The sequence below is a fragment of the Seriola dumerili genome, unplaced genomic scaffold, assembly GCF_002260705.1.
Source record: "Seriola dumerili isolate Sdu_G_001 unplaced genomic scaffold, Sdu_1.0 BDQW01000216.1, whole genome shotgun sequence".
Classification (NCBI taxonomy): Eukaryota; Metazoa; Chordata; class Actinopteri; order Carangiformes; family Carangidae; genus Seriola; species Seriola dumerili.
In genome coordinates this window covers 2614682-2686770 of record NW_019174471.1, presented here as the reverse complement: position 1 = coordinate 2686770, position 72089 = coordinate 2614682, and the positions used below count along the sequence as shown (strand labels likewise).

The window sequence follows — 72089 nt, the reverse complement described above, 5'->3', positions numbered from 1 at the left end:
AAGAAGAAGAAGAAGAAGAAGAAAAAGAAGAAGAAGAAGAAGAAGAAGAAGAAGAAGAAGAAGATACATTTCTGCTGTATCTTTTTTTAGAATCATTTTACCTCTACTGTTTGTTCAAATAGGAAAAGAGAATAACTTTTGCGTTGAATATGAAATATGACAAGAGTTGACAGGTAGTAATTACTTTTTTAAGGGGTCATAACTCAAAGAGTCGCAGTCACAGACAGACAGGACTGCAAATTTTATTTATGACTACAAGTTTCACGTTGCTGTGAAATAAAAGAAAACAAAAAAAAAAACAGGAAAAACATAACTGCCAAATGTAGCATTTGGAAGAAAAGTAGAATTAACAATTCAACACTGCATGAGTGTTGTAAAATAAACAGTTCAAGATGTAAAAACACTTTCTCCTAATTGCAAATGCAAGTTAAAATCCAGCTTTTCAGACCTGATTAGAGAGACACTAAACCACAGAAACCAAATCTCACTTTTCCCCTCAGCGATCACACTCATGAATACTCTATAAATCCCCTCACTCCTTTTTTTTTTTTACTTATTCAGCATCACTTTTTTTCAAATTTTTTTTATAGTAAGCAGCTTGACCGAGTCTACAGCAGTGGACTCACCTGGACCAGGGTCATTTGTGAGCCGAGGGCCAGCAGGATTTTCTCTGTCTTGGTGGGGTAGGGGTTGTCTCGGTGCTTGTAGAGCCACTGCTTGAGTGGCCGCGCCATGTCCTGCAGGGCCTGGCGCTTGTGTCGCACTTTGCCGCCGCTGGGACGACCCCTGCGGAGAAACAGGTAGAATAATGTTCAGTCGGATACCAGACGATAGTTAGAGTACACTACAGGAAGCTTTTAGCGCAGGATATGCACGCAGAGACATTAATGCCCATTTTGTAAGTGACTTATATGACTATGGAGTTTTTAGCATTTCATTTTTTGATTCAGATATAAATATGAAATGTAAAATAAATACACATGCAGGATATAGTTGTTCAATCTTCAACATCAAGCTCAGCATAAAACATTAATTTAAACCAATTTCTCCTTTTTCCAAATTAAAGTAAAATCTGGTTTTAAACTAAAAAAAAAAAAAAGAGCCAGGATTATGTTGTTTATTGAAGTGAACCAAACAGTGTTACGCAGCTGCAAGTGGCGTCCTAAGTGGACCAGCATGTTGTCTGAATTAGTAAGTCATGACACATAGAGTGAACACTCAATACAGTATGCAATTTTCACACCCAAAGCACTGCAATTAGGCTAAGACACGTTGGATTAAAGCAAGAGAGACATGGAGAGTAAGAGAGAGAGAGAGAGAGAGAGAGAGAGAGAGACTGAAGAAGACAGACAGAGAGAGAGAAATAGCCACTCGCAGTTTATTTTTCATTGTGTTTCCCACAAACCACCAACACGTCGCAATGAAACAAACAAAAACATTTTGCTCAGGCACACATTTTAGCGTTTTACACCCAGGAGAAGTGGATCGAGAACAATGTAGCCGGGTCACGAGCACAGCCAAGCCATCACACCATGGACTGACAAAGAAAGTGAAATTATACTTCTGGTTTTCCCTTACAGAAAAGAGCTGTGACACATGTCCAGAGGATGCTATAAAAACATCACATTAGGAATAAACCCTGGGTGGAGATTGAAAATATCTATCTGAAAGACCCAGCTCAGCAACTCAGTGGTGACTACAGCTACTATCAGCTCTTATAATAATACTGCAGTGTTTTTTTACGAAATAAAACCACAAAATTCATCAATGAGAAACATGGACACCCTGTGAGTCCCTAAAAGAATATTTAAACATCTCTCATTGAAGTGCGTCTGAGTCTGTTGGTTTCCCTGAGCTGTGGAGGACTCGGTCTCACCTGTAGCTCCAGGTTTTATGAACCTGTAGATGTCAGTATGGTGCTGTGCTGCGCTGTGCTTCTCCCTTTATCTCACCAAAAAGCTCCATTGACTGCAGATGTAACATATTTTAGTCTAACCTCAAGTCTGCCTGAGGTCCATGTTCTACAAATATTTTCCTTGTAATCTAGATCGGTATGAACATCCTAAAGGACATTTTTACTCCGTGTTCTGAACTTCTCATTTAAGCACTCACACACACAAACACACACACACACACACACACACCTTTTTAATAATTTAATGTTCTTCATTAGTCCTGATGTTTCCCTTGAGGTGGCACTTTACATTGACATAAGTTCAATAATTCTTAATTCTTAATGTTCTTTATGACTAAAGCTTCCTCTCTGAGAAGGCTTCCCCTCACATGTGCCCGCTAAACATTCAAATAATACATAAACACATAACATCAGGACGTGACCTTTTCTGACACCTGCTCCCTGTCACAGAAAAACGAAAGCAAATATATATTTCTGAAAAAAGCTCTAGATCCTTATGTGATCGTCTAGACCACACAGAGAGTTGAAGGACGAATTTATTTATTGGAAACAGATGGAGACCTCTAACAGACACGCTACTGAACACGGTTGACCTACTTATTAATTTTGAGATTAGGTGTTAACATCAACACCTAAATGAAGACCAGACTGGGAAAAGGGTAAATATTAATTCCCTGATCCATCAGATCTTATTGCATTGAAGCCACATGAAAAACTGGAACAGCAAATTGGTGTTTCAGCCTTGAGGTGTAAAGTGCAAGTAGTTTTCCACATGTAAACGTCATTCCATCTGGATCTTTTATCCGTGCGTAAATTTATGATTTTTGTGTGTAAATGTCTACTTCAACACAGCTGCAGAAACTAATCAATTTGACATTTAATGAACAGTTATGTATTATAACCCAACGATGCTCATCCGCATATATAGATCACCAACATATCTTTATAGGAATGCGGCCCTATTTGATCTTGATATTTCATAATCTGACTTAATTACGCGCACAAGTAGGAGAGATAACCACAGAGCTCTCATTGTTGTCCACTTTCTCACTTGTGCTGAGTAAAACAACCGTGAAATAGAGGTATTCCTCATCAGTAAACCCCCGTGGGGCTTCCCGGACTCCAGTTAATCCACATGTTAATACAAGCCACACATGCTGCGTTAAACTCAGCAGAATGCTCCACATACCCGCTCCGCCTGTGTCTGATGGCCTGGTTGTCTCTGATGGTCTGGTTGCTGGAGAGGAGGTCTGGATGTTGCCCGTCGATGACTTCTAGATAGTTTCTGCTGCTCATTTCCACCTCCTTCGCCTTCTCCTCGAACAGGACCTGGCTGCTCAGCTTGTTAAACACAATGGTGTTCATCTTTGGCCAGAGAGTCCTCCGATTTCTCTGATGCGTAAAAATTTTTTAAAAAGGAAGAAAAAAAAAAGAAAATCTCCTCGGATTTGTCTCAGTGTCCCCGCGTCGCTCCTGTGGAACAAGTGGATATTTTTTTTTTCCTTTTTTTTTTTTTTACAAAAGATGGATTCGCATTTAATTCACAAACTGCGGTGTGGTCGTGAACTAAAATATGACCTTTGGTAGGAGAGGAGAAAAAACATGTCCTGACAAGACTTTAATATTAGATAATACACACTTCTGGCATAAATTATAATTTGATAGCTTCACTCTGATGTGTGTGATTAGGTCACCCCCCCCCACACACACACACAATGTGCCTGCTCATACAAAATAGACCACATTAAACAGCCTGCAGATCATCTTCACTTAAAGCGGACCATGCGTAACTGCGCTGTTGTGATGTGTCATTATAAGCTCGCTCTTTGTAAACATTTGCATCTGCGATTCCAATTCAGAAAATATTTGCGTGAACTCATGAAAGCCTTAAAATCCAAATAGTTGCTGGATGTTTTAAGTGTTGGTTTCATGGTGCAGGTATTTTTTGGAGACAAGTTAAAGAATAAAATCCTGAAGAATCAGCGCAGGTCCATCAGGAGTCATTTGGGTAAATACATTTGCGCAGTAATTCCGCGCTGCAACAAAACCCTATTCACGAGTCAAACCATTTATTTCTCTTATTCAACCTCAAAGCTGATTTTATCTCAGCAAAAGTGACAGAATTCCGCTGGATTCTATTTAATATGGTTTCACTTTATTTGCTCTAAACAACTGGGGAGAACAGAGGATTTACTACAGCACAATCTGCAGCACTGGCTCGGCGGTTTGGACTGTAAACACTTGATTTGGCTGAAAAAAGAAAAATATGTAAAATTCAAGCGAGAATATTTCTGCCCTTCCTCCGCTGCGCTGCGGTCGCTTGTCGCTATAAATCCTGAATGGTTTATTTTGGTTGGTGCTCTCCCATTTTAATGCAAAAACAAACAACCCTGCAGGCTCAGAAATGTCACATTTTGATTTTTCCTCTTCACTTTTCATTTGAAGATCTCTCTGTAGAGGCTCATCATGATGTGGTGCTATCAGCAGCAGCCCGGTGCCAAATATGTAAAGTACCATGTAACAGTGATGTCCACTTAAATAAACAAAAACTTCATCCTGGCAGTTTATTTTGAATCTATGTCTATATCATATATCATATTTAGAAATATAGTCATGGAGACTAATGTCAGAATAAAAAAAACTAAGTCCTGTCCATTCAAAGTTGGGTAAACAGGCTTTAGAGGGGTTTATCCTCCACTACATCCCTGCTCCAAACTTTAATAACCTGGATATATCGGTTCAGTCCTACAACAATAACCAGTGTGAGTCAGTGTATGTCGGTTAGTTACCTGTCCCGGGCCCCTCCTGCGTCTCTCTGTTGTGTGTAACAATAATCCTGTTTCCAGTCGCCCATTCCCTGCTCACATGTTCATGTCCTGAGATCCTGAGCTCAAACCACACGGACCGCCGTCTCCTCCTCCGCTTTATCCAGCGGCCTGCGCTGCGCCGCCCGGGACTCTGAATATCTCACCCTGCTCATGTTTCCTAGCACACAGCCCGAGCCTGCGAACATACTGTCGATGGTTTACGCCGGTTCTGGGGCCGGGGCCAGCGCAGGGAGGGAGAGGGGAGGGAGGCTTCACGCTGCAAAAAGTAGGCTGTCTAAATCATTGAGTCCAAGGTAGTTTGAAAATGTTGTTTTTCTTGAAACAACTGTAACCAACTGACATGGGGCAACTTCCCGTTCCTCTCAGTGCTGCAGGAATCCTCTTCAGAGGAGTAGTTAATGGTTAATAAAACATCAACTAATGTTATATAGATCAATCACAAGCCATTTAAGTAACTGCTTTATGGTGGACGGTTAAATGAGCAGATCACTACCAGTCTTATTTAAATGCAGAATATGGTGCTACTGCCAGCAGCCAATTAGCTTAGCTTAGCTTAGCGCAAAGACAAAAGGGGGGCCCTCTGACAAAATCCACTTCCCAGCACCACTAAAGCTCACTAATTACCCAATTTTATTTTTGCTTGTTTGATCTGAATAAAATATAATGTGTAATGCTTCAATAGGCATCAATAGAAATTTCACAACCTGGCAACCCAAAAGTATTTTGATAGCAATAGCTTCTAAATGACTTTAAAGCTTGGTTTTTTAAGAGGTAATAAAGCCATTTCTAATAACTTATAAACCCTTAATAATTACATTATATCAGAATTAGTTCCCAATATGGCAGGATTGAACTGTATGAGGGCAAAATCTACTGTGACCCCACCCAACCACCTACTGCTCTCTGTGCAAAGTCTATGTACCTGTTTCCCCAATGTTTGCATTAAGTCATCTACTTCTACAGTGCAGCATTACTTAATTATAGTTTGTAATAATGCAGGATCTTCCTTAGCAGATACAGTGCTTTAGTGGTGCAAATGCCCAAGAACACATTTGTCTTACTAACCTTAGTAATGTACAGTGAACTCACTGCCACAAAGGGTCCTGGCCCCCGGTGCAGTTGGTTGGTAATCCAGCCTTGGTACCAAAGTATTTAATCTTGTGCCTGAGAAATTCCTAAAACCAAAGAAAAAACATTGGAACCAAATAGTCTTCTTACCACAACTGCAGAATTTGTGACTTTCCATACAGAGGAAAAGCTCTCAGTGCTGAAACCGAGTCTCTTTGTGCAAGTGACATTTTTTACAGCCACTGCTCTGTGTATGGAGGAGTTATACCTCTGTCTGCACCAGGCAAACCTTACAGTGCAGTAAACCTGTTTTAGATGCTTGTAAGGATTGTATCATGTCTATTTACTGCAAGATCAAACCTCGATCCTAAATGGCCTCAGGTCAGATTTTTTAGTCTTATTCTTTTGTCACATTAGTTTTGAAACACCTTAGGAGTAACTTTCGTTGTATTCAGTACCTGGATAAAGTAATACATCTTCTTTTTTTGGAACATCCTCATCTTCCAGCTGCTTCCAGAAGCTGAAGTCAGTTTCAAACACAGACCCAGTGCTTTCCCTGCAACGACAATTATTCCATCAGAATCAAACCAAACACAATCCAAGCTGGTTTTGGTGACATTCAGATTCTTACTGTATATAGCCATGCCACTGTTGATTACTCCCGATGCACCCTCTCATTGACTTCCATTATAAAAGCTGTCACATTATGGGCTCATGAGTCATTGCTTCTGTGGTCCTCAGCTGTGTGTTCCCTTGGGGTTTATCCAAGGTAGTGATTCGAAGGACGTGACTAAGCAGCAAGAGCCATATGAAGGGTTTGGGATCCGTGTAATTATTGTTTATTTGTACTTATTTTCATTTAACAGGGGAAGTTAACTTTTACTAACAGTTTGTGCAAACATGCTATGAATGGCCCAGTCATGTAATCATGTTAATTAAGGTTGGGGAGAGTTTATTTACTCAGGTTATACACAATATGTAAGTTTTTCTTCTCACCTGAAGTGAACTCGTGCTACCTCCCGTGACCTTGTCGCTGGTAGCCAAACCTACGGGTCAGAGCTCTCTCTCTCAGGGATGGGAAAATGTAGAGGCTTGTCACTAGGCATCTCTTTAATGTTAATTCACCTTCTCCAAGGCCTCTGCTTTGGCTCACTAGATCTGCTTCAGACTCTGTTGTCCAGTGTGGGCGTCCCAAACGATTCAACAGGTAGGAGCACCACATTAATCATGATGTCCTGCTTCGTGGGGGTTGGTGACAGGGACTCTGCAGACAAACCCTGTGCACTGCTCTGTTTCATCTCAGGCTGGAGTTCATGAATTACACTGGCATCTGCTTTTGTTGTCCTCTAATCTTTGCAGCTCTACCAGTCACTTGCCAGACATTGTGCAGATATTGGCAATTTTTGTGGTCAAATGATACAGGAGCTCTGAAATTCAGTCTTGTATGGTTCAAAAATAGACTTTCATGTGACACCTGACTCTCTTAGGGAACTCTTAGTCTGGACCCTCCAGTTTATTTTCAATTTCCAAGGGACGTGATCAACAGTCGTCAATCCAATTGACTCTGGACTCAATTAGATAGACTCACAACCAATCAGAGCATTGACACGTGTGATGTAGCTACCAGCTGGTAAAAATAAACATTTACCAAATCCTATCAGTAGTACGACAAGTACATCATCTTATCGACAAATGCTGTAAGTGCAGTCAAATTCACCCAGTGTTTGAATTCATTTAAATGAAAAGTTAAATCTATAAATTAACACATAAATAAAATTTGACTGACAAGTGTGGGATAACACTAACGCTTCAGTGCAGCAGGAGACCCTGGTGTAGGTAGTAAGTACTACATCTATTTCATAAGTGCAAGGAGATCAAGTAAAGAAGAGAACCAAAAGTGATAGTGAGGCATGAAAGAGTGTTTCCTTAACCTTCCTACCCTCCCTTCCCTAACTTTAAGTGTTTTTATTGTCTAAACCTTAACACAGACAGGACTGTGGATATGAACCTCAGACTCTGAGACGATGAGTTCACACATTTTATTTCACCATACTAGACTTTTTACTTCTCCCTGGCATTTTGTTCCCACGACTGCTCTCCAATGAATTCAATAAAGAGTTACTGAAGGGAGAAAAAAGTTCTCCAAGCTACTGAACTCATTAACTGTTAGCCAGGAAGCTAGTTAGGACATGGGACAATAAGTTTTGTGCCATTGACTCGTATCTGCCAACTCTCTGCCAACCCATTCCTCTTTGGAGGAGCAGTTTATAAACAGAAAAGGGTTAAATATAAATGGCTGGAGAAACGCAGCTAATAAGCTACAATACCTTCACCTTTTTGGTTTAAATCTTTGTGTCGAAGACGCAAAAATGATTCGTGCCTTTCTACTTTTCCTCCGCGAACAAATGCACTGATTGTGCTGATTCAACTGAAAAGAAGTGGGGCCATAAATTATAATATCTTTGCCTCTGCAGTGTCAGTTTTGACTTTTTGTTGTTTAATAATCACTGGAGTGCTCCTTTAATAGAGATCAAAATTCAAATATACTGATTTGAATCAGTGTGTCTGATATGTTATGGTCTGTATCCCAACATCTGGAGCTTCGTTTTCATGAATGCCAGGAAGGAGCCCTCAGTTTAACGTCACCCATACCTCTTCTGTCCAAGACAATGTAATTTAAATGTCAGAGTAATTTTGGGAGCATGCAGCTCTGTTCTTACATCTAATCTCTGTACATGTTTTATACACATATGTCACGCACTCTTGTATTGTTTTATATCACGTCTACTGGAGTTCATTTGTATGTGGGTTTGGTCTGGGCTGCCAGAGGGCGGTTGCAGTGAAAGTTTTATTCCCTTGCACTCATAACATTTGTTTTCTCCGTAAACTTCCAATTTAACTCTGGTCCCTTTAAAGAAAACCCACCACTTACGGAGGCAATCAAATGTTTCTGCTTTTTAAAAAATAAAATGTTGCAGTAATGGATGAAGATCTGCATTATACAGCCTCAAATGTTGGACTTGTGTGTCTTTTTTGAGGCAGTGAGTGTAAAATTGAAAAGCAGACATTCATTACATGTTACAGATCCAGCAGGGAACACCCTGTTTTTGCCTCCGGGTACTTCATCATTCAATATGTATTAAAGGATCTGGCTATGAAAGGTGGCCATTACTTGAAATCAGTGTTAGCTAAATGTCAACACCTCAGGCCATTACAATCCAAATTATTTTTTAAAACCCCCGTCTCTGCACCCATAATCTGCCCCTCATTTAAGATGATGTTTTCACTCCAGACTTGGACTTAATTTCATCATGTAAACCAAGTTGGAACTATGCGCTGTAGCACACAGACTACTTGTAAAGCCACAGACATATTTGTTCAATAGTTTGCCAGCTTTGGTGGAAAATGTGACTGAGGAGAAAATTTGCAGGTTGTTTAAAATGACCCAATTACTGTTTTCAGAGAGGTTTTAAACATTCAGGACACTAATCAGCCAGTTGAAACGTGCGCCGCTCTGTACATGTCTACTGAAAGCAATCAAGAGTCAAAACCAAGTGCCATTAGATGTCACTGGGATTGGTCCTTGAAATTACAGTGGGGAATAATTGCAACTTGGAACACCCAGTGCTCTTTTAGTCCTCCTATCCTCTTGTTGTCTTTCTAAATACGACTTTCCAAGAATACACAAACGGCCAGTAAATAGGCACATACTACTTCACAGGGAGGAGATGCCAGTTCAGCATTCAGTGTACATGGAGGTGATGGATACATCTGTCAAGTAATATGCTTTCATTGTGAACTGGACCCTCAGATTTTCTTGCATTGTCGATCCAAGTTGAATTAAGTCAAACAAAGCGTGCTTTTTGTGCACCTAAGCTTTGCCAAAACTACTCACTCATGTTAGAATAACAAAGAGGCATATTCGACTCGGTCGTTTATAATGCCAGTGTGAAAACTTCAGTGAAATGTTTCAGTTATTCGTGTGTCATCGCCTCTATAATTCTGGTTGTACTATCTTTGGTTGTTGAGTCTCCAGGTATTTTTCTTTGTGAGCAGACAGTTGCAAAGCTCTGAAGTATTTGGGAGTGCTTGGGCAAACTGACAGACAGCAGTGAGCTAGACTGGAACAGGAGGTTATTTATGCATCGCGCAGAGGGAGAGGACATTTGTTAATGTCAGAATTAAAGAAGGTAAAAAAAAAAAAAAAGAAAGAAAGAAAAAAACATTGGAGTTTAGAGGTCGAATAGAAGAAAATGTCACATAAAAGAGATACAACACCACACCAGAGAAGAAAAATGCACTTTTGAACATTTGCCTAATTGACCACTTTTACAAATATTATTCTTAATTCTGTGAAGAAACTCAAGCCGGCAGCATCTACTACAGTTTTGTGCTTTGTGCTCATGTCTCAAAGTGTGCAATCAGTTACAGATTTAAATAGGATGTTCTATAATGCCTTGCTGATGATTTGTTGATTTGGTGCTATTCCCCCCAGTTGCATGTCTTCCCCTCAGGTCCAGAGTTGTGATAGCTTGATGAAAAGATTCTGATGAAAACTCTGGGATAATATAATTTTTGGTGGGGTGCCATACGGAGCTCTCAGGTTGGTTCACGATCCAGCGAGGGGAAACCTGGCCGCGCTTATGGCTCACAGCTGTGCAGCTGTGAGTGCATGCCAATTCATCACTGTCTGCTGTGTGAGGGACTTGGCATTTTTGAGCATCTTTACTAGACAATATCCTTTGTCTGCAAATGAATATAACTGCCTGTTGGCTATCAGTATCCTCTCCTTTCCAGTTTGGTGTAAGTGCAAGGAGAAAACGTCAAGGCTTTAGGTCAAACGAAAACCATTGTGAAGCTGCAAAGTGCACCGAACATCACATGTCAAGAGAGACAAGAAAGTTGTAGAGTGAAAAAAAAACAGTAAATCAGTGTAAAAGAGAATAACTGCAAACATGTTGTTGCTTAAAAAAAGATGCATTTACCTTTTGAGGCCAATCACTGTGATTTTTTTTTAAAGCTAGAGTCATACCTTCCAAGTTTCATCAAATCAGAGCAGTGGTGTCTAAGATTTCACAATTTCCTCAATTTCAAGGTCAGGTACAGAAAAAAATGCTATGATCTGTTAATGCGGTTGACAAGCATGTCCTAAACCCCAGCCCCCCCATCCCTTCTTCTACCTTACACTGACTACAACAGACAGACAGACAACAGATCCGGTGAGTAAAGACTGTTTCATTAGAAATGCCTGGATGTTGAGAGCCGTAACAGTTCAGGATGAGCCAGGATGACTAATCTAACATAAATCCTGCACGGAGCCTTCCTCCAATCTGCTCTGCTGCTCATATTGATGGGAGGAAAAATATCTGTCTCACTATCAAGGCTCACAGTTGTCTGGTCACAGTAGAATTAATCTGCACCTCTGTCAAACAAGTGGTGCTAGAAACTTGGTGACATAGAGGCTCGCAGGGCTGGATGGCAAACTACAGACAATAGCTCTCCTGTCTGTCCCGGGCCTTTTCCTTCTCCCTGTCATCTTGTTCCCTGGTTTTACTCCATTGCATTCAACAAAGAGTTACTGAAGGAAGGAAGGAAGGAAGGAAGGAAGGAAGGAAGGAAGTTCTCTGAGCTAGTGAGCTTGCTAACTATCAACTGAAAGCTTAGTTTATACTTGAACAGGGCAGGCTGAATTAAACTCAATGCTGCAACCCGGCTAGGAAGCTAAAATAGCATCCTCTGTTTCAGTATCTTAAGCTTCCTTTGTTTCCTCAGTGTACAGCACTGTCACAATTGTTTGCGGTGCAGATGTGCAAATTTCACCAAAGTTTAACTAAATGCAAACATTGATGAAGTTTCGCTTAGTTCCTGTGAGCACATGAAGTGATCGCTTCCATTGGAATTAACTGAATTTGCAGCACATTTTTTTTGCCATTTTAAATAGTGGCATGACCAGGCCTTTACTCTATTAAAACTATCTTCAAGATGAGATTGTCCAAAAAATGTGCACTGTTAGAATGATTCATCACTTCTTGCTCATGCTGCCATGCCAGGCAGGGGGGCAATGGGGCATTCTGGGCACACAAAAGCCAGCACATGTACTTTATTGAGAATTTATTATGACACAAAGAATAATTTAATTAAAACAAAAATCTCTTCTGTGCTCAATCAATTTATTTACTATTACCCACAAAAGCACAAAATAATAAACTCTTTTGCATTCTTTCAAACTGCCCATTTTGAGGGCTCTCAACGCTTCACTTAATGACAGTGATTGAGAGGGCTTATTACTTATTATTGTGTTCTAACAGCAAACATGCAAACACATTTATTGAGCACGGGGGGGGGGGGGGGGTTGTTTGCCTGTGAATTTTAAATTAGGCTTTGCATGCTAATAATGTCTGTGCAAAATCTAATTTATGAGCCTGCAAAAACCTTTTTGTGTTCAAAATGTCCTATTACATAATCAGAACTGAGACACAAATATAATGCCGTTCAGAGCAGATGTAAAAAGTTTTGTATTTATAGGTGGTTGGGAGACACTTCATAAGCATACTGAGACTTTAAGCTTCTTCTCACAAAAAAGCCTAACACTTGTAATTAACATATATGGCCAAAAGCCGCAGCTGTCATGAGCAATGAAGGTATTATTAATATTTTTGAGACCTTTATGGAGACATTACTCTTGCAGCCTTGAAATCCGACCCAGACGCTGTGGTATTTGCCCACTCATTTCTCTGTTTATTTATTGTCATGCCAGCTTGTTATTTACACTTTATGGAAGGGAATGTCAGGATTCATTAGTGCTGTGAAAGCTCTTTTAAAAATGTTCTCAAAAACCACTGAGAAATGCAAGTGGATCACAGGACAGCGCGTTAACCTTCTGAGGAGCGGAGAGTCGTGAGACGTTGCTGAGCGACTGAGGGGAGGAAACGGATGCAGGGAGGCTGAGCAAACAGCGTGTGAGCGGGACACACGAAGGCTCACACCAACAGAACTGGTGGTGTGAGCATGCTGTAATGATATAAAAGCTAATTTACAGATTGAGAACAGAAGCCGTGTTCTCACCCTGGTCCTCAGCGACCGGGGAGCAGTGCTCTCTGTTTGGATGGAGCTCTGAGAAGCCGTTGTACACACGTATGTTTTTAATGGCAGCATCGCAAGCAAACCAAGCTGCTGCCACTGCTGTGCAACAGTTTGTAATTTTATATTAAAAATGGCCTTTAGACACTGAAGGGGACGAAAAAGCCACTTCTAATATTTGGAAAGAACTTTTACTGTTCATTAGTTTCTTTTATGAAATATTGCTGTAGAGCGCCTGGGGAGATGTGGGATCTTTAAAAAACATCAAAAGGTTAGTTCCACTTTAAAACAATTGAGCTTATATCACAATACACAGCTGACTCTCTGAAGGACTGCCTGACCAGAAAAATAAACGATATATATTTATTACTCTGTCCACCCAAAATGTGGACAGACAAATCTCACGACTGCAGAAAGGATATTTCCACACATCACTCATGTGTAATATGTAATAAAGTCCTCGAGCGTGGTTGCATCCATCACCATGACCTATGGGAAACGTCTGCTTCAGTCTGGACGAGGTGAAGGTCAGGCCAATAGTGAGACACACCAGTTGAGATATAGGGGTGTGGCGGATGCCAGGGCCCACATGTTCCCTCAAAACAGGAGCAACAACATCAGGGATATCCCTCCACTATTTGGTTCCCTTCCGTGAAGCGATGAGAAGCACAGATCTTGAATGATGAGCAGGAAGGCCAAAGCCGGACGTAATTGCTGCTTCTGCCGAGGCGTGGAGGCATAACCTCTAATTTCCTGTGAATAATGTCCCTGTGTCGGACAGCAAGCCAGAGAAAGTGGCAGTTTCTTTTCTCAGAGGGTTTGTGGCTCAACTAATACACTCAACTGTGGCTTCAAGACCAGTGGGCCTTATTTCTTCCAATGAGCCTCTGCCCTGTGCTCTGCAAGGTTCAACATCAGGTTCAGAAAGGAGAGTGAAGCACTGTCTCTTAACAACAAGTGTTTAAAGATGATAATCAAGGCTCATCAAAGTCTGAAGACATAATGAGAAGCCAGTGCATGGAGCTAGAATATGTTTCTCTTTTTACTGCTCAGCTTAAGATATCCATTCGAAATCTGACTCCGTGTATTAAAAATCTGGAGAAATCTTCTTGTTGAAGTGTCCTCTACCCAAAATTAAGATTTATATCAACCTGATGTCTGTGTTCATTGAAGGGGCTAGTTCTCTGCTGCCCAACGTGGTTTCTTGCCGGCATTTGGTGGTGGTGATTGTCGCTTGACAAGCGCTTCAGCCATCATTGTCTTACAATACACCCTCTGAGCAGCGCTTCGTCTTCAGGGCAGCCTGGCGGCTACAATGAGTCGCTATCGGAAAGTGACGAGACGAGCTGGGGCTAGCTGGTTAGCATGCTAACTTGAGCAGAAGAAAAGAGGTGACGCTGAGCTCATAACGTTTCTTCTAGTAAACAGCAGTTTATGTTAATGTTGGCTATGTAGCAATAGCAAAACTTACAAATAGCTCCTTTAAAGATGACCTGTGGATTTTTGACCACGAGCAGAGCTATAGCAATGCTATTATAAGACAGTTCCTATTTTGTTTGTGTTGTTCACTTTCACAATTAGTTTCAGCTATTCCACAGATTGACAGTTTGTGGAAGTACGTAGTTGTGCACCACTAAAAGCAAAGAAGAAGAAGACTGTTAGCAGGGAAACACGCATGTAAATAATGCAGACTTAAAGTATATTAAAATACTTCATGAGGAAGCCAGGAAGGGATGGAACCTGACTAGCTCTTTCCCCCTGTTTTCAGTCTTCATCCCCAGCTAGCTTAACCACATCCTGATTCCCGCTCTGTACTTAACACACAAATATGAGATTGATACTGATCTTTGTATCTCAGTGTTGGAAAGAAAGCAAATAAGATATTCCCCAAGATATTGAACTACTCCTTTAAATTCTAAAAGGAGAGCTAAAAGGAAAAGGAGCTAAAATTACCAGAAATTAAAGAGCCAACTTTAAAAGCATGAAAAAAACACTCAGCAAGAGAAAAGGAAGCAGCCTCACAAGAAGAAAACAATATGTTTCCTTCTTTGTTTGTTCAAGTGATTAAATGTTTTTCCTTTTAACATTTCCTCTGAATCAGTTCTGACATTAGGCATGCTGCAGAGGCCATAAAGCTTGCTGCTCAGAATTAAAGAGCCATTAATCATTGTGAATTTATTTGCTCTGAATAGTTTGGAGACAGTGGCTTCCTTCAGCTCCTAGTTTTGTGTTTTTGGAGGAAGTCGCTTCTTCAGAGTAATACGTTCAGTCGTGTACTCTCTCCTCCATCTGTGCGCTTCCAGTGACCCTCACTCACAGCTGGTAGTGTTTAAACTTCAAAGAGTGATGAAGATTTTCAACCACATATTTTCAATGTTTGCTAATTTTCTATCTTAGCACGTGGCCGATATTAATGATGAAAGTCCCATGGGACTTTGTGGCAGCATCTGTGGTTAGTGCTGAGCATCTAAGCTAACTGGTACCAGGACATTGGGATCAGAGAGACGGAGGGGCTGACAGACATGCTAAAGGGCGGTGGTGGAGGCTTACATCGTTTCACTGAAATGTGCTGTGCAAAAGGCTGTCGAGCCTGACATGGCCTGTTTATAATAAACAAGAACAGAAGACAAAAGGATCAGACGATCCCAGATCAGATACAATGAGCTACACCATTACCGCTGCTGTGTGGTCTGAATATGTACAGTGTAGAAAAAGACAGGATAATAATTAGGGAAATATCATTTAAAGAGATATGCAGCAACAAAAAATAATAACTAGCCTATTTTTGGAAATAAAAAACAGAGCAATTTGCTGCATTTTCCCCAAAATCCTTCATTAGATTGTTTTATAGTTGGTGTTGACTAAATGCCATACAAGTGCTTTGGTACAAAGATATTCCCAACTGGGCAAATATCTACACATTTTTGTTTTTACTGACAAAAATAATGAGCTTGTTTGTAAAATATCTTTTTTATTATTCATAGTAAATACCTCTACAAAATCTGAAATTACTGTAAATAAACTGAGTAATGTGGAAAATCATGATTTTAAATCATTCTTGTACATAATATCTGTGGTGGAGACAGAACACACTGTTGTATTCCTAATTGTTATAGACATTTCTTATCCACTTATGATAACAATGCTGTGTTGTATTTACACACAACATTTGCGCAGACTCCCTGTATTCAGTAAGTTTTTCTATCTAGATGTCTTATTGCAGATTGTGTGTTTTCTGACTTTGAATGTTTTGCAAATATTCCTGAGTGTGGATCATACAAGCTGTAAAAGAGGAGGCTGAGCGACCCAAACAGATGTGGGTCTTGTTTAGATATTGTGGTCTCGTGTGGATTACTGAAGGAATGTCAGTGCAGGGAACGCGGCTTCAGAGTGTTTCACTCCGATCAACGTATGGGGTATTTGGCAAAAGAACAAACATGAGAAGCATTTATTTTTATCATCACAATTTCAAAGTTGAGACAGTCAGAGAGCGAGAAGAGGGGCTTCCTAAAATGTTTGTATGAACTTCTGATGAGGTAATTGATGCAAGGATGAAAGTTCCCTACCGAAACGGAAGCAAGAGGGAAAATAAACACTCATCAATCAACACAAAACATTTTATTCAAAACCTTTCTCAGATAATTTGATACATATAGATAGATAAACATTTACATAAACACTTCCTTCAATAAAATAATCTGGCATTCCTATTAGCCTGAGCCAGAAGTCGGATGTTGCGCACACAACCAGCAGCAGCTTCCTGGAGCATCTCATCATCAGAGCCCATCATCTGGATGAGGGGCTGTGGGCGGACAGGACAAAGGTCACAAGCGGCATCAGGAACAGATTCTTGAAAAATCATTATTTTCCAACAGTGGAGCGATACACCTCATACACCTCGGTAGGCTGCTGTCCATGTTGCCATGTCAGCACCAGTGACTGCACACTACCACTGGTTATGGCTGCAAAGATATACAGTGGCTGTGCGGTGACAAATTCAAGCTGCACTGGCACGTGTCCCTCTGTGTGTTCATGTGTGTATTCATTGTGTGTGTGTGTGTGTCCTACTTGCAAACCATGCCTCAGCAAAGGGGTTACAGCTGCGAGCACACATGCTTCTGTAAGTTTGTTCAGATGAAAGTCGTGCGGGGCAGGCTCGACATTAAAAACCTGAGCATGAACCACACCACTCGACAGCCTTTCCGCCGCTCCAAAGGTCAGATTATATCCGACTATTAGTGGCTTGTGTAATGGATCTCGTTAGATCTTATTGCAGAACAAGGTTTTTTGCCTTCCAGAAATCTCTAGCTTTGGAAGTTTATTTTTTGGTTACATAAAATTTAACATTTTATGATTTTCGTACGTTCAAAGAGTTGTGTATTATGTAAAACTAAGCAAACAGGAACACACTGGATATATGGAATACCACTGAGTAGCATGTGTTTTTAGGGGTGAGCTTTTTTTTCCTGTTTTATCTGCAGCAAAATCACAACGTTATGTTTGTGGGCGGTTTTGGGGCTGAATCAAAATAAAAGTAAATGTAAGCATAAATACTCTGGTGCAAGGGATGAATCTAAATTTGTTCAATGTGTGCTGTGGGGTAAAATCACAATGGTGTGCCACTGAGGTTTCCTAAGCCACACTTTCAATTATTTTGGATAGTCTTGTTTACATCCATAATGAACCAACAGCAACATTACATCCTTCAACTAAGCACATGAGGACTCCCTGCTCCTACACATAATTAAGCCTTGATAAATACAGTAACTGAGCGATTTAAGCCCCATATATCAAGGCCTTGTTCTCAACTAAATGAGAGGAGATTCTGAAAAAGATGTCTCTAACAAAGAGCATGCTGCAGCAGGCTTACACTGGTGTTTGGGCACCATCTGGATAGTTTCCCTGGTGTCAGTGCAATAATGTCACATCCCTGTTGACCCTTCTGAGCAACACAGATGACAATATCTAATATCACTGTCAAAGCAAATGATCCAGTAACTAAGCCTCTTTAAAACTTACATCTATCCACTCATTTAGATTTAGTTTAAGGCAGCAGGGTAACTCTGAAAACTTCTGGCTAATGTCCATTTTCTCAATTTCTGTCCCGTCTTGTCTCCTTATTTAAAACTCTCATCCTGTTCAGTGTTGGTTCCACATGTCAACATAGGAAGTGATGGGATTCCTTTGTCTGTTTCACACAAGTGAAATGTCACTGTAAACTTGAATAATCATTTTCAATAATATTTTGTGCACAGACATTTCCTGATCTCTGTCCAGCTGATCATGTTTTCCTCTCAGGTTATCACTGTGTTCATAATGCATGTCAGAGCAGAGCTGAGGTTGACCCTGACCCTTCTCCATGTTACATGCAATCTTAAAACATTGTGCAGCACATTTGTGTGGTTAGCAAACAGCCAAACAGCCTGGGAGAAGACATTCCCAGGATTTTCAGCACAAAGATAAACAGTGAAAGGAAAACAGATGAAAGACGAGGTGAGCCAGCTTGTGTACGGGCACGAAAGCACTGTGGGCCTACAGTATAAATCCTTCCTGCTGATTATAATCACATCATTTTGTGGGGAAAGGCATACAGCAGTCCAAGATGTCAGCTCATCTCAATGCACCAGTGTTGAGGAGTTTATGTGAAACATTTGCCCTCAGGTTTTATATGGTTTTTAAATAGCATCCAAAACACCTCCAAAAGCAAACTCACATCCACAGGCTCCAGAAAACATGCAGCACACTAGACAAGTCTCTTTTGTGAAAAGAGAGGATGCCTGAGAAGTGCCAGAGGCAGCATTTTTGCCAACCTCATAGCATGTTATTCAGACGTCGCCAAATAAGGTCTCCCGAAGCGCACAGCTAGGCTAAGATAAGCGTGTCTCTCTTTGCTGCCTTTTTTCTAGTTTGCTCTTTCCCTCCCAGCTGGGAGCTCTGAGAATATAATACGCCACTTGTTAGATATTCCCTGACTGTGGTAACATGAACACTTGCCCCACGTTTGAAAACTGGATCGTGAGTTTTTGAGGTTTTTGCACTTCAGAGAGCTCCAGTGAGTCCTGACCTCCAAGAAGGGAGCTGAGGAACAAGCCCCCCCCCCTCCCTTGCTAAGAGAGGAGAGGGGGAAGAGAAGGCGTGCAGTCTGGGAGGGCCGCACATATTGTTGCATGTGTACACACACATCCTATCGCACACAGAGGTGTCATGGTGTTAAGTGCGCTCTGTTGGACCGCTTCTGCCTGCAGGAGTTCGAGTTGAAATTCCCCTGTGCCAGGTCTGACAGCCATTATGGCTCCATCAGCCCGTTGCCCTCTTTCCCAGCATTCCCATGTTTTAGACTCCACTGTGGAGGCAAACAGCACAAACAGACAGCAGTGTTTAGCTGGGCCGAGGGGAAGTTGGTCAGGGAAGTCAAGGTAAACAACATTCCCTGCAGCCTCCAGTGAGCCAGAGACTGTTAAGCTGCTTTTCTATGTCTCTAAAGAGGAAGAGGAAAAGAAGGGAGGGCAGTTTTCAAATTAGTGACTTTAAGGGGAAAGTTTCAATCTGAACCCTAAGCCTGTTCAACCTGAAGAATATGGCTTGGCATTTCTGGTGTGGGCGTGAGGGAGAGAGGCTTAAGTCAAAGGCTCTAAAACATTACACACCATGGATCTCAACAACATGGTAGTCATAACAGAGCAGGAAACACACAGCGCCTGTATCATCTGCTCACCACACCCACAACCTGAAGTCATGTTACGCACAAACCAAGAGGAAACTTCAAAAGTAAACCTGTGATGCTCTGCTTGGTTTTTACTCCCTCCCTTACATTTGTGTAATTGCTGCCCCCCACAGCCCCACTGCACACTTTCACTCCTGCAGTCTGAGCATGTAAGAGGGAAAAAAATTAAAACAAACACTAACCGTGCTGGGGCAGAAGTGTGCTCATGGCAACAAAAGTGCAAACGTTTTTCTCATTTAGATTAGTTAAAGCCCAAAATACATACCAGGACCTGGCAAAAGCCATGCTCTGGAATACCCGCAGTTGAAAATTACCAATAATTACCATCCGCATTTTGTAATTTTCATCAATTTACTTCACAAAGCTTTTCTTATGAAAGAGCCTCTTTAATACAAATAGCTGGCTGAAGCTGTCTACAAGGATTTATGGTTTCAGCAAACAATCCCCAGTCCTTTGGAAGCAATGTAAAGCACACAGGGAAGGAATGTTGATTTTGTACATGACACAAAATGAAGCGCATCCGTATAAAACTGCGAGATACCAAGAGTGGATGTCAAATCAAATGTCCAGAGCAATTCATCTCTAAGACTAAAACTCTCTTTTCCCTGGTATGTGTTTCCTGTGAGAGTGAGCACCTGGGTCCCTTTTCTTGAACAAGGCCTGATACGATCCAATACATTCCACAGGTTTTGTCCAAACATGAATTTAAACAGATTTTTTTAGATGTTAAATACTCATAGCGTTGAAACTAAATAACTGAATGGACAAAATTTGAATGTTTTGGTTGAGGCAGAATAAAAACACTAATATGGGTCACTAATGTGTTTTCCAGTGTGAAATACTTTCATTTCAATTCTTAATTTCCCCTGTGAATCTTAAGGAACTGGCCAATACACCATTATGTATGCTAGAGAGGAAAGTTACTTTCTAAAGCAGCTTTAGAGTAAGAGAGACCTTTGCTCATTCGAAACTGTATACTACACATGGGTGAACATGTTTTGAGAGCTTCTCTACGGCACAGAAAAACTCTTTAAAATACGGTTGTAATAATACAAGAGGCACTCCAAAACTTACATAGGGCCATAAATTAGACACAGGGTCCTGTATCAATATGTGATAAACCCTCTCCAACCCATTCAGAAGTATTGGAGATATTGTTTTAACACATTCTCTTCACCAGCTGCCTGTATATCATGAAGCTGAGCATTACAGTGCAGACTGAAAGGTGGAGATAGACAAGCTCCCACACTGTAAATGTTTCCTCCGGGGTCAGGCAGGTAAGTATCAGCCGCCCCCGTCCAGACTGGCTGAGACTGAGGCCAGACTGAACAATGAGGCTGCCTGTGTTGTGTTTCCATGTCTGAGATTAGGAACAAATGCAATGCTGGTGCAGTTACGTGGCCTTTGGCAATTAAGCTCTTTAAAAGTCCAAAAATACATTATGGAGTAGTGTTGCAACTCTTAACTGGTACATTAATAAGGGCAAACACAGAGACAGATTAAAAAGGGTGGTATGTTTTGCACACACACACACACACACACACACACACACACACACACACACACACACACACACACACACACACACACATAAACACACACCCATAGTCACACACAAACTCACACTAGAATTTCAAATATAGAAACACACACACTCACTCTGAGCAAGAAAGAGGACTTGTCCAGTTTTTGTCGTGGCTCAAACTACAAAAAGCACTCAGCTTAACGACTTTTGCAAATTGGACATAACTCTTTCGGAACACCCAATGTTCAGTCCAGCTACCAATTATGGCTAGTGTTGAACCACATACACTGTAACAGCAGATCAAGCTAAAGTATACCATTTAATGAACATGGGAAAAAAATATCTGGCTGCAATAGCATAACCACTTCATAATTTATATTGCAGTTGTTATTTAGGGGGAAAAAAAAGGATTTAAAGTCACTGTGGCCACAAAAAGATTTCTCATGTGAAAGTCTTTGTATGTGAAACTTGATTGAATTAGAGCATGATAGCAATGTTTTCCCAAAATGCTGAAATATGGGTACATTACCATCTTTGACAAGACATCAGTTACAGGGTAATCTTAACATAAAATCTCCACGTCATTGTCAGAAACAAACATAAACAGTCTCTGGAGCTGAGTATGGAGAGGCAAAACAATGCTTGTTTCTTTTTGGAAGTGCACTACACAACTGCTATGATGGAGGAAGCTGGCGGATGTAGCCTTACAGAAGAAAAAAAAACTTGACTATAAAAAAAAAAAAAACATTGTTCTCTTTTAGTCTTGAACAGCTCTGACTAAACTCCTTGGCCTGAACCATATCGCTGCCGCATTCTACCCTGATGTCCAGGAACAGCCCTTAGCAACAGTTACCCCCAGCTACAGCCCTTTGACTTGTGCTGTAATGGCATCTAGGGTCTACCGGAGAAATGGCACTTTGCACACACTGAGCTGTTTGCTTTTCTGAATTCCCATGACGGCTAGAAAGTGGAGTCATGTTTCCGCCGCTGAATAAAACCCACTTTGTTTCTGCTCCATCGGTCAAAGGCTCTGAAAATAGTCACAGCTTTTCAAAGTTTATTACTCAGTGTTTTTCACACATTGCTAAAACAAGGGTGGTGGGAGGCCAAGACACATTTTCCTCAGTGTAATTATGCCAGATTTAGTCTCCAAAGCACGAAATAAACTAGATAAATAACTACTTTGTTAATTATCTATAAAGAAAAGTAGTGAGGAGTTAGATATCCAGCTACAATGGTTCTAAAACTGACCTTGACCACTCCTTTCGAATGCATGGTGATGCAGTTCTGGGGGTCCTTGGACAGCTGATACAGGGCCATGGCTGTGCTCTGGTGGACTGCACTGTCCTTTGACTTGAGGTAGCGCACCAGAGGGGCCACGGCCCCAGCTTCACCAAACGATGCCCTGTTGCTGCCCCACATGCAGCATTGGCTGATAGCCTCAGCGAGGTGGCGACGGAGCCTGTCATCAGTCTGTGGAGAAGAGAACAGGAGGCCAGTCTTTACAATGTAGAGAACAAGCTCAGCAAGAGACTCCTGGCAATATCTACCAATGTTCTTCTCATTAGTTGGATTTATGCTTCATTGAATAGGACAAGGCCAACTAAAATACATTGTAAAGACAGTTATTTGTATATTGACAATAACTACAGTGTTCTTGAGTAGTAAAACCCCGTTTCCAGCAATGAGGTGTACTTACTGTGTTAGTCAACTTGGCCAGCAGTTGGACAACCCCATAATCAGTGAGGACTGCCAGATTCTCCTTGTCTTTGGCTATTTTGGCGATGGCGGCACAAATGCTTGCCAGGACCTCGTTGTTTGTTGACTTCAGCAAATCAATAATCAGTCGCAATCCACCGACAAGGGAGCGCACCATTTCCCCTGCATCCTTTAGTCAAAGAGTCTGTTATTAGCTGGTGAGGAGGGAGGTAGTGTAATGGATGAGGAAAGAGAGGAGGCAGACAGGGGCATTTAAGCAAGGCAGACACAACAAAGGACACTAAATAAGTACAAACAAAGTATTTCCATCAGCTCAGGCAATAATCACGGTCCCATTAGCGCAAACCAAGCATTAGAACTATCTTTAGCTGTGTAAAACAAATGCTTTCAAAAATAAAAAACACCCTCTTCTATAGTACAACTGTGTTTTGAATTCTTCATGAGCAAGCAATAAATCTGACATCTTTGTCAACCTCTCCTCTCACCCCAGCATGTCACGATGAAGAGGAAACATAGAATTTAGAGCTTAGGAGTGACATTTAAACCTTTTGCCCCAGGCTGACACATAGTGTAGACTCAACGCTTCATGGTTTGAATTCATGGCACCAGCTGGTACCACATAACTCTGGGCCACTTATGGGGCAATGCCTACCAAACCAAGAGGCTGTTAGGGAGTGCTGAGGGAACCACAGCGGAAGAGCTGGCAGATACACTGGCTTTAGTATGGCTTGGCACATCAGGCCACTGTTTAAAATCACAACTCACCGTATCGCCAGCCGCAGAAGAATACATCAAGGTGGCAGAGTCTGTAATGTTCAGTGCTTTGAAAATAGAACAGAAATTCCCCCAAAAACATACAATTATGGATCACTGGATGCAAATCACAAAGCATGCTTAATTTGAGTCCATTTCGACATCAATCTACATGTCAAGAGCTGATGAATGGCGCAGTACTGTGGAGTACAGTAATCACAGAATTTATTATGTGCACTGGATAGTTGTTCTTCGATCTACAAATTATGGGATTTCATCAAATGCAGTGATGAGAAAAAGCAGGCGCTGATTTACAGTTTTAGTGTTCAGCTACTTTGGGGGAGTGTGATGTACTGCTGTGTTCTCCTCTCTAACAGAGAGCTCACAGCTGAGATCAGGTCAGGGTTGTGGTGTATGGGCCCTGTGATGCTGTGCCAGAGGATGAGCCATGGGCAGTGCAGGGTTTGGGGCGGGGTGGGCCGGGGCCAGGAGCTGACCCCCCGACACACAGGAAGCCCTTCCTCAGGAATACTGATGACGGCTGGCCGGGAGTCCCTGCGACAGAGGAAGCTCTCTCAAGCCACCAGCTGCGATAGACTAGCCAGAATCTCTTTCATGGCCTGGACGGGCCCCCAGATCTGAAAACCACAGCATTATGAGGCTGCACACGGAAAGGTCTTTCTCGCTATCCTCTCTCTCCCCTCCTCTTACTCAGGATGAAATGAAATAGAAAACACATTATCTGGTGTGCGTGATCTCAAACTGAGGGGAGCAGGCCAAGCTCAGCATGGCAGAAGCATGCCCTGACCCCTTCTCTGGAGCAATCAGGCTTCTATAACATACATGGCTACTATGTAAAGGAAAAATAAATCAAGCATCTCAATGTGCCTCTGCATTCAGGCAAATTAATGATACACCCCATTACGTGTGACTGGGAGGGTTCTACTTTCTTGATTGGAGAACAAAGATAATTGAATGATTCACTGCTTAGTCTACTGGTATGGTACTAAGTGAGTTGAAGTTGTGGACCTGTGAGCATGGAGCACAGCGTCTGTCTGTGGAGAGGCAGCAGAACTGTATGGAGCATCCACCAGATGCATTTATACCACAGCTCTTTCATAAATCCACTATGGAACTGCTAACTCAAACCACATGGGGTTTTTATCTAAATAACGAGTGCACCAAAGCAGCTGTATCAGGTTCCTCAACTCGATGGGCAAAGAGCACTATTTAGCTCTTGTCGTTGCCCCTGTCTAAGAAAAATCACCCAAAAAGCATGTTCATGAATTTCCCACAAAATTGGCACACTGACGTCCAGACAAACATTGTCAAACTTTGTTAGCGCTCAGTAGTGGGTCTGCAGTCCCCCTTCTCTCTGCATATGGTTGCCATGCATCATTTTTGCTACACTTCTGGGGCCAGAGAAATTCCAGCCAGCAAAAAAAAAGCTCTTCGCCCCCAAGACACCTGCCTGGGCCCAATATATATTTAAACTTAACCAGATTGTCCCACTGACAAGCTGTTTACCTTAATCACAGCGATAATCTAATAGAACAACATTACGTTTGTAGTTGGAAATGATACAAGCGCCCAGCAGATCAAAGACCTGCTGATATGTAACTGAAATTAGAGTTGGTTGACAACATAGCTGTGTAATAGTAGGCTAAAGGCCTGCGATGATGGCATAAAGAAGCTCATAACGTAGGACTCCACTAATTCAGCATTGCACCTATATCAATGTCAGACTCACAATGAACAGTTTTTTTAAGTATCAAAATCAAAGCAGTAGAACCAGAGATATGGTCTTTTTTATTCCACACATTCTTCTTCCTTGTCAAAGTGTGGCGCCTAAATTATCTACAATGTAACCAGATCATCAACAGTTCAGTGGGAGATTTGGGTGTGTTATGCTAGTAGTGGCTTATAGCCTCGAGCCTCTAGCAGAGATGAGGAGTGGGCTACAGAAGTCTGGTCTTTTTGGGGCGTCGTGTGGCGTAGTGGTCTAAGCAGGCGCCCCATGTGTAGAGGCTATAGTCCTCAGCAGTTGTCGAGTCCCACATCGGACGGCCTTTGCTGCATGTCATTCCCCCTCTCTCTGCCTCCCCATTTCCTGTCTCTCTCTACTGCACTATCAATAAAGGCAAAAATGCCCCCAAAAAAAAGAAGTCTGGTCTTTTTTCTGACTCCACAGCCCCATTTTTTTCAGTTTCAAACTTAAAGTCTTCAGCCCCAAACAACACTGACTCAAGTGACATTACTTGAGGACATTTGTCAGACTTCACACAGCTCCCTCTGGAGAAACAGAAAGTTTTATATAACTGTTTGCATATGCAGTAGTAGTGACCATGATGATATGTTGGTATGTGTATGTGTTTATGTTTCTTTAAAGAAAACATGTGTCAAGTTTATGGACCAACAAAATTTCATTCTATGCACATTTATATCTAAAATTATATAAATAGCATTCAAAGGCATGTTGTGGCTTTTTGCAAGCCATTTGTGCAGTGTTTTCTTTAGAGAAGTGGGTTCACAGAAACTGTGGGCTACCCAGTGCTCTATGCATGTATTGTGTGCCTCTTTAACTAGTAGCATGTTGAGGGAAGATTTTCAACTGGGAAATCAAAAGCCATGCCACAGGATATTACTCAGTCTTTCTCCCTGCGTTCTTCCCAATTCACCAATCCCAGTGTGCCAAGGCGGCTTCTCTGCTTCATATTAGCCCGAGGTTCATGTAAGCCTCCTCTAACACAGCTCTGCCCCTGCTAACCTCCCAGCAGCGGCAGGCTGGAGGAAGAGCTTAAGAGACAAGTATGGTGATATAAGCAGGCTTCGGTTTTGTGAGTGGGATAACCCTTTATTCTGAAACAACACAAACTCTGCAGAACTCTTTGATTTTCAGACCATCTATCTGCCTTTGGTGTGCTTCATTTGCACGGACCAGGGCTGCCATCAGGGGGGGTCAAAGGGTACAGATGACCCCAGCCAAAGCCAATACCAAGGTCATGCAAAGGTCTACGGTTTACCCTTCAGTGGGATCAAGTACGAGAATTTACTTACTGATTTATATCCCTGACAACATAATTTATATGTATTTACATATACATATATAAATAACAACATATGAAATGTGAATGTGAATTGTTTTGAAAACACATTGAAGGGGCGTCGAGTGGCGCGGTGGTCTGAGCGGGCGCCCCGTGTGTGGAGGCTGCAGTCCTTGCTGCGGTCGGCCCCGGGTCGGACGGCCCTTTGCTGCATGTCGTTCCCCCTCTCTCTGCCTCCCCATTTCCTGTCTCTCTATACTGTCCTGTCCAATAAAGGCACAAAAGCCCAAAAAAATATACAAAAAAAAAAAAAAGAAAACACATTGAAAACTATTTCAGCTTGTCATCTGATGACCCCCCTGGTTTAACTGTGGAGATGGTACGGTCAAAACACTTTTCCCCACATTCCCCTCAAAGAAGACAGCTGCTGGTCAATATCGACTGGTCGTGCAAGTGGATAACATTAATGTAATTTTTTTTTTTTTTAACTCTGATGCTGAATGTTTGCTCTCTCAATCCACATGAATATTGAAAAATATTTTCTCTCAAAAGAAGACTCAGAAGGGCTCGTCCTGAAGCAGCGCGGTCTAGACCGGAGCGGTCTGGACCAGAGCTATTAGAAAAAAAGAGTACCTTTGAAGCTTAAAAAAATACATGGGAAAGCTGAACTGTCCAACCAGTGTGCTATCTATCCAATTAATTGGTTTTGAATATTTCCAGGCCACAGTTGCTGTGGCTGCTATAGCAGTCAAGAGATGGTCAGGAAGGGATAGCAGCTAAAGAAGAGAGAGATGTTGGAGAGGGGGAGCAGTGCAGCCAACATGCTGCTGCAGGACAGGCAGCTAGGTGAGACTGACAACAGCAAACACAGAGGATGCGGTGTGGATGAGGGGCCGTATTTTGGAAAATTTTGTCCCACTGTCTATAATTCCTAATGGCTGGCCTGGCAGAGACACGGGACAGAAGAAGAAGACAAATCTATGTCATGTCATGGAGGAAGGAAAAGGATCTTTACTTCACTGTACTGTACCTTTGCATTCTCAATGCATGGACAAAGGGCCCACGCAGCACTGGACTGGACATCTGGATTGGGGTTTTTCAATAAGGACCACACCAAGCGGACTCCATCAAGCTGGTCAATGATTCTGTAGAGAGAGAGAGAGAGTCAGAAAAGTAGTGTGAGAAAGGAGGGAAAGGAATAACTAAACAAAGAATAAGCAAAACCAAGAAAGTGTTAAGATTGTGATTTCATTTAGATCCTTCCTTCAGCATTATTTCATACTTGAAAGATTTAAGAGAGCGATATTTTTTTCTTAGAGCTCTTGCTGTATCAGTCTGGCCAGCAGCAGGCTTAACACAACCACAGCCAAGCAGGATCAAAGCATCAATCGATTTCAACAATGGCTTTTCATCACAACTTGCCTTCAGTCCTGCTCATTTCCTCTCCAGGCTTAAAATCCACCCACTGTCTGCTCACTCAAATCACTCTCCACGGGAAAGCTTGGCGATGCTAGGGCCAGAGGTTAACTTGCATACATCTGTGTATAGTGCTTCATACATGGATCTATAAATAGCAAGTGAGACAAACTTACACTTTATGTTGGTGGCTTATTTTTCAACCAGAGCCAAAAAGAGGACCTCTTTCCAAATCAAACAGAGGCAGAGACAGGTCGCTCTGTATTTCATAGGGTCTGAGTGAAGTTTACTTAAGCATGAGCTGTGAGCTGTATTTCATGTTGTATACATGACTGTAGTCAAAACTGCAGTCAGGGTCTGGGAACCCAAAGCATTACGCCACAGTGCACCCGTTGTCTGGTATAAATAACATGTAACGTGTTCCCCATGTGTGCTTCCACCAACAAGGCCGACATTGAATGCTGTCATAATTACTTAAACACTCCCTAATCACAGTATCTCCGTGACTGGCAACGAGCGAACACTCATCAGGGACGTCCCCTGCGCCATCTGTCTTCCGTTTGCACATAAATCAGTCTAGAGGGATCATAACATCAGATTCCAGTGTGCGGGGCCTCTTAAATCCGAACCAAAAACAAAAGTGAAGCGTCATATCATCCGCCAAAACAGCTCCATCTTAGCATGAAGCAGGTATGAAACAGATTAGCAATGAAGTTGCAGCTGACAGTGATGGATTAGAGGAGGAGACCACAAACCCTGGAGGCATTAGACAACGTGTGTTCACTCTTGTAGATACACAGGATTCATTGGGGGAAGTGCTATGTCATCAACCACACACTGCCTACTGGTTGAGAAAGAAAACAAACATATGAGTATTTCATGGAAAACTTGAAAGTGATCAGTGCTTGTTTTGGGCTTTCAGTAGTTATGGATGACCTGAATCAGAATGATGATGAGAGAATGATAGCCCTGATCAACAGAGGGTGGTATTTGAGAAAAAGTTTGTGTTGGTAAAAATGAAGTCATGTTAACTGACAGGAAAGTTGTAGCTGCCGCCATAATATCATGCGTACATCAGCGTAATATATTTGTTAGCTAGCCAAACACCATCAAAACGCTGGGAATCTGAAAAACAACTCCAGCCATGTTGGGTTGGAGCATCAAACAATCGGATGTGAGCTGTGTTCATTGCACAGCAAACTACTATACACGTACATGTCCCAAAATAAGCTATCACCACAAAACATACACAAAGCGGCTGTTGAAATCAGAACTTTCTGTTTACAGAGAAGTGTAAACGCTGAAAGATTACAAGGTCTGGCCCAAATATATGTGCCGTGAGAAAACATGGAGAACATGTTAAAACCGGTGTAAAACACTTCTCTTCTTGTGTGAAGTTTACCAGAGTTAGTGGCTTTATTTTGACATGCTTCACTTTTTATTCAATCCCTTGGTTTTTGCCTCAAAACAAATGTAATAGGCTCATATGATAGCATTAACAGCTAACTAACAATGTGAATTCAGACAATAAGCTGTATTTGTGTCCAGTGCTAATTAAGAATGGTCTTGTATTCCATAACAGCCTTGTAAAACCAATAGGCACAGATGGAAGGCACAATGTTCTGCAGTATTGAGGGTGAGGTTAAATGAACACAGAACAAAGACTGCTCTGGACTGTGGTTCACTGTGTTTTCCCAGCCATGTAGTCTTGGACAGGGCAGGGCTTTAGGTATGTTCATCTGACCAGCTCAAGTCTTGACAGTGACCGCAAAGCTATAGTAAAACACTGGGAATTAAACCACAACCATATTTAACACAGCAGGTACAATAAACAAAGCTTTTAAAATCTGCCATTAAGCTGGGGATGAAAGAGGAACCTACCTGCATAATTACAAATTAAAAGAACATAGATTTCTTTAAGCATCAGTCCATGACAGGTTAATAGTACAGGAGTTGGTGTCATTCCCTTGTCAAAACATATGACATCAATACATGGCCAAGAATATGTGTTTGGAGCTAATTCAGTAATGACAGTGAGTAAGCCACTAATCGCATTTTAAGAGACACCTCACATGGGGCTGTTTGCCTTGTATAAACTGTACTGCAAACGCCAAAGACCATGTTAGCTGGTTGGATGTACTGGAAGAAAGAGAGACTTACGACATGTTATTCTTGTCTGTGGCACAAGCACCCACCGCCTTTGTTACATTCACAAGCAGCGCCTGTGCAAATGACACAAATAAAAATGAATCAATACAGAAACTTGTTTTAAACATGACATGACTGTATGCAGCAAGAGATGATTCAACATGCCTCATTTGTTCCAACAAGCAGTTTAACTAGGGTCTTGATGCCTCCACACTTGTTGATGACGGCCTGGCTAGCAGGTATCTGGGCAAATTCTCCCAGGGCTCCAACTACATTTACCAGCACCTCTTCAGGCTGATTAGTCAGCAGGCCAACCAGGGTCTCCAGGGCTTTGTGCTTCTGAAACCTTGCGAAAGTGGGGAAGAGGAAGAGGGGCAGAGATCATATTAACTAATTGCATCACATTGATTCATTTATTACATCAAATGAAGGAACAAGAAGAAGAGTCTACAGCCATGCTAGAATCTTAGAGTGGCTGTTCTTAGGTATAGTGGTGGAAATTAGTACTGAAGACAAAGTACAGCTGAGGATGATGAGAATGCCATGAGATTTGCGGATAATTGGTTATAAACAAAAGTACAGGATATATTAAAAACTTGACCATAGAGAAAAAGTGAGTTATAAAAATTGTCCTGAGGGGACCATGAATATCTGTAGCAAAATTGATTGCAATAATTAATGTCTTAAATAAATAACTTATGGTGGCACAATGAAGAGTCAAGCAGTCCCCAAAATCTTTAGGATGCATCACCTGGGAGCCATGAATGTTTGTACCAAATTTAGCGTCAAATTTAAGTCACTGGCAGACAGACAGAATGACAGATCAACATTGCCATCGCTGGAGCCATCAGTAGTGTAAGTGACAGGTAGCAGTTACAGATCCTCTAGGCACTGATCTCTTACTGTATTCCAGTGGTACAAGCAGTTTTCCCACGACTGCTCACAGTTGTCCCTTGTACGTACTTTGCATAACCGAAGCTTTGCTGTGGCTTGGAAAGTCTCCCTCCCTCTTTTGCCGTGATTTTGCCTTGTTTGCCAGTGCTATAGAGTGGTAAACTATAGTAAACATTTAAAAGGGATATAATGCGGTTGCAAAAAACCTCAACAAACCTCTGATGTACAGTTAAGTTCTACGACTGTTTTTATTCACAGTTACGGTTGCTGGCATCATGGTCCGTAAGCTATTGTAGATGGCCAAGGTCATTTGGTTTTGGTCAGGGTCCACCGACAGACAGCCTATTCTTGCAAGTGAAAACACTGCTAATGAACAGAGTAGCTGCCAAAGTTAACTTCAGTGAAATTCACCATAAAGAAAAACAATGGTTTTCCTATGCCATCACTGAAGTGTCATCAGTAGTTGACTACAGTAGAATTATCTTGTAATAACAGACATAACTTTTGATAAATGAATGGTAAGTCATGTCTATTTTTGTTAAGCCAGTCCCAACTCAAGTAATTACGTGATGGCAAGAGTAGCATTACACAAAGCTGCCTGAAGCAGCTTCTACTGCAAACACTGGGCTCCACACAACTGGAAGCTTATTAAAGCCTGTCAGAAGACACAGGAACCACAGTGAGGCTTCTGTGCAGCAGATTTTTATGATTGATTGTCTGCCTTTTCCTTTCCTCATCCATCTGCACTAGTCACACATTCAACTAAGTGCAGAAAGCTTAAATGCTGCCTGACTAACTAGGGTTTTTAGGCCGGCCCAAGTTAAAATAAGACATTTCAGGGACCATGAGATGCTTAGCAGTAACCATGAAGAGAGATAGACACTCAATTAACCTGAAATTTAACATACAGCTTGATCTATTTGAAAGAAAACAGCAGAGCAGTGAATAACTTGGGTGAGCACAGAAGTTTTGTGAGGCAAGGAGAAGTATCATTTGGAGGGACAATTATGGTCCGCTCATCACAGGACTGGAACAGAGGTAAGACGGAGGAGTAGTCAGTAATTGGAAGCGAACCCCACAATCTTGACCCTAAACATTACTGCACTGGCAAATAGAGTCCAAGACTTGGCAGTTGTGACTTTCCATTGCAAAGTTATTCCCTTACTCTTTTGTTAAGGCTTTTTACAGCATTTTTGTGTCCATAACACCTCCGTATACAGGCTCTTGCGACCACATATCAATGCATCCATAAATCTGCACAAAATTATGTTTGTGTTTCCAAGCAGGACTTTTACAAAGGCAGTAAATATACTGTAACCTTGGCACAGGTATCTCATCTCTGTAATGAAAATTTATACAAAAAAACACAAGCTTATGTGGTATTTAAACAAACACGCTTAAGTTCTGAATGTTTTATAATTATATTTCAGGGCATCAATCATCTCTCATTTTGATGCATCATTAATCAGGAAAATGGATAACACATGCTGCTACTTGTCTTGAGTGGAGGTCCCCCGAGCCCTATACTGTCCAGACCACGCAAATCATCAGTCACACAAAAGAAAAAAACATGTTGTTTGCAATGGGCAACAAGGTCTGTTTCATTTGACCATGTACTTAATGAAAGAAAAGAGGAAAAAAATCCACTCTCTGCCTCCCATTATTGCTTTAGCAAAATATATTCCAAAATGATTTTCATTTCAGTACACCACTCAGCCTATGATTGATTCTGAAATGAGCGCATGCCCCTAAAACCCTGTCACCATTAGCAGCCTTTCCTTTTTGACAGTAATGGCTCAGTCACTCCATTCCAAGCTTTTGCCTGACCTAGACATTTTAAGTGATTCAAATAAGCCCGAGAGAGTATGAAAAAACAGATCCACTTACAGATTCAAGTGTGCATTAAAAACATTTGCTGTGCATCATGCTGGTTTCCTCCTGACAAGGAGGCCAATTTTCACCTTCATTCACACCCAACTGCCCACATCATCCAAAAAAACAAAATAAAACATAACACACAGGAAAAAACCACAAAATGAGAACTCTATTCATATTATGGCCCTTTGGGAAGCTCACTAACATACCTCTGTGACATGTTAAATTTAGAGTTGTGATATTTTGTGTTTGTTAATGAAGTGTCACTAAATGTGGTTCACATGTGATTATAATTATTTCTATTATTGTTATTATCAGTAGTAGCATAACTGTTTTACATCGCAACAGTATGACAAGTCATTACGTATGGCACAAGGCCTGTACTGGCAGCGAGTGTATTAAGCTGCCACATTACTCATGGCCAGTGCAGTTAACTTGTTTTATCATCAAGCCAAGCTGCAGTCAGAAGGGTTCCTAATCTGCGCCAATTTTGTTGTTTTTATAACAGTTTTTTTTTTGTTGAAAAATTATTAATAAGCCATTTTAAAAGCTCAATTTTCTACCATCAAAATAGAACTGTCTGTCTAAATAATAACCCTGCTATTCTCTTAATAATGATAAATAATCATTTAAATGAATTCCTCCAAATGATCAAATGATCAAATGATTTCTTTCATGACATGGGTTAAACAGACAGTGATCTGTCCATCTTGCTTTAAAAGAATGTTATCGTCATGCTTCTGCCTCTGCAAAGGAATCCTCGCTTAACTCAATGTGGCAGCAGACACTCAGTTCCAGTTGGGAGGACTTAACTTAGACTTTAAATGTAGGATATCATTCTGTCAGTTATGAAATATGACGTGCAGAAAGATCTGTGTGAGTGCTACTGAGCCTTTTTCTTGTTATTTTTAGAATTCCACTGCAATTTGAACTATACAGCATTTCTAAGTCAGAGGAAAAACATTTTCACATAATCTCACCTCAGCAAAAATCCTTAAACCTCAAAAACAGTCTTTATCATAAAAATGATTAAAAGACAATGTCTTATAATGTTCTTTGCTACACTGCAGAGAGAAGGTTTTGAATTGATTAATATGTTACTGAGGTATTAAATCACTGCATGTTTTTATATGTAATATCGCAGGCCTCACACTGAATAAGAAAATAAACACAGCTAAATCATTCTTTCAAGGGAGCACTGAAGGAAATGTATAGGTCTGCCAGGGCACGGTCTCCGGGCATTATTTATTTTAAAGGGAGAAAAATACTGACTTAACAATCATCTAACACTGAAGTGCAAAGTCAAAAACCCTTTCAGAACTGTCACTGCTGAAAGGCCCAAGCTAAATGACACTTAAATAAACCTCTGCTTTACATGACAAATGATAAAAGGCTCTGTCAGCCTGCGTCTTCTGACATTAGAAAATCACCATCTCGAGGCTGATTCTTTCAGTATGCCTGCGACTGGTTCAGTACTAACAGGCCTTGACTAACATATCACTGAAGTCTATAAAATCAGCACATTTACTTCAGCTTTTGTTAACGGTGGAAAAGACTGAATTCTAGCGGTAAACGCTCACATAAAAGATCAGAGTTAATAGAATCCTTACAAAAACTTTACATTTTATGCAAATAATCACTTCAAACAGACACAGCGGTAAAAGAAAGGCAGACATGACAACAGCATGCAAACGGAAAAAGTTACACAACTAGTGATGAATGAATATGAACCCCCATAAAAGTAACATATGTGATGATGGCATGACGACGCTAATGCACGCAAGTTGGCTAACCCCTTGTGTTCTGTATCCTCTGCTGATATAAATATATTCACATATTATAAGGCTGCAGTTAACCACATCAGCGTAGCAATCCTATTTTCCAGTAGTTATGGACACACGTGGGTAAAATGCCTAATTGCTATTAACCCCCTTCTACACTGAGGCTCATTAGTTTGCTGTCCTTACACACAGTAAGTGATTTGTCAAAGTCACACTAATCTGTTACCACTAATTACAGACATGTAGTCATACATCCAAAAAGATATGGCTACAATGTGTTTCTGTATCTCTGGTATGTTAAGTTTGGTTGTGTGTTATTGTGTATGCCTGTGTGAGAGGTAAAACAGTGAGACCCCTGAGCCTAGTCATACTTAGCCACATTCTCCGTGCTGATGGAACACTTCCAGATGGCCCCGGTGGCGGCGGCCAGGAGCTGCTTGTTGTTCACCTTGCCTAGCAGTGAAACCAGTGGCTGCAGACCATTGTACTTGCGCACAAGGTCACGGGTTTGCTTGTCCTCTGCACACTATAAAGCAAACGAGAGAGGATCAAGATCTATATTAATTCCTATATAGTCTGGGTCCAATGAGGAGACAAAGACATGTAAGAAAATTGTTTTGGTCCATATCCTTTTTTCCGGTTCATTCAGGTTTTTCAGAGCATAAGAGGACACAGTGTGGAAAACAGGTACCTTGAAGATTGCACTTGCGCAATGCATTTGTAGCTCATCGTTGTCACTGTTTAGGTTTTTGACCAAATCGTTGATCATGCCCTCTGTCTGAATGGCAATCCTGTAGCTTTCCTGCAGTGACACACCAATTAAAGAACCACAGAAACATGAATAATCTAAATGACATCACGTGTAACAATTTTTTTCTCATATTTTTTTCATGTGTTTATTTTTCAAATTTTCCTATTTTAAAAGACAAGTTGTAGAATGAGACTGGCAGGCTTTGTTTCACAGGCCATTGTCTTGACAACTTGTGCCACAAAAAGTGCAATCATATACCCCCCTCACCTTTGAGGAACACTCCTGCAGGGTCCCCACCACAGGGATAAGCATGTTCTCATCTCGCGACTTAAGCAATCGTCCAAGCAGCGGAATGCCTCCAGCCTTATGGATGGCCTTCTTGTTCTTGGCACTCTTGCTGCAGCTCCACAATGCTAAAACTCCACAGCGGGCCACCTCTACATCCTTCTTCTGGTTTGGAGTCAGCGTGTCTAAATTCCAGCTAAAGTCCAACAGCTTTACCTGAGCAGAGACACAAAGTACACAAACGTACATGTGGATAAACACAAACATAAGAATGTGTGCAGACAGCAGGCAGACCACATATGTTTGAGTGGAAAACCTCTCATACACACATTTACACAATCCTGATGAGCTTGACATAAATTCTAAGACTCTGAAAAGTTTCTTGCAGGATTGGTGTGGTAATGGATGGTGTCAAATAGGAATAGCAAGTTATTGGCTGTGATTAAGGGTATAATTAAAACTCTATTACCACTGAGTCTGCAAGGATGAAAAAGCCAGAGATGTTAGAAGTGGAAAACTGTCAGGATAGATGTTAATGTTAGGCCTGAAAATCCCAGTGTGACGGTTTATGGCCATCATTCAGTGTTCTAATCCATCGTTCCTGGCCAGTGAGACGGAGTAGGCAAAGCTATTACCCACAGCACAGTTCAAAGGTGGTCTTGTAGCATAGCATGAAATTAATCTGCCTACGTGAGTGACTTGCACATGAGAACATCCGATTTGGGGCTGAGGAAAATATACAAGGCATGCAGGCTTTAATCACAGGTCCCTCTGTCAACAAACATGAATGCAGGTCAGAGGATGTAAGGGACATTCTATCTGTTTTACCAAAGCACCATTTCTGGGGCTTTTTACAAATGGATGGGTCACTATCTGGCATCTGCTGTACAGAGTGAAAAGGGCATGGGTGGATGATTGATGCACTGTGCATCAAAACAGTTCAGCAACGTTTAGATATATGTTTTACACTTTAAATTAAAAGCAAATAGTAATCATAACATGTTGATTACATCGGAATAAGAAACCTTCCTGTTTTTCCAAACTTTCCAAGGTGTCTGTGGTTTAGCACAAAATGTCTGTATTAAATCAACAACTAACTGGCACAGTCATAAACAGACAAGCGTTTTAATGGAAAATCTGCATGCATAACATTTTTTTCAATAATGCCAACACAGAAAGATCGGGTTCTGGTCGGCAGTCTCTGCTGCACTCCACGCTGGCAGTACAGAGATCATGTTACACTAGCCTGAATTTACAATTTTCTGTCCTTAAACTCACCAGTTTCTTGATGCCGCCATAATGCCTGACGGTTCTCCTTGCCCTGCGGAACTTGGCCACGTTTGCGATAGTCTCAGCAGCTAAGGCCTTGAGTTCCGCAACTGGTGAGTCCAAAATCCTCACGATGTTCTGCAGACCTCCTATGTCAACAATGGTCTGACGGATTTGCACGTTGTGACTAATCTTTCTCAGTATTTTCAGAGATCCAATCTAATCGCAAACACACACACACAGAAAACATTAATAGTAAGTCTGAAACTTTAAAAATTATAGTTTAGTTTGATGGAAACCATTGTGTCCATGCCAACATAAGGCCTTCATCTAATAATAAATAATAATAATAAGAACAGGTTAAAAAACACCCACACATGTCATTAGGCATACTGGAGGGTAATTGCTACCCTGTGTCTTTAGAGGTACGCTCTCTAACCAGAACTAGTGTTTCTGTAACTAAAACACAGGCTGGCACACACAGAGGGCTCTGCTCATGCCTGCAGGCCATCCAGGTCCAGCTTTGGCACAGCTACTCACTTTGCATTTGACTTCATCTGTATCCAGCAAGTTAATGAGGACTTCAAGGCCACCTACATCCCGGATGGCCAGCTGGCACGTCTCCTGCATCAAATCAAAGTCCATCATGGCGCAAAGAGTGAGCACAGTGGCTGTCTGGTCGCCTGCCTGAAATAATAACGGCAAACATGAATGAATGAAAATGGGGAATGAAAAAGGAAGAGAGAGGAGAAAATTAAACATCAAAAAGACATTTGGAAAAGAGAGGAGGATACAGACCTCCCTCCATTACCGTGCCCCCCTCTCCCCCATTATACCACTCCTGCTGGGGTTGTATTGTTTATACCACAGCCTGGTAAGTGTTTAGCTTTGTGGTGGTAAGAAATTATTTGCTAACAGAGCATTGAGCTCTAACAAGTGTCAAGCTCAGAATCCATTAGACTTTGCCCTTAAGATAAAAAAAGAACACTATTAGCAATTTTAAGACCTTAAAGTCCCCTTGCACACATGGGGTAGGAAATACAACTGAATAGGTTTTACTGTCACTGAACTATCATGATGACTAAATAAAAAAAACAATACAGATATTTAAAATAGGGCATATGAGGTCAAATCCTGACAGCAAATCTGCCTCTATTTTACTGTTTCCCAAATCTAGTATCTAAATTCTTTGTTGTCTTTTTTCAGATTCTTCTCACGCTGAATAAATCCCTATGAAGTCCGAGCTGTGGACAGTTGTTGACAGCATTATGACACTTAAAATACCAGTCTTATCATATCAAAGTACTGCCCAGGCCATCAACAACAGTGTTTTTATATTACCATATTTAGTCTGTATCATATGCAGTTGCATAACAAACTTTGTTGACATGCAATGGTTTTGATCATGCAAGGGGGAAAAAATCAGTAGTCAGTAGTCAGTAGATAAAACAGAAGTTCATGGCACGAAAATGCAAGAGTTAGCTGCTGTAATACTAGACCTGCTACATGGCTTTGATATGTGACACTGAAACGTCCAGTCCAAAATTTCCTGGCAAGTGAACAATCAAATATTATTTCTTTTTTGCAGTGGTTTAAATGTGCCACAGATAGAATTCTCATTTAGTGGATTCAAGGACGCCTCCACCATTCAAGGCTTCATATGCCTTTATTGGTTGCACACTTCGCAAACAACTTGAGACTTCAGGGCCATCCTAAATAGATTATTTCAACCAAACATAAGAATGCAACATGTCCTGCTATCAGCTACCCACATAAGTAGAAAATAGCCCATCACTATATAGAAAGCTGGGGCAGTAATCTGTTTCATGTAGCCATTGGACGGGATGGCTCATCAGCGTAGGCCTTTCCCAAAGTTTCAAGTGGTGTTTGATCACATCTCCCTCACAAAGCAGAGCTCTGACACAGCAGGATAATGCCCACATGTTCTCCATATCATGACGCTAACCTAAATGTGAACCATTTGCCCATTAACAGCAGTGGATCTACTGCTTCCTTTGTCTCCTCTGTTCTCACTCTTCAAAGGATTCAGCAGGCACAGTTCCTACCTTGTAAAAACAGCAAAAAAAAAAGCTATGTTTAGGAGTGATAGCTGGGAGAACAGAAAACAGATCATATGCTTTCATTTTTGTTAGCTTTGGTCTTGAAGTATTGTCGACATTCTTTAAAACATTGACAACATCTGACAATCTTTTATGGTGAAAGATCTTTGACTCTCTCTGAGCATGATAGGAGCAGATGCTCAAAGTGGAATGAATTCAATCACTGTTCGACCTCTGAACATGAAATTCAAAAATTAGTTTAATATCTTTGCAGTATCATGGCAGATACTGGACGCCATGAGCTGCTGGCTTAGCATTTCAATCCTCAAGTAATAACAATTCTAAGTTTTTTTTTTTTTTTTTTTACAAGGTATCGGGATCGGGTAATCTTTATAGGTCTGCTTAATAAACCTGAGTGAGCTTCTACTACTCAAGACATTGGCAACTGCTAACAGCAGTGATGAATGTCTTAGTAAATTTTGCTGAATGGAAAACAAGATTATGAGTGCCTAGCCATGTTTGCAGCTCTTTTAGGTTGTACTTTGGCACAGTGGTGATTTGAGCTAAATGCAAAAATATTATGGTAACGTGCCAACAATGCCAATTCTAACATGATGGTGTTTAGTAGGTAACACTTACCAGGTTCACAGTGTTAGTTTATCATGCTAGCATGCTAACACATACCAGTTAATACTAAACACAAAGTGCAGGTTGGTACGAGTTGTAAGCATTTGGTCAAAAGCAAAAGAACTGGGCAAGTTGAAATTTCAACATGATGATGGCACTAGATGAAAATTCAGAGGATCAAGTCATTAGAGTCTATGCTCTATGGAACTTGATTATCTGTAACTTTATCTGTAAATTTCACACCATTCGATCCAATAGGTCAAGATGTTTTACTCAAAACCAAAAACTGCCAGATGTCGGGGACATCTGTAGCAAATTTCAAATAGTTCTCAAGATATTTCATTCTGAATCACGACTGTCAACCTCATGGTGGTGTAAGATGAAAGGTCAGGTAATCAGCAAAGTCAGCTGGATTCATCCTCTGAGGACCAAGAATGTCTGTACAAAATATTATGGCAATCTATCCAAGAGTTTTCTGGACCAATGTGGTGGACCAACTGACTGACATTGCCACCCATAGAGCCATGCTGCTAGCATGGCTGAAAAATAACTGAATAATACAAATCACTGAGGTAAAACACAGAAGATTTTATAGATGATTGTATAAATGCTTTATCCCCTTGTCTTATGGAATTACATGATTCAAATGGTTTCAGAGCAGATTAAGAAGTATGAAGGAATGAATTCCATCCATGAGGGAAACTTGATATCAGCCACTTAAAGATGCTTTATGCATTTTGTCTCTTCCTTTGCTGCAGGTGTCTCGGCCAGAGCTACTAAATAGCTGAAGCCTTCACTCTACTGAATGGAGGTCTTATTCTAGTCTGGTTCCTCTGCAGCAGCAGACTGGATTCTTCAGACACAGACTGCCCTGCCTGAGCCACTCCAGGCCTATAAATCACAGCACTAAGCATGTGGGAGCAGGGGTAGTGTTAATAGGGCTGTAAATGATACCCTGTTGACCTCAGGCCCTTTTCTTAATGGAGTTTTGTTGTGTATATTTTGTGCACAAGTGTGTGTGTGGCATGGACCTCATGCCAACAAGGGTGGACATGCATATTGAGTATAAGTGCTCAGATATGTAAGAGTGTATGTCATGCAGACTCGGGCCACTGCCAGTGCTTCATAGAGCTCAGTGTAAGGGAGAAGTACTGGGTCTTGGCAGAGGTCAAGCCATAGAGGATGCATGAGGTTTCATACGTCTCTGCAGTCTACAGCAGACTTAGAGGGAACACTGCTAATGACAAGAACAAACCCAATCCTCCTGCTCTATTATGGGAAAGGTACTGTGGGACAGAATGAATGATTACTGGTTGTTTTTTACTTCATATTTGACATAAGATCTCTAACAACATAAAACTTGATCACTTAATAGGCCTTGCTGTCATAAAATGAGTGCAGTGCACAGTGAGCAAATGTCTAGTCACATCTTTGAGTTGAAAAGTTGCTTAACTCATGAGAAAGAATGATGTCATTATTCTTAAAAGTAAATTATCCAGATTAAACAGGTAGTGAATGCATTACAAGCAATAACAACAATGTTTTAATCGCATAAAAATGCCTTACTACTGAGAGCATAATTAGCTACAAATTTATTTTTTTTATATTTTAAATGAGCTGATACTGGCGACTGTTCATTAGAGACAGGAATAGATTAGTGCAGCAATCAATAGAAGGGTTCTGTAGTACTATGACTGCCCAGCAGAGGGGGAGAAACCTTAATGAGTCCTGACACAAAAACATCCAGATCATCTTGTTTATCTATAAAACTTTTACACTTTTATAGTAATAGAAGTAAAATTTTAAAGCCATGGAGAAATGTTGCACTAGTAGTGACACCTTTTGAAAGCTGTTTCATGAAACTTTTCTTTTAAAAGAAGGATGAAAAAGGCATCTGCCCAGAAAAACAAGTAAAATATGAAAATTGGAAAAGGTCAATTATGAAAATGTTTACAACACACAATATTGCAATGTTTACCTGTTAACTAGTAACATCTTGTATATCAGACACAATATTTATATCTGTGAGAATATGAAAATTGTTTTGTGTTTGGAAAACCACAGGCCAACCTAACTGATAGCAGCTGGTGAATTTTGTTTTTAAACACAGACAAAACACATTTTGACATTTTCTGGCTTACTTGCTAGAGTTAAAATTGCTAAGATTTTCAGTCCTGACTAGTAAAACAACCCTTTAACCCTTAACTTACCCTTCCTTGTTTCCATAATCTACTGAAGGCCTAAATTTTGTAGATAACTATATAAATACAGTATACAGCCCATAAATATAAATGCTTAAATATAAAGTATGATAAAATGTTTGCTTATACTGTGGCACTGATGCATTACAGAATGGAATAAGGAGGGTGAAATATGTTTAAATTCATCTCCCATGTCACTAAGTTACAGACATCTCCTACAGTACATACACTGCACCAACACAATCACACAATATAAACCTATGTGTGGTAGCCATAGACTTAAAACTGCGCAGTGGATTTTGTGAGAGACCATGTAACCATTTTACAGGCGCAGATCTCCAGTCATACAGGTTTAAAAACAAACACATTGGAACCCTAAGCAAATATTCCTACATAAATATCATTAAAACACAAAACAGAACATCCATGTGTTGCTTTACGAAAGTGTTAAACTTCCTAGAGTACAAACGGCTGTCTATAGTGCAAGGGAAAAGGGGAAAAAAGATCTCCTCCTAAAATAAAACAGATATTTAACTTGGCTCATGGTAAGTTTCAGCGTCTGATGGTAATGATATTATAAAATGACTACTGGACAAACCCCATAAATAACTGCGCTGTGCGGTTTCCAGAGAGATAGAAAGCTGGGACATGTTGGTTACTGCAGTGCTGCATCTTGTTGAAGCAGGAACACACACACAAACCTAAAGCTTACAATCCTGCTGAAAAGTATAAAATACACAAACCAGTGAGTTTTTTTTTTTTTTTTTTTATCTGAATTTGCCTCTTTCATATCGTTTAAATCTTTTTTTCCTTTCTGGAAAGGAGCAGCGGCCTGCTTTTAGAGTGGGAATTTCCTTCCATTATATTCTATTTTGCTAAGCTAAAAATATCTACCTCAAATTGAACTTTACAGCGACATTTTCTATAAAAGATTTACTCAGTTGTACTGTGACCAATCTTATTTAGCACCAAGCCACAGAACTCAAGAACACAAATCCTATACTGTATAAAAATATATGTACACTATAACTACATGTTGAAATACCATTAACTCATTTAATTTTCTTTAAATTGATGCAGCATTTAAGGTATTTTTACTGCTCAACAGTTTTACAACTTGCAACAAAACAGACTCCTGTCAAAATAAAGTAAATGCATTCCATTTTAATATAATCTGTCTAAATGATATTGTCCAGATAAACAGATAATAGTGAGGCAGGATAATCTCAGAAGTCAAGTGGTCGGAGGTATTCCCAGCCAGTCTGGGTCATTGGTGTTTCTGTCCTCTTTTCTTTTCCCTCCATGTTTTGACACATTAATATTCACCATATGCCCTGTCAGACCTATCACGGGCGCGCTTCATTTTTATGCTTCTGCGGTGTGGGCAAACAGTGAGTACAGCTGCTGCCGTCAGACAGCTCTTTCCCCCAGCTCACATGTGCAACCAAACAGGCCTTTGTCAGAAACCAGGAATCCATGAGCCGAGCCAACCACTTCAATAGGCATCTTCCTACAAAGTGCCGCTTTAAATTGGAGAAAGCTAAACCTTAAAAAAAGAGGATGTCAAATGAAAATCTGGCATCCTCTTTTTCAGTTTGTGACACCTTGTGATGACTGAGGCAACACAGACAGGTGGGATTGAATGATTGGAACATTACCTTTTGTGATCCCATATAACCAGGTTCTTCTGCACAGCCATTACTAAATATTACTTTCCGTGCTCTGCTGTTCAGAATAAGGTTTTTGAAAATTGAAAACTGATTCAGGTTAGCGTCGAAATTCTTGTACAGATGACAGGAAAGGAGCATGGACTTTACTGTTTCCTGTCAGCTGTGGCCTGCCTTCACCTGCAGTACTACAGCTCTCTGTACAAATTTCTATTTTGGTTTTAAATCCATTAGAAAAAAGAAACAGTCCAGGGGGACATTCCCCTACCTTGAGGTACTTGACCAGTTTCTGGATCTGCCAGTATTCTGGGGGCAGGTCTGTGTCACTCTCCACACGGCGCTCTGACTGCTCCTCTTCCTCCTCACTCTCCAATGAACTCTCACTGGAAAGTTCCACTGGCATGGCGCCTGCTGGGGTCTTACTGAATAAAAAAAAGAGCAGATAACAGTGCACTTTTGACCGCAGATAACAATCTACCAAGGTGTGGGACAGTGTAATAACTGGACAACACATAGCCAGACAAAAGGATGCAATATAATATCATGAAATGTGTTTTCCGGTGTGGAAAACAGCTTGGTCATCCCACACAAGAAGACAGATTAAGGTTTTTGAAATTCAAGTGTCAAGTTTGAACTTCCTCAGAATCAAAGCAGTAGGAAAATAAAGACTGGAATAATGTCATGGGAAGACTGGAGTCGTCATCATATACAGAGCAAAGACTCATGCTAGGCTATTGATGCAAACAGAAATGCAGATGGCTTTTTAAAGTTGCTTGGGCTGCTTGGATAACTGTATCATGAAAATTGGGCACTGTGGAGTAATGAAATTTGGTACACTTTCATATGGGGCCGCTGAGAGACAGTTCCCATGTACATACAAATAGCATTTCCAGGGGAGCATATTAGTGGAAGGAGCCAGCCGATAGGAGGGAGTGTTTTCCAGGAAGAAACAAGATAAACACTAAGCAAGACCTTCATTAAACTGCCAGGTCTACGCACTGTCCTGGGTGGTGTGTAGTCAAAATTGTGACTTAGTGAATGCACCCTGAGGTCTTTGTTGCATGTACACCAAATGATGAGCGGAACAAAATAAACAGCGGCGAGAATCAGCTGCTTTGATTTCTGATGCTAGCAACCATGTAAACAGGTTCTTGTTCAGCACATGGGCTGATAGATTTGCAAGTTTACACTTTCCACTTCAGATTTCATTGCTGGTAAAACAGTATTTTGTTCTTTTTCTCAGTACCAAAATCCTGTTTAAGTTACTCCACCTGCAGAGACAGAAAGAGCCCTGATAGATTCTGATGAAGGAGAACTAACGCAGGACACTTACATTTTCTGGGAGGACAGGCGTCCAGGTATAGAGGACACAGAGAATTCTGCTTTGATCTTGCTCTTGGCTCCCAGTCCCAGCTTTTTCTTCGGCATTGCACCAGCAGAGCTCTTACTAGATTTCTTTTCCTCTGCTTCACTGTAATGATGTGAAATAAGAGTCATTATGCCTGCTTCTATTTTGAAAATGGTTATTTTTCTAACATAATCATTATTTAACAACTTGAGACTAGAGTTCAGCAGGGTTTTTTGTTTTAGCTGTAGAGATACTTTTATCTGGAGCCAGTTTCTCCTCAAATGGGTACAGATATCACAAGGTACAGCTGCAACAGCTCAGCTCTTGCTAGATCTATTTATCAATCAAAGACCATATGTGACAGATCTTTTGGGGATTTTTTTCTAAGAGTTTTTTTGTCTGTAATTGGGCAGAAAGGGTTTCCGCACTGTGAATGTATTTATTAACTCAGATCATTGTGTAATCGGGAATATTTGCACTTGCCCTAAAATTTATAAACCATATAACCATCTCTTTATAATGTGTGACTGCTGGCAGACACACTGAACACATGTGGCAAAGCTTGGCATCACTGTCATCTAAAGCTCTCCTCCTCAACAAGAGGAATCCCCGCCATGCACAGCATGTGGTAGGCTGAAGATATTTCAGGACACATCTTACGAGGAATTATCACATACCAACTTGGAAACGTGAGACCAAGATTCTTCCATCTCGGACATGGTACATAAAACTTCTCGCGGCCTGTCTTGTACAGCGTCTGCTGTTGTCTCGCCTTGTCATGCACATTCTTTTCCTGTTGCTCGTAAGACCTCTGGGGTTGGCCTTGTTCCTTCTTATCAACCGATTCCACATGCTGAATCCTTTGTGTTGATGGAAGTTCTTCAACTGCAAAATCCTGTTGGTAAGGGGAAAAGACAGAGGCTGAAGAGTAAGAAAAAAGACTCTCTTGATTTGCACCAAAATGATATGTGGTGAGATGCTGTGTACTATAAATTTCCGTGTATACTTGGGCTGTAAATTTCTCTGTATGATGCGTATCAAAACAAAATATTCCTTCTGATGTTCACTTGTGCTTCTTGTGAAACTGTGCACTATACTTTACAAAGTGTTGGCCATTTCATATCCATGAAGAGATTTTTTAAATAAACAGAACAGTATCAGTGACACATGAAAAGCATAAAATTCACATAAAAGCTTTTGCTCAACATCATGCAGGCGTGCATAACAATTCAGCCTTTATTGAGGTATTGGAATTAAACCTCACTTTCCTGACTGCTTTACACAGAATAGGTCCCCCTCTGTTAATTGGCTGAACAATATCAAAAAGTTTATTGTTTCTGTACATTCCTCCACCTAAAACCTTGCAGCATTGCACAGACAAAGTAATGCCTTTGTGTCACTGTTATTCGGTTATGATTTTTTTTTCAAGCTCTGAAAGTCTTTATACCAAACTTTACAACCTATATATGAATGCCAATAAGACACATATGAATGGTTAGCAGGCAGGAGAGTTTTTAATCACAGACACCTGCTCTGCAGAAATAGCTCAGTCTGTCATTGGTTGTTAGGGGCTCAACATTTTTAAGGGAAGGGAAAAAGAATTAAGATGCATTTCTATGGGTTGTGTTCACGCACAAGCTGGAGCCAAGCATGCCCAATCACTTTTCCAAAGACTTGTTTTTCATAAAACACAAAGTGACCTGCTATTGGAAACATAGAAGTCAATTCACCCAACCACAGACGCACAGTCTGACTTTATTAGGCTAACCAACATTTTTTAATTCTATTATATGTGAAATGGACAAAGTCCATGTGCATACGCAGAAGGGAACAGTACAAATTCCCTGACATGCCACAGTAAAACATCCTATTACAGGTGGCTTTCCGCAGCTGAAAACACTATAGGCTTAGAGACAAATGCTGTGTTAAGCCAGACTGACGCCTGTAGTTCTACACTCAAAATACATTTTTATGGCAGGTGACATTCAATTATTCGCTCTTATGTATTCATTTGTCTTTTTTCCAAGCAGTTGACTACTAAAACCTAAACCTCAACTATTTACATATGTTTGAGGCCGGCTTGTATCTAATTACTTGATCCATATTGATGGAAAATCAGCAGGGAGGCAAATCTGAAGCCATTGGCCATAAAACATCTGTCAGTGGCATGATTCAAGCAGTTTCTACTGACTGATTATGACAGTGAGCCAGTCTATATTAATTTCAGGATGTGAATAACAAAAACAAATCTACAACCCAGGGAGTTTTTGCTTTTCAGTGAGTGTCTTATGCATGCAAATACACAGCATGTCCAATTTCCAATCACGCTGTGATGTCAAAACAAATCCACAACACTGAGGAAAGAAGGCGAGTCTGCTTCCTCCCTGCGTTGCAGCCCCCGTCTCCTTTGGCTGCCTCTGCTCATCTGATTGAGGCTGTCTAATCTAATCGAACTGTTAAAAAAGACCTGCTTCCTCACATTGGAAACGAGCAGATATGTTTGGAGATTAGGTGTTGTTATCTTTGGCTACCACTCCCCCCAACTTTGGACTCTCCATGTTGCAATCAGGGAACTAAGCCAGGGCTATATGAGATTGTGTTTCTGACAGACACTTCTGCTATTACACTCTCAAATTCAAACTGGAATGGATCATGTCAACAAGATCACAAGATTAATATGTCAGACATAGGATGCAAATGGCACCATTTAATTGCTTTCGTCATCAATCAATCAAATTAAGATCTAAGCAGTGCATTCTTAAGGGGTGGTTAGCTGAAAGGCAGAGAGAAGATATTCAGCAGTGAGTGACACAAAAGTTACAGGACACCACACAGCACATGCCAAAGAGTTAAGGAATTGAAAAAAAAGACCTTGACAATGATTTGTGCCTCCACAAACTGGTTCACAGTAAGTTTTACTGCGGCTGTCTGTCATTTTTAGATGATCCAGACTCAAGGCATCACTCTTCACACAGGACTCATAAAACATAAAAGCCTAAATGTCTTTCCTTTTTTTTTTTTTACATGGTTCAGCCTGGCATTACTTGATGGTTTGTTAAAGCCTTCACTAACCCCGTTTCAGATATTATGCCACCTTTAGATCTATCACCTACTTTAAATAATCACACAGACCAATCACAATTTCACAAATATAAAGAAAGCAATATTCTAAGCTATTAAAATGCACTATAAAGATGCTGTAATGTTAACATAAAAAATACTGCAGCCATCTAAAATCACTTCTTCACTCATTCACTACTCCCTATATAATAGACACTGATTAGTTTACCCTGTAAAGGAAAGTAAATTGAGATTCCTGACACTTATCATAATCATTTTGCATCATCACTGACAGGAACAAAATCTCACATATATATTTTTGCATCCATAAAATGAAGAGCACAGCATTGCAGGATTGTCAGCAAAAAATAGAAGTACTTGTCATGGGCCTTATGTGGTCATTTTTGAGGGCGCTACATGTCTAAGCTTTACGCTCTTTTACTAATAGGGAGTGACTGCAGGCAAGCAAGTGGTACCTTAAGCTAAATGCCTATATCATACGTCATAGTGAGCATGCTAACACGCTCACTATGAAACATGCTGATGTTTGGAAGGTATAAAATTTACCACATTCACTACCTTAGTTTAGCATGTTGCAGAATGTCTGTGCCACATTTTGTGTCAATCAACCTAGTAGCTGTTGCAATATTTCACTGGATAAGTGAAAACTGGTGGCGGAAAAGAGGAAAAGTTAGGAACTCATAAAAGTGATTAGGATTCATCCTCTGGGGAAAAGGAATATCAGTCCAATAGTTGTTGAGATATTTCAGTCTTGGCCAAAGTGGTAGATTGACATGCTACCAATACAACCATGTTGTGAGTGTGGTTAATAAAAACGATTAAGCGCCAATGGCTGTCAAAGACAACTTACAGCAGTCAGTGTATTGAGTGACTGTCAGAATAAACCTTAACATGGAAAATCCCCTAAATGGCCTTTTTTAATTTTGTTAAAATATTTCTGTTGACTTTTGTCCCAAAAGCACTTTGCAAGCAGAATAGTTAAAATAAATTATCTGGCCCTTCAGAAGTCAAATAGTTTTGAAAAATTATTGGGGGAAATCACATTTACATATCAGTCCTTGTAGACAATGGTAAATTCTTCACTCAAACAGATGCACTATTGATTCTTGCTTTCAGAGTACAATTTGCACAGTGGGTAAATAATATTGTTTTTCATCATCTTTACACAGTTCATGCTCAGAATAACATTATAACAAATCAAAAACAAAAAACTATACTGTAAAAAGGGTATACTAAACTAGACTATACTAATGCCTTTTCCTTTTTTAATACAAAGAGCAAATGTCCATTCAGAGCAGTAGTGGTCTTTAAAGGCTCTGATGAGCTCGTAATGACACCACATTTTCCAACAAACATCAGCATGAGTGAGAAAAAAAAGATCATATTTTCAAATGATTAACAGATTTCTGAGAGCAGCTGGAATATATTATTGAGGTGATTTGTTATGTCATCAAATTACTAAAGCAGGAAATAGCACTACTGAATCCATATTTCAATGTCTATAAATGTGTGTGTGGAGGGGGTGGGTGGAGGGTGGTATGGGCCTCAGTCTTTTTGATCTTGGAAGAGAGAGGTCATTTCAGAAATTGTTCAGTACAGTGACAACCAGACACTAGCTCACTGGCATGGAACAGCACAGACCCTGATTACACAATCCTAACTCTGTTTATAAATATGAGTCACACAGCATCAGTGATCAAATCAGAGGTTTAGAGAGAAGGACATTGTTCATGGGACAAAGAGGCATTTCAACACCCACGCATCTTTGCTTTGAGAGCTAAAATTGAAGGCAACAAATAGGAGGTTTTAATATGTTGATGATAATTGCATCTGCCTGTACCTGTTTGTTTATATTCTCAGCAAAATATGGAGATTGGCTCTTGAGAAGTGTTACCAGGTCTTTGTACATATCACTTGTTCGCTCGTAGCCACTCTCCGCCCTCTCCTGTTTTATGCCCTGTGAAAACAAAGTGAAAAACAGCCTCATTAATCCTAAAAACCACAATTATAATGTGACCCACATGTCAGCTAGAACAGCTGAGGTTAGAAGGCTCAGAGAATCTCTAGCCAGGCTCAAAGAGGAAGTGTAAAACCATGTAAACCAGCAAATTAGGTTTAAGACACTATAGCTCTTTGAGGTTTCTTTTACATCAATGTCACCCATTTGGTGTTAGGTTGTAGTTTTTTCACCTTGGCTGAACTATTTCCAGGTGAAGAAACAGATACAGGAAGCCTATGGCTTGTCAGCAAAGTCACTGAAAAAGTGAAAGGTGCTGCAGAATGCAAAATCTAAGAAATGATTGCAAACACATTCAGAGAGATTACTGACACTTAGAAAGTATTTCATAGATCTCTATACAATAATACTTTTAGGGAACTTTTGAGGGGACCTTTCAAGGCCAAATACTTAGACAGTTATGTGTAAAATCTCCATCAGTTTTAATGTTTTACTGCTGATACAAATATTAATTACAGTATGTTAACATCAGAAAACATTGATAACTTAAATTTTGTATTTTGTCAAGTGACACTTGTATTGTAAATATTCTAAACCGATAACATGTCTACCTTTCTTAGATTATGGAGATCTACTCTTCATGAGTGCATCTATGTTGGATACAGTATACTACTGTGCTCTACATTTTATTACTGGATGTAATTATCTTATACACCACAGTAAGTATGTAGACGTGCCTGGTACAAGGGTCGACTTATACATATAGTTCCTCCTTACCTGTGTACATGTACTGTTTATGTATAGCCTTTGTTCTATGCTCTACAGATGTCAATTCCTCCATTTAGGACAAGGTTGGGCATGAAAAAGCTTTTAAATATGCTGCTCCTTCCAGGTGGAACAATGTACATGGGACTTAATATTGTCAGGAGCAATTACTTGTGGTGAACACAAGTCCGTCTCATTTTTCTGGAAAAAAGCATTCTTGGACAATGTTTTTGGTACTAAATGTATTGTTTTTACTTAATTTTGGTAGTTTTGGAAACTCTTAACTGTTTATATATCTTAACGGATGTCTGTACTCTTTTGTAGCAGGTGACAGTTGTCAATCTGTTTATGTTGTCTGATTTATTGCTGTAACAATGTTTTCATGCTGTCTGCTTGCCCAGGCCTCTCTTGAAAAAGATTTTAATCTCAAAGAGACTTTTACCCAGTTAAATAAATGATCAAATATAGAATGACAGCTATACTCTGTTATGAATTTTGGTGGTCTGGATTTTGTTTACATTTAGATCACTGATCATACCTTTGGTTAACATGACACCAACTTTCTGTAGGAGCACTGTATTGTTTATTAAGCATTGAATATTATGCTTGTTGTCTAACTTTGGAGTTATGTGGCTCCAGCAGTAATTCATCTAGCTGAATCAATGGTCTGACGGACTGTCTCAGTAACTACATTTGGGAAGGTCTACCTGCACTCCTACCTACATTCAAGATTTATGATTGAAAAACAGAACAGAATAAATCTTTTCAAAATCCCTGGAGCGCAATAACATACAGAGGTGAATTAGCTGCCACTTAGCTGACTGTGCAATAATGAATTGGTCTGTCAGAAATTATTTGCCAAAAGGCTGGTTTACTTCTTGATAAGTAACCTCTCTGAACGTTTTCTCACACAGTGAAAAGAAACAATATTACGTCAACTCTTGCAGCTGATGTAGTCTACAGTTCTTTATCTTCTTAGTCTTACCCCATTGACAAAAACTCCGGTGGTGCTGCAGGTAATGTAGAGGTCTTCAGTGTCACAAGTTTCAATTACAAGGTGACAAATCTCACCATGCACCTGTCTCCAGAGGGGGGCACGGCAGCCATTCGCAAATTCATAATCTAAAAAAAACAAGGTAAAGGGAAAAAAAAGATTAAACCAATAAATTTTGCACCAAACTTTATAATATATATTGGAGCATGGTATCAAGTCACAACAAAGGGACTAGCAGTGGAGCAAAAAGACAAATCATAAGAAACGTTTGAGCTGCTAAAGAGACTGACATAGCACTCAAAGGTCCACAGGTCTGAGGCATTAGCCCAGGTTAGAGACAAAGTTTAACTTGCTATATAAGTCACCCACTAAAAATAGAGCCACATAGTGACCATCATATTATAAATCTGGTTTGGAGAGTATTTTCATAGAAGGTGTCAATTCAACCTGAAAAAAGGGGACATAGACTGCATTTATCACTTGGTGTGCACATGCCGATGGATGCTTTGCTAGGGCATGATAAATACATTGCAATTAAGAAAAAAATATGCACTGACTAATGACTGGAAACCGACAGATATAATGACTTCCATGTCTTTTGGTGCAGCAGAACACAGGCTTCTTATGCTTTGGAGTATACTGCATTAGCGTTAATAGCAATTCCTTGCAACCCAGTAAAATGTGGAGATAATTCAAACCTGATGTGTATCGAACCGACTTCAACACCCTCTTTTCCCCTTCACTGCAGAACCGTTTCAACAACTCCATGTCATTCTTTACTGCGGTGGGGTCAAGCCTGACTTGCCTGTAATGAAAATGTAGAAAAACAAAACAAAACAAATATCCAATTCATCTTGTTCATTCATGGTTACTTTTATAAACGTGCTGCCTGTTCCAATCAGACAAAACCACATGTTGGAGTAAATCTGAGTGGATCTGACTGAAAGAGGATGTATGATGGATGGGAAATTTGACTGCGTGTGAGGAGAATAGGAGATAAAAGAGAAACACCCACTCTGATATTTTTTCGAGAAGCTTGCTGAGGAGCTGTTTGTCCATATTTTGGAGCAAGTGAAAAAGCTTGACCTTGACCTCTGAGTCCTTTACTTGGTCTTTGCCTACCAGATGCAGCACATCGGTATGGGGGCCTTCTCCGTCCAACATGATAGCAAAGCAGGGACCAAGAATCTTCACCACAGGATCTCTATTTTCTAAACAATAAGAGAGGTTAGCCTTATCAAACCTTCAGTATCAGATGCTGCTCAGTGTTTCTAAAAATGTGAGTTGGGTTAATTTTGAAGTAACAATACAGCAGACCTATGATGTACTGTACTGTACTGTTTTTCCACACACATTTCTTTTCACAAACTGAGCCAACATTCCCGCTCTATAAAACATCTACCAGCAATGAAAATGAGTTATAACATATTCATCATGTATACCTCTGTCAGACAAATAAATATATGGTCTTATCTCTTTTGGCAGTGGCCCTAAAGTAAATACATATCTGTAAAAAAAAAAAAATACCAATGGCAGCATAATTGGATGGTTGTAGACAATAACAAAGAGGACAAAAAAAAATTAAGTCTGTGGATTATGGAGGAATGCTTGTGGCCGGACTACTTGGGATGTAAATGAGAATCAAATCTCATCTTGTGGTCATTGTGCTTACCTTCTAGACATGCTCGAACCTCCTCCAGCTTCTTATCATCTGCCAGATGAACCAGTTTAGCGAGCTGGCTGAAGCTGCGTACATAAACAGTAGGTGGGGAAAGCTTCAACAATGGAAGCCCTTCACTGTCTTTCTCATGGGACTGTACATCCAAGTCACTGTGGAGAAAAGAAAATGAAAGAATTGACACACCTCAGTATTATCTCTTTTATCATTTGTTTTGTATTAGATTATAATAATAACAAAGTAATAATCATATAAATGCCAACAAGATCAGACTGTATTTTTGTTTTTATACTCCTCTGTTTCCTAAATGTGAGCTACAAAGCTAACCACACACTGAAAGTAGACCATACTTTCTGATGAAATAAAATGGAATGTTCTCAGTCTTGCTGAAGCTGAAAAACAAATTAATTATGGCCTACTGCTTTGAGTACAGCAAAGGTAAAATACATTTGGACACCATGGTGACAGCATATCCTGCACAGACACGTAATACTGAGAGCACTGGCCAGCCAGCTGCCTGCTTCATGATTAGACTAACCTGATGTCATAGTCTGTTTTGAAATCAGATGCCACTAAAGTGGTACTCCATTGGAGCGGTGCCTCGAACACATGCTCTGCCTCCTGTGGGTGTTGGGAGCTGAACTGCTCCACAAAGCACAGGATCTCTTTCAACAAGGACTCATTCATCGGTGTGAACTCCAGTTTGCCAGTACCAGAGCTGGTCCACTGGGCTGCCTTGGTCAGTGATGCTCCCATTTCACCGGCAGGGATATTCTGAAACTAAACACAACAACACACTCGCTAACGTGACACCGGTTAGCAAAGCTGACACTGCTCACTACCGTTAGACCCGTTAGTAAAGGTGACACTGATGCTGACCGTCTTTAGTCAACAGTAACCAAAATACAACCATGTTCAGCTTTTCCTCATTAACATAACATAAAGTATGTTTCTGCCATTTTCTGTTACACCCATAAATTAACTGAAGTACAAACTTACCGAGAATTTCAAGTTGCTTTTCAATTTTAAAGACTTTACCGACAGTTTTCGTCACCGGTGTCCATGGAAACCGCAGGCTCAAGTTCCCTGGCATACTCGGCCCCTTTGGTTGCTATGATACAGCCAAACACAACGGACAGCGAGTTGGGTCAAAAATCGCCATACTCAAACTTTAAAATTTAAAGATGAAACTGAAATAATCCACAAAGAGGAAGGGAGTCTGTGTGTTGCCATTGATATCCTGTTCGGTGTTTGCATTTTTTTTTTTTTTTTTTTTTACAATTTAGCACATAGTGTCAAATATTCAGTGGTTTTATAAGTCACATATTCAATGAAATGCAGGGTGGCATTCCTTTCAGGCTCGGCTAAAAAGGCTACTTGGCAATATTAAATATGCACTGCCAGCATTTGCAATCTACTTGTGTTAAGCCTAACTTTAGATATGGTGTTGTGACCGTCATGGTCAGAGACTCTAAAATGTTAAATCAAATGTTGTCATAATAATAAAAAATCCCTGTGTGCCTTCCTTTTAGAGTGTCCACATGACCGCATATTTGAGAGCCTATTTCCTCTCTCAGTGCTGGTCTGGCACTGACCTGCAGGCAAACATTGGGTAGTGAAAACAGTCTATTTGGGTGGATACTCTCTGTTTAGACACAGCAAATGAGTTCACTCAGTTCAACATTAATAAACGTTACATCAATCAACACAGGTACAGTATGTTGAACCTTATTCTTGACATGTAGAAGCAGGGGCAACATATTTTCAAGTGGAAAAGCCAATGATACATATTATATTTTTGAACATGTAAATAGGCAATAACACTGTTCTCTCTGTTATATGTTAAATCTTTTTTTTTCTTTTTTCAAGACAAAAGCAATGCTCAAGAAAATTCTATGTTGAACTATTTTTTATTGTGCACACTGAGACCATCCTTACTCAAAAGTGACATGAAACAGAAACAGAAAGATATTGTCAAGCCCCATAGTAGGCAGGTTATACAAGTTCAAGCATGCTCCCAGACACATGATTTATAAATGGGGTGCAGACATGTTTTCATTCAATGTGATTAAACTTCTTCCCTCTTAAAGAACAATTCTGTGTCCTTATTGTATGGCAGCTGCCCACCTATGAAGTCCTAAGGCTGACTGAGAGAAGGGGTATCTCATGTCTGGTGAAACCACTGATTTCCTCTGGTACAAGCCTTGCTTGGCATACTGTCTACCAGGAGCGCCAATGGCACAGAGACCTATCCCTCCAGCCTGGCGTGCATGGCGGCACAGGTGGAACTACTTTATCTCCTAAACCGTTGGGGTAAGTTGGACTGAGCCTGCATGTAAATCAATCACCAGAGATCCCCCGAAGGAGAGAAGTAGTAGCTCATCTCTAGTATCAAGAGATCATTCTGGATGTTGTTGTTGTTAGAGGACTGGATTTATGAGTTTGCCTCCCCCTCCAGGTATTTTATTTGGAACAAGGGGAAAGCTGTCTAAATTAAGAAGCATTGAGAATCTGTAACGTGGTGCTGGAGCTGGTGCGGCTGAAGGCAGTGGAGCTCAGACATACCAATGAGTGAACTCAGACGGAGCTGACGTAAAGCGTGTGCATCTGTGTGTGTCTGAGTCTGAAGCACTTGGGAGAAAAAAGAAGTGAAGAGGGATTGAAGACTAAAAGAAAAAAGGGAAGAAAAAGCAGGACAAACGAGGGTCTTAATACATCTAACCCAGGGTCTCATTAGCGAGTCTAATTGCTGTTTGTTAAAAGGGATTAAATGAAACCTTCTCCCCAGCTTGGGTCTTTTACAAAGTAAAACAAATATGCTCCAAGCTCAGAAGCACCTGCTCGTTCTTAGATGTTCTCTGACTAAAACTTAATACAGCATAATAAACACAACTGCTCTCCATGCTATTTCTCCAGTGCATGAGTTCAGTCACTGATTGAACTGCATGGAAACAGTCTGATGACACACGCAGAAAGGTACAGAGGCCAAGCTTCTTTACACATGGATATCATGATTGCATCCGTTCACAGTGTGTCCAACCTCCACAACACTCCATTAACACTCAGATTAAACATACACAAAGCCTGTGCGTGAGTAACAAGAGTGATGATGAGGAGGTACACAGACTACTGTTCCTGCTCCTGGTCTGGAGAGAGCTAGAGAGCGTGTCTCCTGTATTTTTATTCAGGCATGGATTCGTGATCCGCGGGGCTCTGATGTTTTTTCAGGCGTCATGTTAAATCCAGTTCAGTGCGGCTCATAGTTGTGCGGTTAAAGCAGGGAAGGAAAGGGGTGACACTGGTCATTGTAATGAGCACCTGCGAGATGTGTCGCACTAATCCATGTGAGGTTCTAAAATAGAAAACAGTAAAAGTGAGTCTAACAAGAGGCCATGACCACATCCCCTGGTTGTAAAAAAGCTGCAGAATCCCGTCTGTCCTTTCCCATAATCCTCTGTGATTTTAGGCATGGAGGATAACGGGCAAGTGCTTTTAAACAGGATTCAGCATGGGTGACTTATGATGGACAAGAAGCCTGAAGACCTGTCGTATAACTTTCTTCCAAGGAACAGTTTATGGCACACATGTGGTAGACTGCAATGTACTCTGAGTCACTATTATTTTAGTTTTTCCTTTTTTTAAAAAATCTGACAGACAATGGTGAGATCATTCAGTTGTTATGAATAATTGCCTTGTTCATTCACTGTTTAACTAGGCACCGTGGTTAAAGTAGCCAGTGGGAAAATGTCTAGGGTCCTGCTCACACTGAAAAAGAGTGATAACAGAAGCAAAAACAGAAGTGTCAAAGAAAACTGAACAAGATTGTTCCTCAAACACACAAAGCCTGAAGATCATCTCCATGTTAACCAATGATTGTGTGTCTTTACCCATCAAAATAAAGGCAATTTCACATTTGGTAATAACAAAAAAAAAAAAATTACTACAATGTTTGATGCATAATGTTCACTAGATGAAAATTAATCAAAATTGGTTCTAAATGAATCTCAGTAAACAAAACCTGATACTGCTGAGAAATTTTTTTGCAACAATATCGTTGCTTGAGCTTCTTATGAATATAAACCTGCAATTGTGGTTTTCAAATACTGTGTACAGTATGTATTTCAAGTGGCGATCGCATAGTGCCAGTGCTTTCTTTGGAGTGGATAAACGCTTGTCAAATATAGAAGTAAGACAAGATTTATGGCCAGAGGGCTTCTGGGGGGGAAACCAATGACAAAGTCTACATCTATGTGACTTTAAACACATTTTGTTTATTTTGGTTGTGATCCTGCAAAGCAACACTTGGCTCCTGTTGCAGAATCACCGAAGCGCTTTACAAGAGCTTTTATGTATCCCCAGAAAAGCAGAAAGACCAAATGTAACCACAAAACATATCTTTGAGAAAATCATATCACCATAAACTTGAATATTCCCAGCCCCTGTGACTGTGCTGATGTGCATACAGTGTTTTCTTAAAGTCTGCAGGTTGTCATTTAATATAAAAATAGAGAAACAAATATGCAGCCATGTTAACAGCATGGATGTTATGAGCAGATTAAAATGGGGAGAAATGGCTGCTGAAGTACAGATTATTATATATCTATACTGGATATAACATGATGAACATTTTTGTTGCCTAGCCCGCTGTGTGTTTAACTGAGCACCATGTAGCCCTTCATTTACCTAACTGTACACTTGATATCACATGTTTTACATAAAGTCGGGCAGGCTGGTGAGCTCAGTGCACGGTGTTAACATTTCCATTTGACCCCTGCGTTGGCCAGTGCCAAGGCCTTTTTCTAGTGAGAGGAGTTTTTCCACCAACTGGCCAAATATGAAATATTTAATGCCAAGTAGCTGGTTACAGCTCCATGTCTTGTCAAGCAAACACCATGCGCCAAAGTTCTTAGGTAATAATCCACTGAATCTCTATCAGCACCAGGGCAGCTATTGTTGGCTCTACTCTGAGGGAAACAGAGCAGAGAATTTACTAGAGATCAACTGAGTGGCACATTATTAAAATGAAGTTTCTCAGTCATATTTTTTGTACTTCAGTCATGGTGACTACTCATGCTCATGTGATGAAGGGGAGATAAAAAATAGATGAAGCCCAGGAAATATATAATAGCAAACACCAATAACTTTAAAGTCACCTAGACAAGGCACAAAACTCAGTCACTGATGGGCAGAGACTTGATTAAATAGTGACGTAAATGTGTTTGTGAAACTCAAGGGTAGAAACTGGAAATGGCAGCAGAAAAGAATATTCAAAAATCAATACAGATGAAATAGTTTTATTACAATTAAATATTACAAAACTATGTTAAAATGTACTAATGTACTAATAAAATGATTTACGATAAAAAACAACAACTATATATCTCACCAATAATTTGGTGAGAGACAACAGTAAGGATTGTTCAGGGTTCCACCATATACTCACCACCACACGCACTTCACAGCAACTGAATTATTCCGAAGTCCCACTGCTGCTACCAGAATCAAACAACACATCACATCCTAAAGAAAAAATCTACCTGATTCTTTATGTATAAAAAGAGTGAATCCATCTTGCATGGCCATACACAAGAATAGTTCAAACAGATTATCTTTGTATCAATTCATTTGCGGTAATTTGATTAAGGACAGCCTGATTTGGCAAAACATACCATTTCTACACAGCACCCCTTCACTTCTTGCACGCTTTATTGTTGTAGATTAAATTCTAAACATTTACAGATGCCATTTTTGCCCCTCAATCCTCCAAAAAAAAAAAAATTCATGATTCAAATTCAATCATTTTTATCAAAATGAAATCTACCACACAACTAGAAATTACAGTTGTATGTCTACACTAGTTGTCCAGACTCGTATACGCTTCACACAAACCTTCGACCCAGCAGCACAAACAATCTATACAATCACCACAGTTCCACAGTGGGCACCCAAGATTAGTGTCACCAGTTTAGGATCTGACCAAATGTGAAATATGGCCCCAACCTCTCCTTCTGTTCCTGAGTTATAGCGTTGAATAATGGTGGAATAATAGGGTTTGTGCAGAACATTATGATGTCACAGTGAAGTTGACCTTTGACCTTTTGGATCTAAAATGTCATCCCTTCAGCATTTTATCCTGTTAGACATTTGCGTTTAACTGTGTCATAATTATCGTATGAATTATTGAGTTATGTTTTTTGCTGTCAAACTGACCTCTGACCTTTGACCACCAAATTCTGATCAGTTCATCCTTGAGTCCAAGTGAACGTGAATGGATGATGGACAGACAGATGGGCACATCGTCCCTCGCCCCTCTTCTCTTATTTTCCCGTCAACTCTCTACTGTGAAAAATAAAAAATAAAAATGCCCCAAAATGGCTTAAAAAAGCAAATGTGAAAGCTGCCTTTGTCTGGTTCATGTGAGGATATCTTGACCCCACCTTGACCAGATAAAGGCCTCTAAATACCCTTGAGCTGGCACAATCCGTTCTGCTAGACTGATTGCTTTGCCTCCGCTCCCCCTTCTACTCGCCCGGAGATAGCAGCTGGTTCTCCTCTTTCAAGACTTTCAGCACACTTAAATAAAAACACAGATCTTCCCTCTCTTCCTTTCCTCTTCCCTTCACCTCCTTGCTCCTCTGTCTCCCTCGCTCCATCTCTTACAGTGTAATTATTATTTTGAAAGTGCGGGCTGAGAGGCCGTCCACATTTGGCACTGCCTCACTCGCTAACGCTCGAGAAGCTCTAATACAATTTGACTTTTACTTTATAACGTCTCCAGGAAGACATCAGGGGCCCTTTGTTCCTTCCCTCCCCTGTGTCAGGATGAAGGAAGAGCTGAGGTAGCAGCTGAAAACAGGAGAGAGGAGAGTGGGCAAGGCAAGAGGCAATAAAAAGCAAGGAGGGAGGGGAGAGGGGTGAGTGGTAGGCCTGTTTTTGGAAAGGGGGTGAAGAAGAACACGTGGATGAAAAGAGCGAACTGAGATGAAGATAGATACTGAGTGGAAGATGGAAATGGAAAAGGTGGGGAAGGGAAGAGAGAGTGAGGACAGACAGAGAGGGCGACTTGTTAAGTGTAGCGAGAGATGAATGAGAGAGGAGGCTGGTCCCCTGTCCTCCCATCATCAGAGCAGGGTGCTGCTTCAGACCTTTATGTTGGTTCAGCTCCAGCGCTGGCGCAGTCAGGCCAATCAGAGAGAGGAATACTGTGCCTTGGAAATAATGAGACATCCTTGTGAAAGGCATGAAAAGAAAAAGACTTCCCTGTGAACAGACTAATATAATTTAGAGGAGACTCTGCCTGGAGACAACTCTGTTGTCCATCACATAATTTATTTTTAGCAAAGAACAGCACATCGTCGCCTCTCTCTATAGTCCTGATTGTCCTGATGTTATTCATAAGCAGTTCAGCTGAAGTGAGTTTAACCTTTAAACTTTAGCATTAGTATAAGCAGTAGTTTAGTACAATAGCAGTGATGCGGGTACTTATAATGAAACTGCATCTTTTTTTCTGTAATAAAGATGATCTGAAGCAGTGTTGGAAGTTATAGAACTAGTCTTACCAGCTTTGTAGTATTTGTTAGTCACTTTGTGTATGTACAGTATACAGTATAGTCTCCACCTAACAGGCTGATACAAATCATTACTATGACACCAGTTTGAGCAGAGAGTGAATGTTTAGCTTTGGAAGACGCTGTAAAACCTGTCTGAAGTTGAACTGCACTGTGCTGAATTCCACAACATGCATGACTGTCACTCAGCCTTTTCCTCATGCGCCGCCAAGTCCATACTGAGCTTTAACAGGCAGCCACAGCAGGAGCACAGGTATGCAGTGAGATCAGCATCAGCTGGCTGCCAGGGTGGCCTGCGGTGTCATTACTCATGAGTGATGGCTGTCAGTAGTCTCTGTTTGATCCATGAGGCATTTATGGAGAAATAACTTGAGGGTTGATCACAGACATTAAGTATCATGTCTTTCTCTTTCTGCCGACTTGACCGTGTTACTGCACATGAAGAATGTTTTACCAGGAAACAAAAAATTTGACTGGCTAATGGTGAAACGCATTCAACACTAAAATAGCCAAGGTGCTCCAGTGCAATTAAACAGTCAGATATAGACTGATGCAAGTTCATGTTCTGTCTGAGCTCTTGCCAAGAAGTTGCTGATTCCAACGTTAAGATAACATTTTGGTAATTCACTTACATGTATTTTTACTCAAGTTCTTGCCGGTAATGTAGAAAAACTATAGGTAATAGTAATAAAAATGTTACTAAAAGCCAAATAGGCTACAAGCTATTTTAGCACTATTTATGCATGACGCCATATTTTTAGGGCCATTAAAAGCCTTGTATAACTCAGCATTTTGGCTGACACAGCCCATTTCAAGCCTTTAGCTACAGCCTAGGGGAGTCACTGCAGAGGACGTTTGAGCATAGCTATCACTTGCCTATTGTTCCCAAACAGTAGCTTTTCTAAAAGAAAAGGACGGCTGCACTTAGGGAGTATCCAACTATAGCCACTTTGAAGTTAAAGAATTTTGGAAATACGATATGTTTCTCTACAAGATTTCAACAAGCCAAGAAACGGCAGTCAATGTCTGCACTGTTCCAAGGCTAACAATGTAGTCTAATCACAAAGCTCCGAGGACTAATCAGCCTGTCTGCGGCCTGCGTGTGAGCTCCGCTGCTGCTCCGCTGCACAGACCGGGGGGGGGGGGGGGGGGGGGATTGGGTTCAGCCTCGCGGCGGGAGCCTCTGTGGAGGGCTGCGGAGCGGTCAGAGTGCCAGGCAGCCAGACTTTGGACCGTGGGCATTTCCTCTTTTCAGATGGCTTCAGTTTAAGGGGCGCTCCATTCTCTCAACCTCTGGCTGGCTGCTCACCAGCCCCTGTGGAGCATCACTCATTACGGGGGCCTGTTGTCCAAAGCCAAAATCTCAACTGCTCCCTAAGCTGCTGCAGCACCACTCCCCGCCATCAACACCTGCTAACACATGACACACAGGCTCCGGCTGACTGCTGGGAAGAACTCCCTACTGCTTTCCCACCTTTGACTAACAAGGCCCTAAGCATCTCTTTCTTTTCCTGACGCCTTTGCTTGTCAGATGCCCCTTTCACTTGTCATTTCTTTTTTTATTTTTGACCTCATGCTGCATTTCCTCAAAAACGCCTCTGAGTCTAAAAGTCATCACACTTGTGTGTAAAAATAACTGTTATTAGTTGGCAAAGGTGAACCTCTTCATGGTTTGTTTGTCTTAGGGTCCTGCCACATGGTTTCTCTCGTGTGAGTCACCACTGATTTAACAGTTTAACTTGTGTGGAACAGACCTTTTCACAGATCTGTCCTCTGTCCACCAGCTCTGGCCTGGACAAGACCTGGTAGCTCAGTCTCCTGTCTGCTCCACACATAATATACTGGCATCCTCACTGGACCTATGGCTCTTTATTGGAAATTACATCACCTCGTAAAGGGACGTGACCCATTACAAAATCACACTGCTTCTTGTTATTCTTCCTTTGCAAAGAAAGAGTCACACTCCTACTCTCATTTAGTTCTGTTTTAATTCTTTCCACCTTGATTTAGTTTGTTTTTCATCACGTGAGCTTTCATCATGCCTCCCAGCTGGACAGGCAGGACATCAAGGCTGGACGAGTGCTTGATTAGAAACACAAACAGCATCCAGGGAGAGTGTACGCTCTTCCTCATACCTCACCATCTGAAAGAAGGATGACAAATTGTCAAAACATGATGTGCAGAGCATGTAGGTTCAGGGGCCGGGCCTTTTAGGATCTGGGAACAAGCTGAGCGATACATCTGTGATTGTCATGATCAGGGTCGAGCCCCTGTCAGCCCCTCACCGTGTTGATACAGACATGCCAAGAGCTCCTAACATGTCACCATGTTCCCCAGTACACGGCAATAACAACGTGAGCTCTACATGTCTGCTACAAGGTCTTTGCGTGCAGCGGGAGCACGCATTGGTGAAAGGATACACATTCTATCAACCTCTAGGGTTTCATTGGAGCGCTTGTTACACAGCTCATTAAGTGTGCCTCTGTTTTCTTAAAAGCAGAGATTCATAATGTGATGATGTGTCCGTGTGGGACCACAGTACATGAAATCAAACTTATGTCTTCACATTTCTACGGGGAATCGAGCATTTTCCTCTTATTAGCTCACATATGTCTTCTAAGCCGTCAAGACCACATATGTATTTCATATTTGGCAATCAAGGCTATTGTGCTAAAGCCGTAATGTCTGCACACCTGCACAAGGAACAGATATTAGATACAGAATAAATTTTAAAAACAATTGATTTATATCACTAATGGGCAGCTGTTAGCGTCAGATAAAGTAGAGATGATATGATTTGATGGAACTACTAAGCCACTGCATCCCTCCTGGGACATTGGCCGTCAACAAGGTCTCTCCGAGGGTGATCTGAGGGCGAAAGCCTCAGAGCAGCTACAGTCACAATGAGTCTTTTTGACATTTTCAGCTGCAGGTGCAGTTACTTACTCACTGGATGTATTTGTCCAGGTATTGAGGTTTGAGCTACAGCATGTAAAGGCGCAGTCACACCACAAAGTGGCACAGCAAAGTTCATCTACATTTCCTTGCGGTGCTAGAAGCTTGGTGATGTAGTGATTACTCAGAGGGCTAGCTAACATGCTAGTCAGCCAGGAAAACAGTTATGGTCACAATAGCTTTCTGGGCTATTGAACAGACTCACTGTCAGTTAGCAACCTTATACAATCAACTTCTGTCTGATGTCTTTTGTGGAGCAGTTCATACTCCAACAAATGAGGGTTCAATGAAAGCCAATAAGCTTCATTAGCTTCCCCTGTTTTGCCTCTGTTCCCTAAAAGATCAGCACTGCCAGGATAGTTAGCTGATGGTCAGCGGTTTGATCCTTGTGGAGTTAGTTTACTTCAGATTTCACAGGGAGATTGTGTTGTTTTAAAGGCTAGTGACACCAAGACTTGGAAAAAGACACTACATTTACTCATTTGGCAGACGCTTTTATCCAAACCGACTTACAGGTGAGGCAACTCTGGGTTCAGAGTCTTACCCAAGGACACATCATGTGGACAGGAGGAGCTGGGGATCGAACCAAGAAACCCGCCATCAGTCGACACCCCACTCTACCACATGAGCCAGAGCTTATAGGAGCTGCTCATACAGTATATTGTACCTGTGTTTTCACCAGGAAACATCATCACACTATGAATCTCTGCTAGTGTTTAATTTTCTTATTAATAATATTTTTTTATCAATGCTGTGGTTACCTCATACAAATCTCAAGGTTTGCTAAAAACAAAGCAGCACATTGCTATTATTACTTGGTCAGTGTAAAAGTACAGTTACCTACATGTACCTACAACAAAGCACATTAAAAAGCTGTGTTTATTTATATATACTGCACTGTTATGTTAGAAGATTTTTTTATAATGTAAAACATAAATATGCCACTAACCTGATGAAAAATATAAAGCTGTCAGTGGGGAGATTTTGGTCTCACAATCAGTTATTCAGCCAAAAACATAAACTGATCTCTCTAGATCTTTCTGCGGCCCCTTTCAGTCTCAGCTCATCTGAAGCCCAGCGCAGAGCAACAAGCTGCTTACGTATCTTGGAGGTCTGGGCTCCGTCCCTGTGGTGTAGCTGCTGCCACATGGAGGTAACTCTAGCGGACTCAATATTAATGACCAGTGACCAGGGCCTCCTTGTAATCCACTTACCGTCATTACACCGGGTCAGCATGGCTACTGCTGCTGGGCTCTCATACCCCAGCTGGACGCACTGCTACATTCCATTTGAGTGGTGTATGGTTGGAAGGTGGAGAAACACTGTTTTGCTACTTACATTTGCATGTATTGGATTTTACAAAGTTGCATGAACTTGTTCAACTGACAGCGCCGCTGGAAACATATCAGGACAATACAGACTATTAAAAGAATGCCTCATTGCAATGAAAACAGACACATTTGGAATGCAGGTGATATTTTTTGCCTTTCGTCGGTACTCACTCACCCCTAACAAGGGGAACTCACGGCAGTTTTGAGATGAATTTGTAGCACACTCGAGGAAGGTCCTGACCTCCAGAGTGCTCTAGCTTTAAGGATGACAGTTCAGATCTGTGTAATTAAAACTGCTTCAATAGAGGCCAACAAGGCTCAGGGGAAGGCCGCAGGGAAAGTTTAAGAAAATACAGGTGGACAGCTCCATACTCCTCTAACATAGTCAGTGCCTTTGTGCAACCTCGGCCCCTGTACCCTGCTTTAGCTCCACATGTGTCAGAGGAATTTTCAATGCACAGGACCCTCCAGATGAACTTTTACCCCTTGGACTCATTTACAAATGTACACACAGAGCAGAGTTAACCTGAACAGCCCCGGCAGACAGTGTATAAATACGCCACCCTGCATTAATGACCAACTGCGCTACGGCTATTAGACTGAACGTGTTGTTATGATTTCCACATATTCTCATCAGCGTGAAAAGGTGTTCTCAGGCCGGGGGAGGAACGAAGGGCATCCCCTGTAAATTTCTCACTCACCTACCCTCCCACTCTTAAAGTCCTGTAATTGAGAAATACAGCTCAAGGTAACATGCCCTGAAGACCTTTTGCGTACAGACATGAGGTAATGTTGAGGCTAATTAGGCCAAGGAGACAGGGTGGGCGGAAGCTCCTGGCCTGAAGCCCTATTAGTCTACAGTATAGTCTCCCTACGGTCAAGGGCATTTACCCCAGGATGAGGAAAACAGAGCGGCATCGCTGGCTGGCTCCTACGGTAAAGCCACGGTGATGGACTGAGTCACCACATGAAAGACTAGGCAAAGGCAGGGCAGAGGAATGCTGGAGAAAGAGAAGCGAGAGACTCAGAAAGAAAGGCTCATTCAAGAAAAAGATGAGAAAACTCAGCAGGAGTCTAGGTCCCCCTCCTTCTTACCCAGCGTGCCCACTTCTGACGTTCATGATGTACAATTTGTCATGTTACAAAGGCAGGACTTATCACGTTGAGCCCCGTTCAGGATATTGGCCCTGACGCTGTAATTTTAACGTAGTAAATCAAAATGATTGCAGTGTATATCGTAACGCGAGACACAGACGTTTAGCTTTAATGGTTTCCGAAATGCGTCGGGGGACATTGTATGACATGTCGCTGGGCTTGGGACAGGACAGGCTTCCTGACTTTTCCACAACTTAATCCCCCCTTGTCTGACTGCTCAGCCCAATTCTCCCCCTGCCTCTGCCCTGCTTGTCTGGCTCTGGCCCTGATTTGCTAGACAATGGGTTCACTTAATGCATGGATTTATGGACATGAAAATAAATACATCACAAGGGCAAGAAGGAAAGCAATTCATGAGACCTTACTGCAGTGCAACAGGGGCAACATTAATCTTCGGGATCTGAGATAAAAGCTGAACCTTACTTACTATAAATCCTCAGATTCCAAACGCGTCCTGTTAAACGATTATAATCGTCAGACCAAAAAGGGAATAGATGGAGAGCAAGTCTTTGATTTGGTCAATGTCGGCGTTCATGTTGGAGCTGGGGAAACCATCGCTTTGGCCTTTACTCACATGGCAGCTCACTCCTCAAGGAATGATGGAGAAAGATGAATAAAGAGGAAGACGGAGATTTGTTATCTTAAATCAGGCAGGGGCTGCAGCCAGACTTTTATACAACTATATGAAGATTTATGAAAGTGTCTCTCTCTTTGCTACAACTTACTGTAGGGCAACGCCATTTACTGCCGATTCTTCATCACATACACCAACCCAAATCTACACAGACAATATTTTTCAGTATTACATCATCACTCATCTAAAGTACCTTTGCATATGTGGCTGATCCCTGGCCCTTTGTTATCCATGTCAGGGGAAAACCTAATCTGTGAACACATTTCTGTCTTGCTCAGTTAAAAGCAAATAAAGCACAGCATTCAGGCTGATGCAACACTCATTACTCTACCAATGGCGTGGGCTCCTGAAGGTGCAGGATGATGACACGTCAAGGACCCCGAGAAGCAAAACAGTATGTCTGTCACTACCTTCGATGATGCTGCATCAGGCGCTGGTCATATGTTACGATATAAAACGGTCCTGGGAGTTCAGGGAGTATCTCGCACCTGTAGGGCAACTGGAGTGCTATCAAAACAACAGCTCAACACCTTTGAAACGCAAGGAACAGCCTTCAGCAGATGAGATAGTAGCTTAGTAAAGACAAGTAGAACTGTGGAGTGAAACAAGACCACAGGAAAGACTAAAAACTGAAGATGGAAAAGGTGGCAGCAGCTAGGTTGGCTCCTTCAAGTCTGAGATGAGGACACCTTTACCCGTGAGAGAAAATGTTAAGGAGGTCCTGAGCAACTGGTCTACCTTTTGTATTGCAGTGTGAAAGAAAATGGGGTCAATTCACACTCACTTAGAACCTCCAGTATGTCACTGTCCAAGCATTCCCTCCAATACTGAACTCCCTGGGACAATGCAAGGTGGCGTTTGTCTTGTGTTAAACATGGACCATTGAGCTTGATGGCTTTTGGAAGGGGAAAACATTGCTCACTCACTTACTCGCTCTCTCAGCTTGCCTTAGCTCAGAGGGCACAGTGGGCCAGCACAGTGTTCCTGTATGTAAAGCTGGCAGCCCCTGAGTCTCCCCCCGTTACTCTGTTATCCTAATTAAGCAGAAAGACAGGGCGAGACAAAGGCATGGAATAGATGGTTCCTCTCTTCAGCCTGAGTGAGTGCCATTACCTCCTCCTGACCTTTTCTGCCACCTCCTCCTCCAACCTCACTGCATCCGCCTTGGCTGTAAACCCTGCCTCCCCTGCTCCACACAGCCATCAAAGTGAGCACTGTGGAAAAGAGGAAATGTGAAGGTTAGGCGACCTGATTTGAATCGGTTGGGGGATTTTTTTTTTTTTTTTTTTTTTTTTGGAACTTCATCAAGCGGAGGCCTGCCGAATCCTCCGGTGGGTTGCTGGTCGGAGGCTCAAGAGCCAACTTTTATCAGCCCAGCGGACCCCACCCCTTCACAGAACTACTGTTTTCAAAGGTCCAGTGACATCTGAGTTAGCAATTTGGTACACAGCTGCAGCAGGACACTGGGATTTAATTGGGCTGCACTGCTCTGGTGGTTTCAGCAGTCACTGCATTCAGGCCCATTTTGGTCCAACAAATCTATTTTACGATCATACTCCACCTGGATTTCCGGGTAACAGCTAAAAGTGCATTTAAACCATATTAATTAGCATTTTNGAATCCTCCGGTGGGTTGCTGGTCGGAGGCTCAAGAGCCAACTTTTATCAGCCCAGCGGACCCCACCCCTTCACAGAACTACTGTTTTCAAAGGTCCAGTGACATCTGAGTTAGCAATTTGGTACACAGCTGCAGCAGGACACTGGGATTTAATTGGGCTGCACTGCTCTGGTGGTTTCAGCAGTCACTGCATTCAGGCCCATTTTGGTCCAACAAATCTATTTTACGATCATACTCCACCTGGATTTCCGGGTAACAGCTAAAAGTGCATTTAAACCATATTAATTAGCATTTTCTTTTGCAGATTCAAGAAGTTTGTGATGATGACAAAAGAGTTTTTTGCTGCTGAAAATTTTTCTGATCCTTTTCCATCTCACACATCATTGTTGATTGCTCTCTGCCCAGTTTAAAGACATGATTTAAATCAATACCTTGGAAATAGAAGTTTAGTTGGATCTCCTTTAATATAAAATGCAGCAGTTATCAAGAATAATGTAAATTCAAACGCTTTGCCTCATAAACAGCATCTCATTTACAGCAAGAAATTAAAATAATTTTCTGGAGAATGTACAAATATGATTTGGATGAATTAAACAGATTGCAGAGGGGTCATATATGAAGAGATGAACAAGTAAAAATCTTAATGTGAGATTAAAACAAAACAAAACAAAAAAAAAATTAGAAAACTTGGGGCCCTGTGTGTTAAAATCCCTTTTAAAATGTATGTTATCTTTACTGAACAGCATACATACTCAAATTATCCTTTTTTAAAATTGACAGAAATCAAATATATAAATATCATAGTTGTTGTTAGAAGGTTAAATAAATGCATCATCATAAACGATGATGAATTTGCAACTTGTGGTGGACATACAGCTGCTGTACAGCCAGTATAAAAGACAATTTTAGAAAGTAAAAAAACTGTACGTTTATTGGAATTGTTTGACATTGAGGGAAATTAGTTTACTTGCCTACTTATGCCTATATGTTAAGTACGGAGCTAGAGCCAAGAGGTGAATAGCTTAGCTTAGCATAAATACTGGACACAATTTAAAGCTTGCAAATTAACACATATAGATACACATACACAGAAAGAAGTTCATAAAATCACAACTTTAGATGCACTAGTGGGTGTAGTTTTTAATTTTGAGGAATCAGGCTAGCTGTTTCCCCCTGCTGCCAGTCATGCTAAGCTAAACTAGCCACCACATGGCTCTACAGCATCGTACTTATGTATGCGTAGACATGTTCTTCCAAAATGTTGCGCTTATAATCTGTAAAAACTCTTCAACAGAGTTTCATTACATTAGCAGCAAAGATCTACAAAGGCTGTAACAATGTTAATGATAATGATAGAGCCATGATTAATTAATGACTAGCTGCTTTTAAAATCAGTCTCCTAGAAATCAGAGTTTAGTATTGCAATGATAGAAGTTTAAAAAAGAAAAGCACTGAGTAAATTAGACTGGGAATGGGAGACTCAAATTAGTAATATACTTCTAATGCTCATAAATTCAGGAGCGGCTGCTTAGCATTTCTCTAAATTAAAATCCTGGACGTGGGCTATGGACCCCACTATTAGCAGCCGCGCTGAAGCCACTTTTATGTGAATAAAAATAAAGCCTCCACCCTAATAAAACAGAATTGTGAACATTTTCTTCTAGCAGACAGCCAAGAGTGTCCAGTTCTGGGACTTTAAATGGCAAAGCTGTTATGCTGGGCACCTTCATATGAAGAGTGGCTTTTCAAAATGCTCCTAAATGGAAATATATAACACCTAAATAAAACAGCTCTTTATGTGCTTTGTAGGGGGAAAAACTAGACTAGGGTGATGAAATCAAAACACTTGAGTGAAAGAAGAGATGCCTCGAATGTGAAAAGCTGTCAGAGAAGAGGCGACAGTTAAGAACAAGTTTCTCTAAAAGTCAAGATATGTATATAAAAAGGTATGCAAAAAAAACAACTGAAAGATAATAGAAAATATATTAATTTCTCTTAAATAAAATTACACTTATTGCCCTTACTTGAAAGTGTACCTGACAATGTTTTGTTTGGAGCAACAGTCATGGAAGCATTTTAGAAGCACAGAAATATAGTAAGACAGATGGCAAGTATGTTTTCTTTCCTCTCATTTTTCCCCTCAGAGGTTGTTTCTCTCACAGACATATACATGTAAGTTGTCCACCAAGAAGAAATATGTCAATCCCTTTGGTTTCTAATGGTCTAATGTTACAAACGCCATAAAGAAGGGGTCCTGGTTGGCGGGTTGCTCATGTGCTGGCAGGACTGCTGGCGCTACGATGGTCCAGGCTCGTTCCACATTCTGGTTTTGGACCAAAGAGCTCCAGCTCGTGGCCATGGTTGTGTGACCCAGACTGAGACCCAGTTCCATATCCAAGACCCATATTCTGGACGGACGCCCTCAGCCTCAACCCTGTCAGATCTGGTCAGACCTGGAGATTCACATCCAGACCGCAGCCCGAGGTCTAAATCCAACCTGATCCCAGGCAAAAACGTATTATTTTTAGCTCTGTGCACCTCAGGTATGGCGACACAGCAGTCTGGCGCTGTCTTGTTTTATTCCCGTTACTCCACCCACCCCCTCAACACCAGCCGCAGCAGATATAAAAAAGATAAAAACCTGCATATTTTTCTCAAAGCCCTTCCCTTTTCTCCTTTTACAGTAAGTGTGGGTCTCAGGAGTGAGTCCAGCTGACTGGAACCCAGTGAGTTTCCGTCTCAATTTTCTTTAATGCCAACCGCAGCTCACTGAAGGCCGCAGAGAGGTCGTCGTTCACTATGACCTTCTCAAACAGATGACCGTACTGAGTCTCCATCGACTGGGCCGTGCTCACCATCTCCTGAAAGTCCTCCTCCTGCACGGCATGTGAGAACAGAGGGGAGAGAGAGAGATGGAGGTGAATATGACAAAAAAGGAGATATATTTGCACAAAGCTGTTCATTTGAGGCTGTTCATCTGCAGGAAAGAGAAAGCACCAGCCACAGTAAACAAGAGGAGAGATAATTCATATACTGTAAACACAAATTACACAGCCTTGAACACGCAAATAAACATAAAGTGGCCCGCACAGAGCCCGTTATAACCTCCCAGAGACATAGTACCCACACATGAACCCTGGCACTGACCATGCACTGAAACCTCTACATACAACAACCTGACCTCAAGGAATTTTCATCATTTCCTCTGCAGAATACACACAGTTATCCAATTCACAAAGAAAATACAATATCCTCAAAATAAGCGGAGGAAAAAAACATAACCATAATTTACAGAAGACAGACATGTAAAACGCACGTTGCTGCAAGTCTGGATATTATATGTGTGACAGGGTGATGACAGCTTAAGGACAGTGCT

General features: G+C 41.0%; 3 protein-coding genes across 3 annotated transcripts in view; all 3 read right to left on the bottom strand.

Moving 5' to 3' along the window:
• Window positions 1-3280, bottom strand: part of mkx (mohawk homeobox) — a 25328-nt gene extending 22048 nt beyond the window's left edge. The window contains exons 1-2 of the mRNA XM_022754134.1: window positions 3105-3280; window positions 627-786 (exon numbers count right to left, since the gene is read on the bottom strand). Coding sequence (XP_022609855.1) covers window positions 627-786; window positions 3105-3280 — 336 coding nt within the window. The remainder of the gene's footprint in view (window positions 1-626; window positions 787-3104) is intronic.
• A 13248-nt stretch (window positions 3281-16528) lies between these two features.
• On the bottom strand, window positions 16529-54539 carry armc4 (armadillo repeat containing 4). Its single transcript, XM_022754085.1, has 21 exons — window positions 54453-54539; window positions 53992-54233; window positions 53448-53605; window positions 52791-52986; window positions 52474-52580; window positions 51767-51903; window positions 49900-50016; window positions 45656-45873; window positions 44964-45101; window positions 43899-44052; window positions 37616-37762; window positions 37085-37294; window positions 35789-36022; window positions 35462-35572; window positions 35142-35296; window positions 30386-30566; window positions 30233-30294; window positions 27687-27801; window positions 22840-23028; window positions 22392-22613; window positions 16529-16693 (listed from the first exon to the last, which is right to left on the bottom strand). The coding sequence occupies exons 2-21, from the start codon at window positions 54207-54209 to the stop codon at window positions 16577-16579; spliced, it is 3186 nt and encodes a 1061-aa protein (XP_022609806.1). The 5' UTR covers window positions 54210-54233; window positions 54453-54539; the 3' UTR covers window positions 16529-16576.
• Window positions 54540-69175: 14636 nt separating this feature from the next.
• mpp7 (membrane palmitoylated protein 7) overlaps window positions 69176-72089 on the bottom strand; it is a 136502-nt gene continuing 133588 nt past the window's right edge. The window contains exon 17 of the mRNA XM_022754137.1: window positions 69176-71589. Within this exon, the coding sequence (XP_022609858.1) occupies window positions 71410-71589 (180 nt within the window). The 3' untranslated portion in view covers window positions 69176-71409. The remainder of the gene's footprint in view (window positions 71590-72089) is intronic.

Bases quoted from the DNA above. Each gene is read 5' to 3' on its own strand.
- armc4 (XM_022754085.1), bottom strand. From the start codon at position 54,209: ATGGGAGCATCACTGACCAAGGCAGCCCAGTGGACCAGCTCTGGTACT. The intron at 51,904-52,473 runs GTTTGAATTATC...TGTTTTTTTTAG, and splicing joins GTCGGTTCGATACACATCAG to ATTATGAATTTGCGAATGGC. The intron at 37,763-43,898 runs GTAGGGGAATGT...TTATTATTTCAG, and splicing joins AACTGGTCAAGTACCTCAAG to GCAGGCGACCAGACAGCCAC.